We start from the raw sequence: 71,149 nt of genomic DNA on the forward strand, positions 1-71,149 counted from the left end.
AGGTGTCTAGGCAAAACACACTGTGGGAACTTGGGGGAAAACAATGAATGAGTGTTGCCACCATCTTGGAAACCGTCCTGCAGAGGACCATGGGACTGAGCCTCCAAGGGCATGTGTGTGCTGACCCTGGAGAGTGGGTGCCCTCGAGACCGCTCTGTAGTGTGGAAGAGCTGGAGGAGCTTTCCGACTTGGACTGGGAGCTTCTGGGGAAGACCTCTGTGCTCTGAAGCTGTGCTTCTCAGACAGCCTGGGCAAAGGGCCAGTTTTATGGTGTTGTTCTTTTTTAAATTCCAATTTGTCCTAGACCAATAATATTATAAAACATAATATAAAGAAATGATCAGAAAAATAAAACAAGACATATGAAGTACAAGTCCTAATATTTTATTGTTGGAGTCAACAGATATAAAATTGCTGTCCTGTTGGGCAGTCTAAAGCTTGCACTTGGCCTCCCTACCAACCCTGTCCCAGGCTGGTCATAAGCGGCTGTGGACGGGCCTCATGGGTATGGATCACTCCTTGAGTGTCACTGCCCTAGAGTGGAGTTTTCAAGCTGCAGGTCATGACCCGTTGGTTGGGGTGGAAATTAATTCAGTAGGTTGGGACCAGTGTTCTAAAAACAGAACAGAATGGAACCAGAACAGAATGGAGAATAGAGGCTTTGCCTGCGTGCAGTGGGGGAAGCATGGTTCCGGGAACATTTATCCTGGGTGCACACACACATACGTGTGCTGGTCCTGGGTTGGGAGGTGGCACGTGTGACCGTGGGCTGTGGCCGGAGCCTGTTTCCCCACAGTGCTGAATGGACAGAATCTGCTCTCTGATGCTACTACTGACACGGGACCTCCTTGTTTCCTCCCTCCGGACTCGGTTTATCTCCTCCCTGCCCATCTCTGAGTGTCTCCTGTTTCTAGGCAGTGATACTGCTCCAGAGACATTGGCCCTTCTATGTGCCTCTTCCTTTTTTCCTGGAGTGTCTTCCTCCCCGTCTTACCTTCCCCAGATGTTCCCTTCCTCCTAGGCCCCAGTAATCAGTCTCTAAATGCTGCGCTGGGCCTGGGGGCAGCCCCCAGACACAGACTGGTGGAGCTCTGCCCTCAGGAAGGGAGAGCTGCACTGGGGGTTGGGGGTTAGAATGCATGATATCAAGAAATACAGGATAGGAGCAGACCTGGGGTCAGCCTCGGACAGCTTGGCTTTGGCTGGGCCGGGGGAGGACCTCGTTTCCCTCCGTGACCCACGATGGGGGAACTACATGACCCCACCAGAGACCCTGCTTAGCTGTCGCGGTCGCCTCCTTTTGGGGGCTCTGTGGATAGGCTTTTCCCACTCTAGGGATGTGCCGTAATTTAGTCAACCAATTCTCTGTCAATGAACCCCTGGGTTGTTTCCACTTCTTTTAGACTTAGAAACAGTGCTGGGAGGAGCCTCTTCATACTTCTCTTTCACCACATCCGAGCTGCTGGTTCCCAGAGGCCCCTCACTCCACCTCCCATGTTTCGTGTCTTTATCCACACATGGTCCACATTCCTATTGCTTCTCAGCCCCTGGCTGGCTGGGTCCCATGTCATGGGGCTAAACATGAGCCAGAGGTTTGGAAAATGTGATCTCCTTCCTCCTTGGGCCACACACCCATCCTTCTCACAATGACTCTTGGTTTCTGTAACCAGGCTTCCCAAATACCCAGCTGCGTCATAAGGACCCTTCGACTTGCAAGTAACAGAGCACTCAACTCGAGACAGTTTAGACAATACAGGATGTTTTTATTTCATAAGAAAAATAAATTCCCAAGGGAGGGTGGATCCCGGGCAGTTAGCACCCAGATTCTTTCTTTCTCCTTTGCCCTTCACCGATGTTGGCTTGCTTCCCTCATGATTGCAAGATGGCTGTTGAAGTTCCACACATCACATCTAGACATGATATGTCTGGAGGTTGAAGAGAAACTATCTCTTCCTATAGGTCTACTTTTTTATTTTTTAAGATTATTTTATTTATTTGAGAGAGAGAGAGGGGATGAGCACAGGGAGGAACAGAGGGAGAGGGAGAAGCAGATTCCCCGGAGGCTCAATCCCAGGACCCCGAGATCATGACCTGAGCTGAAGGCAGACAGCTTAATGAACTGAGCCACGTAGGTGCCCCTGCAGGTCTGCTTTTAAGATCAAAAAACTTGGGGTGCCTGGGTGGCTCAATGGGTTGAAGCCTTTGCCTTCAGCTCGGGTCATGATCCCAGTGTCCTGGGATCGAGCCCCTCATCGGGCTCTCTGCTTATGGGGAGCCTGCTTCCCTCTCTCTCTCTCTCTCTGCCTGCCTCTCTGCCTACTTGTGATCTCTATCTGTCAAATAAAAAAAAAAAAAAAAAAAAAAAAAAAAAGATCAAAAAACTTTTCCCTGAAGTGACCTTAGCAAACTTACCCTCACCTCTCATAGGCCAAGGTTTAGAGCATTTGCTGATTCCTTTGTTAACTCTTGGTGGGAGAATGGGGCTTGGCTTGGGGGGCCAGGCACGGGACTGTGTGAAGGGGTGGGTTGGGTTTGGAGCAAAGGAGCCTGGGGAAAGAAGTTGAGAGGACGACCCACAGCATCCATCATGAGAGTGAGTAGAGAAATTTCCTCTGCAGGGAGGACTCCATTTCTGTGTTTCACAACCAGCTGGGCTTGTGGCTCCTGTCAAGGAGACTAGACTCAATTCTGATTCAATTAGAAAACATTTGTTGAGGCAATGAGATACAGTGAGATACAGTTTCACCCTTACTGGAATCTGTTGTAATGCAGGAGAGGAGAAAGGAGGGCCTAACCCTCCTGAGAAAAGACGGCTGAATCTGAGGAAGCTGGAGACAGGAAGTACTCTAGCCCACCTCTCTGAGAGACGGAATGAAGGAGGAGGCTCTCTTCCCGCTGGACTGGATGCAGGAGACTGACGGAGATGCCCTTGAACTGGGCTTCCCAGATCCTGGGGTCAACTCTGTTTCAGGAATGGAGAGGCCAAGGTGCAGGAGGTCCAGAGACAAGAAGGACACTTATATGGGGCCAAGGTCCTCTTTCTCCTGGCCTTCAGGTGGGTCTTGTCCTTGCCTTTGTGTCAGAGAGGGACAGGAAGGAAAGGGGGTGCTGTGAGTCAGGAGCCTACCTGGAGAAAAGGCAAAACACAGGAAGTGACTCAAGGTCTCTAGGGCAGGCAGATGGCCTGCGGTGCCCCAGGACAAACCCTGGGGGAGTTGCCTGAGGGCGAGGGTCCCCTCCCCAGAGGCTGCCGGTGCACACCGTCCTGGCTATTTCTGCCAACCGTGTTTCCCACAAACCCTTCCCTTTCTCACCACAGCAGGCCGCCTGCCCACTCACCCACAGACCCAGCGGCCAGCTGTCGCAATTCCTGGCCCTGGTCCACCCACTACATCCGGGAGGGCTCCTCACCTCTGACCCCAGAAGGTAGGTCAGGCTCTTTCCCTGCCTCTCTCCTGTTCATCGCCCTCTGCCCTCATCCGCATAGGGGCGAGATGCCAGAGCCACTGGACAGTGAGTTCTGAGCAAAGCAGCGGCTTCTGCGCGTGCATGTAAAACAGGGTGGTACTTGGTTGGGGTCAAGGATGTGGCCTCAGGTCAAGTGAGGGGTGCAAACATAGAGGAACACATGCCTTGTGAGCCTCTGGGCCCTCTGCTGTGTGCAAGGTGGAAGGGCCTTCGTCCCACTCACTGGAGTTCAGGCTTGATGTTAGAGTCCCAGCTGGTAATAAAATGATATTTTCCTCCCTTTACTACTGTTCCTAGATGTTAAACTTCCTTAAGGACCTATGAAGGGGGAGTGGCTGGGCATGATTAAAGCATGCTATTTTAAATTTTATTTTACAAATGTAAGTTATCACATATGTAGGTTTAACAACTAGTTTTTTCGCTTATCATCTTAGACATCTTTCCGTAATAGTATATATAGAAAGGTTCCTTCTTTTTTTTTTTTAAGTACAAAAATATGGGGCATGAACTCAAGACCCTGAGATCAAGAGTCACATGCTCCACCAGCTGAGCCAGCCAGGCATCACTGAAAGATTTCTTATTCTTAAAAAAAAATAATAATAATTATATATATTTTCTCTCTATATATATATAGAGAGAGAGATATACATATAAATCTATATATAGAGAGAGATAGATATATAGATATGTGTGTGTGTATATGTGTGTGTGTATAGTTTACTTATTTATTTGAGAGAGAAAAAGCCAGAGACAGAGCAAGAGCAGAGGGGGAGAGGGGAGGGAGAAGGAGTGGAGAAGGAGTGGGAGGAGAAGCAGGCTTCCAGCCAAGCAGAGAGCCCAGTGTGGGACTTGATTCCAGGACCCTGAGATCATGACCTGAGCTGAAGGCAGACACTTAACCAACTGAGCCACCCAGGAGCCCCAGTATATATGTTTTTTAAATATTTTATTTATCTATTTGAGCGAAAGAGAGCATTAGCAGGGGGAGGGGCAGGGAGAATAGGCAGAGGGAGAAGCAGGCTCCCTACTGATCAGGGCACCCGGTGTGGGGCTCCATCCCAGGACCCTGGGATCAAGACCTGAGCTGAAGGTAGATGCTTAACTGAATGAACTGCCCAGGGGCCCCTTCCTTATTCTTTTAGCTGCATAGTATTTCCCTCCATGGTCGTACTATAATTTATTTAACCAAAGCCCCCTGTAAATGTTTCCCTCAACTTAAAAAAAAAATTATAAACAGTGCTGCAATGAACAGCTTTGTCCATTTACCTTTGGGCTCTTGCATAAATAAATACTTTTGCAGGATAAAATCCTGGAAGTTAAACTGCCAGCTCAAAGAGTATGAACATTTAAAATTGAATAGATTTGCCTAATTGCTCTCCAGAAAGTACTAATTTCCCTTCCATTTGCACTGTATGAGACAGCCTCTGTAACCATAACTTTCACAACACTGTGTTAAGAATCTTCTTAACACTGCCAATCTGATAAGTAAAAAATTATTATCTTGCTTTCATTTGCACTAGAAATTGTGAGATGGAATGTTTTATATATTTTTATTAGCCAGTTGCGTTTTTTTGTGTGTGAATGGCCCGTTTATGTTCTTTGTCCATATTTCCCACTGGATTTTTTTTCCTTATTGTTTTGTAAAATACGTCTTTTTTTTTTTTTTCCAGAATTAGGGAATTGAGCATTTTGTCACATATCTTGCAAGACTTGTTCTCTTAGTTTGTCCTTTGATTTCATTTATTAAGTTTTTCCTTTTAAAACTTTTTTCTTTTCTTTCTGTGTAGATACATCTGTTAATCTTCTCTGTTATGACTTCTGTTCCATGATTGTTCCATGATTAGAAAAGCCTTTGCCACCCTAGGGTCATAAAAACATTTACATGTATTTTCTTCTGGCACTTTAATGGTTTTGTTTTTCAAATGTTTTTTTCTTTAAATCTTTGATCTAGTTGCAATTTATTTCGGTGTTAGGAGTGAGGTAGGGAATACAGACATATTTATTTTTGTCCTGAATGTGTGGCTAGTGTCTCAATTTATTGAATTGAATTCTCATGTTTATTTGGGTCAATTTCACATTTCTGCATTCTTTACTACTGATCTGTCTGTCCCAGTCCCCTACTAATTTAATTATTGTAGCAGTATAATATATTTTTTAAAAAGATCTACTTGTTTATTTTAGAGACAGGGAAAGAGCATGGGGAAAGGGTAGAGGGAAAGGGAGAGAGAAACTCAAGCAGACTCTGCACTGAATGTGGAGCCCAATGTGGGGCTCCATCCCATGACCCTGAGATCACAACCTGAGCCAAAAACCAAGAGTCAGACACTCAACCAGCTCTGCCACCCAGACGCCCCTGTAGCTGTATAATATTTTTAGAAGTGTTTTATAGGGCTACTGCATCCTTGTTATTTTAGTTTTTCCCCCTCCAGGAAATTTCTGGATATTCTTACACATTTATTTTTCCAGATGACTTTCTAACCAATTTGTCAAGTTATCTCAAAAAAAAAAAAAATTCCACTGAATGTATAGATTTCCTATGGCGACACTGATGTGCTTACAATAGAATTAACTTTTTATCCAAAAGCAGGGTCTCTCTTTCTCCATTTGTTCAAGTCTATGTTTATTTGGATTTTATAGCTCTTTCCATGGACACCTGGACAGTTTTTTTCTATGTTTCATGTTATGATTTTGTTGCCTTCATGGACAGGACCTTATTTCTTATGTTCAGGAGATTTTACTTATTTTTTATTTTTATTTTAATTACTTTATTTATTTATTTTTTAAGTTTTAATTTTATCCCAGTTGGTTAACATGCAGTGTTACATTCTTTCCTGATACAATATAGTGATTCAACTCTTCCATACATCAGCCAGTGCTCATCACCTGTTACCCCCGTTCCTCCCCCATTTCCCCTCTGCTAACCATCAGTATGTTCTCTATAGTTAAGAATCTGTTTCTTGGTTTGGCGCTCTTTCTCTTTTCCCCTTTGCTCGTCTGTTTTGTTGTATTACACACACGAGTGAAATCGTATGGTATTTGTCTTTTTCTGACTTATTTCACTTAGCTCTAATATGCTCTGGCTCCATCTGTGTTGTTGCAAATGGCAAGACCTTATTCTATTTTTTATGGCTGAGTAATATTTCATTGTATACACACACCACATCTTTTTATCTGTTCATCAGTCAGTGGACCCTTGGGCTGCTTCCCCATCTTGGCTATTGTAAATATTGCTGCAATTAACATAGGGGTGCATGTATCCCTTTGAATTAGTGTTTTTGTACTCTTTGGGTAAATACCCAGTAGTGCAACTTCTGGGTCATAGGGTAGCTCTATTTTTAACTTTTTGAGGAACCCCCATACTCTTGTCCAGAGTGGCTGCACCAGTTTGCATTCCCACCAAAACTGCATGAGAGTTCCCCTTTCTCCGCATCCTTACCAACATCTGTTGTTTCTTATAGATCTTGTTTTTAAGCTACTCACCTTGCTAAATTTTCTGATTATTACTAAAAATTCTTTAGCTGATTATCTTAGAGTATCCATGTATAGAATATTATCCAATGATAATATTCATGCTTTCTCCTTATATTTATATCTGTTATTTTAATCTTTTATCTAATTGCATTGTCAAGTAATTCCAGAACAATGTCAAATATTAGTGATGATAGTTTATGGTGACACCTGACCTCTGTCTATAATATGAAACTGCTCCTAGAGTCTCTCCTTTCAACATGTTGGAGAAAAATCGATCTCTCTATTTTACATATTAAGATAGTGGATTATGGGGGTGCCTGGGTGGCTCAGTCATTAAGCATCTGCCTTTGGCTCAGGTCATGATCCCAGAGTTCTGGGATCTCTGCATTGGGCTCTCTGCTCAGCCGGAAACCTGCTTCTCCCTCTCCCACTACCCCTGCTTGTATTCCCTATCTCGCTGTGCCTCTCTCTGTCAAATAATAAATTTAAAAGATCTTAAAAAAAAAAAAAAAAGAGGGGCACCTGGGTGGCTCAGTGGGTTAAAGCCTCTGCCTTTAGCTCAGGTCATGATCTCAGGGTCCTGGGATTGAGCCCCATATCAGGCTCTCTGCTCGGCGGGGAGCCTGCTTATCTCTCTCTCTTTCTCTCTCTGCCTGCCTCTCTGTCTACTTGTGATCTCTGTCTGTCAAATAAAGAAATAAAATTTTTACTAAAAAAAAAAAGATAGTGGATTATGTTGAGTTTCCCAGTACTTGGTCATCTTGCTTTTCTAGAAGGAACTGCTCTTAGCCTTAAGGTATTCTGCTTTTATTGACACAATTTTTTCCTTTTTTTCCTCTAAGTTTTATTTATTTAAGTAATCTCCACACCCAGTGTGGGGCTTGAACTCACAACCCCAAGATCAAGAGTTGCACACCCTTCCAACTGAGCCAGCCAGGCACCCAATACAATTTTAATCCAGACGCCCTTCCTTAGCTCAGAACGTCCTCCTTTGGAGATCATTCCTCTTGTGGAAGTAGAGGCACAAAAACAGGGTGAACTTGAGATGAGAGTGTGGCCACAGAGTAGAGCTGAAGCTCAGGGTGTGGGCGCTCAGCCTCCTATCACCAAGGGAATGGGGGTCTACAAGAAGCATTCCAAACTCCAGACTGAGAGAGGAAACAGAGCTGAGCGGGGGGTGAGGAGGGTCAGGGAAGGGTGGGAGGCTAGCGAGGACTAAGGAGCAGGGGGCAGGGGGCTTTGGAAGAACATCAGATACCTTTCTGCTTATTCCCAAAGATTTCTTGCCCTGTCACCCTCAGGGCTATCTCAAGCCCCAGTCTTTTGGGGGGAGACATGGTTCTGAATGCGGGGCTTCTCTCGGGTTCATGGAATCAATATGGGTATGTGTGAGCATTCCCATTCTAGTTGAGGTGAGGCAGGCTAGATAAGTCCTCTGAAGCTGTTAGGAGATCAAGGAAGAGGTCCAGCCTGGTTTGGCCGCTTCTCCACATTTGGACTTGACTTCAGCGGCTTCGAGCAATAATTGCTTATTCCCTCCACCCATCTCCTTCAGAGTCCCAACAACTGTTCTTTTGTCCCAAACATATGACCTTGTTCCACCCTCCCTCTATTTCTTGAGGCAGTTGTGGGGTCATGGCTATGACCCTTCATCAGGATCTTGGCCGACTACATCCTCACCCTCGGGGGAACATTGCTGTGCCCAGGATAGGGGCCAAGTAGAGAGAGAAGGGGACTTTCCAGGGTGGGCTATAACAGGTACAGGGCACGAAGGTGGCTGAGGGCACCTGTGTAGATGATGGGCTGAAGCCAGGGACCCAGAAAGAGACAGGAGGGCCCTTCAGATATCTTCTCTGAGCTGACTTCCCTCTTCCAGCTATAACAGTCAGTTCTAGGGGCACAAAAAGAACAAGTCCTTGATCCAGAATGCCTGCATCCTCCAGACCCACAAACTTCCCCTGACCCTTCACTAACCCAGTCATTTACGGGGAAAGGAAGCTGTGCTTATATTACCTTGGTGGGTATAGACACATCCCCACTCTTTTCTCATGAGAGAAGATCAAGAGAATACAGATAGGTGTGTGGGGTAAACTGAGTTTCAGGCAAAGTGAGAAAGAGCATGGCCAGCCATTGATAGGGGACAAGCGAGAGTGAAGGGTGGGCACCCCGCCCAGAGGCAGGGGTTTGAATGCAATGCCCTCTGGAGGTTGATGATAACCCTGAGGAGTAAAGGGTGCTGCCTTTGGTGAATCCCACCACAGGCAACCAGGGCTAACTCCATTTCTCTGCTGTCAGAGGTTGGTCAGTAGGAGAGGACGCCTACCATCAGATTGGAACTCAGGATAGAAATCCAGCTTCTGGCAAGATGGTGGGAGGAAGTCAGATCCTAGCCTTGGGGGAGTCAGGACCGCTGTGGGCACTTGAGTCAGGGGCTTGGACAGAAAGAGGTGAGATGGGCCCTGGAGTTTGGACGTAGGCTTCTGGAACAAGGGAGAGTGCAGGCAGAATGAGGAATGTTTGGGGTGTTCAAGTTGGCCACCACCAGCCACAATACAAAAGGGCTTTTCTTAGAATCATCTTGCAAAATCATGATAGATTCTTGACCGTTGTGGCTTCCTGTGGAAAAGTAGGTACCACTGGAAGGTCCCGGTAAGTGCCCTGGCATGAGTTTTACTCATTTCCAGTCTTCTCGATTTCTGCGTGCCATGCCCAGGCCCTGGGGTGGGGTGGGGGGTGGGGAGCTGGAGTAAACCCTTCCACAGGCTACCTTTTGGAATAACAATGCAATTTCCTCAGAAAAGCCTTCTTGGAGGGGCAGACACCACCTGGTGTTGGTGGCTTGGAGAGACCAGAAGAAGTTGTTGGCAACTCAATTATCATTTCCTTTCCCTGGGTCTGCGCTTTCCTCTGCCCAGCTGGGGACTGGACGCCAGGAAACTAGAATGCGGGCCAGTCAGTGAGAGGCATGTGGACGAGATCTGGCAGGTGGAAGAGAGGCATAAATCACAGCGTTGTTCTTCTGGCGGCGGTGGGCAGGTGCGGGGGCTTGGGCCGACAGATTTTGGAACACCCTTCAGGCATTGTCTCCACTTTCGGTGTTGGAAGTTCAGGTGTCCTGTGGTTTTTCAGCAACCTCCTGATGTCCTAAAAGCTAGCAATGAAGTTGGTAGCCAGCACTTCCACAGCTTTGTAAACAGTTTCACTGGACTAAGTCTCTTTCTGCTTGAAATAGAGTGGTTTCTGTGTTTTCTAGCTGACTGATACAGTGATCTTGCTGACCATAACAATTTATAACCTGCTTATTTTCCCCTAATAATAGATTCTGAAGATAAGTCTGTCTACAGGTCAGTCAATAGTTTAAAAATATTTTTTTAAAGAAAATCTGGGTTTCCATGGGTGCACGCTAGGTCATCATACAGGTATGTCATAATTTATTTAACCAGCTGTCTGTTGTTCAATATTTAGTTTGTTTCCTGTTTTTTACTTTTGTAAATCCTCACTGTCAAGTACATCCTTGGCTATAAATCTTTGTACACAGCCAAGAGTATTTACTTAGAAGTAAATATTCTTGAAGCGCAATTTTTAGTTAAAGGGCATTAACTTTTTGGAAGCTTTTATGCATCTTTTCAGATAAGCATCCGTGTTTTATTCCCTTGGCCTTCAAGCAATAATTGCTTATTCCCTCCACCCATCTTCTTCAGGGTCCCAATGACTGTTCTTTTGTCCCAAACATATGACCTTGTTCCACCCTCCCTCTATTTCTTGAGGCAGTTGTGGGGTCATGGCTACCTCACTCTGCTGGTTCTCCCTCCACTTCTCTAGCTGTGCCTTCTGTCTCCTTGGTTGGTTCTTTCTTACCTCTCTGACTTCTAACCAGCAACAGCCCCCAGACTCAATCCTCATTTGTCTTCTTTTTTTAATCTGTGCTCATTCTTTTGGTAAATACTATTTGTATGCTTAACTCCTTCATTTACACTTTAGGCCCAAGCCTTCCCTGCACTCCAGATTTGTGGAGTCAGATTGCCTGCTCATCCCTTCCATCTGGGTGTCCAGTGGGAATAACATCCACCTGCTTTCCCCACAGTCTGCCCCATTCCGGTCAGGACAAATCCTTCTTCTAAGTTCTCCAGACCAAAGAACCTGGTAGTCACCCTTGACATCTCTCTTCCTCTTGAAACTTTGTGCAGTCCTTGAGAAATCCTAAGAGCTCTAACTTCACAATATATCCATAATCCCATCCCTCCTCACCAGCTCCACCTTCACCACACACTCCAAGCCGCCATCTTGTCTCAGCTGGGTCATTGCCTCCCAACCAGTCTCTTGCTCTCCAACCAACTTAGTCTATTCTTAACACCAGCCACAGCAATCCTGTTAAAAGATAAACCTGTTCAAAACCCTTTGGTGGGCCCCTTCTCCCTCAGTAAAAGCCAATATCCTTATAGTGGCTGGTAAAACCTTAACCGACCCCTGCCATTGCCTCTCTGATCTCCTCTTCTCCTCCTTCCAGAAGAGGAATCTGCTGCCTACTGAATCTGGCCCCTTGAGACTTCTGGTTGTTTCTCAAACATTCTAGTCAAATACCCATCTTGAGCCATCGTTCCCCCTACCCCCTGTGCCTGGAATACCTTCCCCAGATGTCCACATGGCAAGCTCCTTCACCCCCTCAGGTCTTTTTTCTTTTTTAAAGATTTTATTTATTTATTTGACAGAGAGCACAAGTAGGCAGAGAGGCAGACAAAGGGAGAGAGAAAGGAGCAAGTAAGCTCCCCGTGGAGCAGAGAGCCCGATGTGGGGCTTGATGCCAGGACCCTGGGATCATGACCTGAGCTGAAGGCAGAGGCTTTAACCCACTGAGCCACCCAGGTGCCCCCACCCCCTAAGACCCTCAGGTCTTAGGTCAAATCCTCAGTGAAGGCTTCTCTGACCCCTCCCTGCCCCGCCCCCTTGTAAAATGATGGTGCCTCCCATTTCCACTTTACTTTTCTCCACGGCTCCCATCACTATCTATCAAATATATAAAAAGATAAAACTCATTTATTTTGTTTATTATCTCCTCCTATTAAAATTCTCCACCTCTTTGAGGGTGGGAAATTTTGTCTGTGCGGCTCACTGTTGTAACCTCTAAGGTAGTACTGAAAACAATAGGCACTGGAAATATTTTTTGGATGAATAAATACATTTGGTATTTTTCTTTTGTTTTTCTTTTTGCTAAAGTTTACACAGTAAGGGGAAGAGTGAAGCTTGAATCTAGGACTCTGATTCACAATATTTTTTGCATTAAACCAAATGTATACAAAAACCTAATTAAGGGTGTGGGACTTACCCGCAAAGCCCGAAGGCTAGAAAGAGCTAGGGAGCTCTCAGTGTCTTTCTGTTGCTTCAATTCCCTCCGTGATGTTTTGGCCAAGTAATCATTTAACCTCCGCTGGAAAATCTCCAGGGCTGGGGGGCCTTAGTGCTTCCAGAGTATGGTTTTCAGACACCCATACCATGTATCATGCTGGGAAGCTGGGTGGCAGACAGTGCTAGGTGCCCACCAAACACCTATCCTCCCACCCTCCTTATATAATTCCGGTTCTCTTCAGGGCAGCCTTGTGTCCAGCAAAAGCTAGACTCTCCAGCCTTCTTCACCACTAGGGTAGGCCTGTGGCATGGTTATGGTGAATGAGATGTAGGTGGAGATTAGGTGGCTTTCCTGACTAAAAGGGAGGGAGTATTTAGCAATTTGCTACTCTTCCCTTTTCTTTTCCTGCCTGGGATGTGGATGTGATGCCTGGAGGTCCAGCAGCCATCCTGTGAGCATGAGGGAAAAAAAGCCAGACGCTCAAACTATGGGAAGGCAAGGGAGACTGGGTTATGGAGGGCAGCATGGACATATAACATCAGTGTTGGCTGCTGTTGCTGCTGTGCTTCTCAGTGTGAGAAGAAAATAAACCCTCCTTGGTTAACCTTGTGAAGTCAGGTTTCTGATATTTGCAGCCTAATGCAATCCTAACCACTAGAGTGACCCGAGTGTTCTGCAAACAGGTAGTCTCTGGGTGGTAGTAAATGAGTAAACAGGTAGGCTCCTGAAGGCAGCCCCTAAGGAGCAGCCATCCCTAACCATAAGAGTTAAGATGATGGGAGACTTCCCACAGGGCACTCTGCTCTAAGGCTTTACCTGGATCCATTCACTTAGTCCTCAGAGTCAGTTGGGAGCGAAGTATCACTACTACCACCTGCATTGCACAGATGGCCAGCTTAGACACAGACAAGTTCACTAGCCCCTCCCAGGTCATGTACCTGGCCAGGGACAGTGTGGAAATATCACCCCAGGCAGCTGGGGTACAGGATGTGGGGCTGAGGCCCTCTACCCTGTTGTGTGAGAGTTCTGTATCAAAGTGCCTCTTATGGGCAAAACTGCCATTAGAGAAGTTTGAAAGGAAGAAAAAGAAACAAGAATATTGAAGATGACAAGATTTTCCCACACTACCTTTTCCAGATCAGTCTTGGAATGGGTGCTATTCTCATACTCGCCCCCTTGGACTCTGGTCTTTTCCTCTCCTCCTCACCCTCCTGAAAACCTTCTGCTTGTCCCCAGAGAACCCAAGCTTCTTTTAATGGAATTGTATTACAGTCCAGGACCCACTTGTCTGGGCCAGGCATCACGTGGGTGAGGCAGGGGTGATGGAGACAGATGGCAACCAGAGGAAGATTCGATTACCTGCTTCTTCCCAAAGCTGATCCGCCCTGTAACCATGTTATGGCCCATTATTGATAGCCTTCCTCTTGGCTGCTGCTTGAAATTTGGTTTTCTGGGACTTGTTATATCCGCTGAAGTTCAGAGACGGATGAGCTGACGGCCCAGCTCCGAAGTCTAGGGAGGAGAGGGGAGGGAGTCAGGGGGAGATGAGACCTGTGAGCACAGGTTGGGGAGCCGGAGGTCAGCCGGGGCCAATTAAGCACAGGGCAAGGGTGTCTGGTGACACAAGGGAGGAAGATGGGGTCAGAAGATGAGGTGTAGGGGCCTCAAATGCCAGGCTGGGAGGGCTGGTTTACCTGTGGTTCGTCATAGGGAGCTATGGTAGGCTCTTGAGCAAGGGAAGTGACAGGTGAATATGGTTTTGGAGAGGAGGGGGAAGAATTAGGTGAGATTGGGATGGTTGGGGCCCTTTGTCTGTCCCTCTGAGGAGGGCAGGGGATGAAACCAGGGGCCTGGACTCACTGGGTTCGGACAGAGGCCAAAGGGAAACAGGCAGATGCGACTGACACTGTGCCAGCCCCACATCTGTGTTAAATCTCCCTCAGTCCTTGAAGCAGGCCTATAAGGCATCTGGAGAGTCAGTGTGGAAGTAGCAGCCCTGTGAGGAGGAGCCATTGCCGGCTCACACACAGGAGCAGAGGTCCAACCCAGCCTAACTCAGGCCAATGTCATGTTCTCTCTGCTCAACCACACTCCCTCCCAGGGCTCGAGAGTCAGGGGCAAGAAACACCCGTTCTTTCCCACTCCTGCTGCCCCTCCGCGCTTCTCTCACGGTGGCACCATGCAGTTAGCCACTGCTTACTGAGCACCCCGTGTTACACACATCCTCTCTAATCCTGGTCAAGTTTGATGATCCTCATTTGACAAGTGGGGAAGTAGAACTTACCATTTGACAAGTGGGGAAGTAGAGCTTACAGAGGTCAATGGCCTGCAGGGACCGCACAGCGGGTGGCGGTGAGCTGATCGGAGTATCAACAGGAGCCTGCCTTCTTTCCTTCACCACACTGCGCCTGGTTCCCAGACTCTGGCTTCTGTATTCCCGGACTCTACTTGCTCTAATCCTGGGATTAGTGAGGAGTGGGAATTGGCAGAACAGCTCAGAACAAGACATTCAGCACTGGAAACTTTCTCTGAGGATCCCCAGGCCGGCTTCCTCCCCACCTTGTCTCCCTTTCCACCCCCAGACTCCAGTTCTGCAGGCCTGAGGCCCCGGGGGTGGGGGGGTGGGTGGGGGGCTGGGTGGTGGTGGCTGGGGAAGAGGGACTGTGGGCAGGGCTGGGGAGGGTCTGGGACCTGTGGTAAAACCCGGGCTTCCCATCCCGGTTTTACCAAGGATGGATGTGGTGAGTTGGGGGAGTGATGGGGGCCCTGATAAGTGGGGAACATGTCCCTGCAGGAAGCCAAGAGTCTCGGAGGAGGACCAAAAATAACTGGGCCTCAGCCCAGCCCTAATCCCTCTGCACACACTCCCTTCCCTAAGGACTTTTCCTCAGAAAAATCTGTTTAATTGTCCCAGCTCAGAGACAATGAATGGAGGATTTGGGGTAGGGTGAGAATGGGTGATGGAGGAGGCCCACAGGCCTTGCCCTAGGAAAAGATGAATAAGAGGAAAACCAGTTTTTGACATGCCCTCTCCTCCAGGAAGAAGACAGGAACGCAGGCTATCTGATTACAGGACTGGCATAGCCCGGAGCGGCCATATGATCAAAAGACTTTGGCTGACTGTCTTGTCTAGTTTATTTTATTGCTTGCATGTTCTCAGAATAGGAGACCCCAAAGACCGAAAGTGCATGTGTCCAGCCCAGGAAATCTTGTATGGGTGAGCCTAATTATTGTGGTGGGATAGTGACGGTGGTGGTCACGGTGGGGGAGGCCGTGGTGGGTGTGATGACGGTGGCAGTGTGGTGGTGACGGGGGTGGTCATGGTCATGGATGCCCTGAAATCATGATGGGGTGGGGGGAGGTGGGCTGAGGGGTGGGCTTATTAACCTGGCACACTGGGCCCACCCCAGGCCTGTCTCTCTCTAGCAGGCATGTGGCAAGTCAAGCTTCTCTGTGTCTCACTTTCCTCATCTGGAAAATGGGAATAATGAGAACTATTGGTGGAGTTCAGGGCTTGCCCCCCCTTCTCCGGGGATTCTTTGGTGTCCATCCGCCCTGGCTCTTTCCTTTCTGCCCACAGATTTCCTCCACTAGTTCCCACTGGCTCCTCCCTTAATCACCATCACAGTTCTTCCTTCAGAGTGACACACATTCTAAAAAAGAAGTTTATACACACTGCCTCTGCTTCCTGGCCTCCCACTCGCTCCCTAACCCCTTCCCAGTAGCCTCTGGGTTCCCGACACTCTGCGAAAACTGCTCTCACAGTCAGCAGAGCCTCCCCCACATCTCAGCCTCAATCTTACAGGGAAAATGAGCCCTATAACCCCCAGGCTTCAAGAGAGCCTCCTGCCAGGGCCTTCAGGACCCACAGGGTATACCTCCCCACCTCCTGGAATTCATTCTGCCTCCCTCTGCCCTACATGCTGGGCTGGCAGATGCCCCTCTCTGTACACTCCCTGGGCTCAGTTAGCCCCCCTTGTTCCAAGTCCAGTCGAGCACAAGCAGCTCCCAAGTCCATTTCTCTGGTGTCTCAGGTCATCCAGCTAGAATCCCACCTCTGGCCACGGACGGGCCTTTTCTAATGGGATCTTGAGCTTGTTAGAGGAAGGCCATTCAGTGCTGAACTCATTCTGCTCTTACCACTCTATCTGCTCTCTCCCCAGTCTATCAACCCAGATCAAGCTTTTGACTCTTTATCCCTTTGTATAAATTTACACCCATTCACCAGTCCAGCCGTCTCCCTCATTGTGGCTCTTTAAACTTGAACACTGAACCTCATTTTATTTCCAAAACCTGACACCAGCTCATCATTTAACTTTGTTCTTGATTAACCTTCTTTGGTCTTAAAGCCAATCAACTGTATAAATATTGGATTTTTTTTTTAATTCAGAAAAATAAACTCTGTTATGATAGTCCATAACATGTTAGTCTGTTTGAAGAAGCTGTTGGTTTAAACCAAAACAAACACCTTCTTAACACTGTTGCAATGTCGTAGAAACACATCATTGTGACTGCTTTCAGAAATAGCAGACCAGGTACTACAGATTCACCTTCCTGCTGAGGGTGACTAGAAATGCTGTATATTAAAAAACAAAATGAGGCCCTATAGCTCAGGGGTTAGAGCACTGGTCTTGTAAAAAACAAAATGAAAACAAAACAACAACAAACTGAAGATTCCGAGGCTGATAATATAAATAAGGTAGTGGGGAATTGTTGGGCTAAGATTTGGAGGGGACTGAGGTAGAAAGAATGATCGGGACTCTTAAGGGTGTCCCAGGGAAAGAGATAAGGCTTATCAAGAAGAGTATTTGCTGAACTCTCTTGCTTTGGGCTGGGACCCCAAAGGACTGCACTTGAGGACTTAGGATGAAGTAGACAGGTTCTCCCAGGGGCTGAAGCTCTGCTTTGACTCATCTCAGTTCCTGAAATTGGATTAAGGTGATCCAGTGTTGCCAGTGCCTTCAGGCTACTGTAAATCCTCTCCGGAAGAAGATACCATCCTGGTGTTAGATCATTTCTACAAATGATTTTGTACCTACAGTGTCCAGGGTATACTGGTTAAACAAAACAAAACAAAAAACCCCATAAAAACAGAACTAAAATAGAAAAATCAGATATATAATGAGACAGGACATATGAGCAAGTATATTAAAAAAGTATATAGCCTCCTCTCTAGATGTTGAAGTTATGCATGCAGATTTAAATTTATTTAAAAATACAGTACTTAGCATGACTAAGGAAATAAAAGACAGGATTCAGAATTTTGGCTGAGAATTGAAACTGTTTTTTTCTAAATGGAAACTTTAGATTGAAAATTCAAACACCTGACACTGAGAATTCCAAAAATAGGTTTAGCAGCATGTTAGACAAAACTGAATGAAGAATTAGTTAATTAGAAGCTTGATGAGAAAAGAAAATATCCAGAATGAACCACAGAAAGGTAAAAGGATGGAAAATATAGAGGACAGTCTAAAAGACCACAGGAAATAGAAAGTTTAAAGGAATAGAGCAGAAGCAATATACAAGGGGATGGTGGGTGAGATCTTTCAAAAAACTGATGAAAGACATCAATCCATATATTCAATAAGCCCTAGGCTCCTCCCTTAATTATCTAAATCAGAATAAGTCAAAAGAAATCTACACCTATTAGAGTAAGACTAAAAAGCACATGTTTTCTATTAGAGCAGAAATAAAAGCTGAAAATTCAAGATAAGGAGAAGAACTTGAAAACAGACAAAAACACAGATTAGCTTCAAGGGGGCAATAATTAGATATAGTGTCAATTTCTCAGTGGAAACAAGGGAAGCCAGAAGACAATAGAATTCTTCAGAGGGCTGAAAGAAAACAACAGCCAACTTATTATTCAACACCCCTCTGGATTATTCAAGAGGGAAAATGAAATATATACATTTTTAGACTAATAAAAACTGAGGGAATTAATCACCAGCAGACCCACATTAATAGGATATTTTTGAAGCAGAAGGAAATAATCCCAAATGAAAAGTTAGAGAGACAGAAAGGAATGGAGACCATTGAAAATGGTAAACATGTGGATACATGTAAAATAATATTGGCTGTGTAGAAAAATAATAATATAATAGTGCTTAAGGGGAGTTAAGGTCCTAAGGTCCTTCCCTATATTTTGGGGGAAAAGAGTAAAAAAATCATTTAATATTAGGATTTGTTAAGAAGGCATGCTGTACTCTTTGAGTAACTTCTAAAAAGTGTAAAAGGGTGAATAACTTCTAAATTAATAGAGGAGGATAGCTGAATAAAATAATTCTAGCAGGAGGCAAAGAAAGGAGAGAAGAAGCAATATAGATTAGGTAGGACATATAGAAAGCACTTAGTAAGGTGGCAGATTTAAGCCCAAATATAAAAATTATATTATTATATGTCAAATGACTAAAATTTCCCATTTAAAATGCAAAATTTTTCAGATTTTCAGACTTATTTTGGATAAGACCCAAAATTCAACTATACACTGTTTATGTAGCTGTAACTAAACTATAGAAAGAATGGTAAAGGATGAGAAAAGGTATAACATATAAGACTAACAAAACAAAACTTTATTAGAGCCATATTAAATAATAGGTTTGAAAGCATTACTAGATATAAAGAGAGATACTTCACAATGATACAATTCACTAGGAAGATACAATTTTATATTTGCATGCACCTAATAACTTGGCATCAAAACATACAAAGAAAAAATTGACAGAACCATATTATTGTACTCCAGATTCCTTCTCTGCCTTCCTGGGGTCACAGAAGCTGGGTATTTCAGCTGTTAGGGCCTGCTCTCGGAAATATCTGGTTCACTTGTGGAATTGTTTGTGGATATGGAGCCATCTTGGCTAAATTACTTGTCTTATATGCAAAGAATGTGTGTGGCAGATACTATCAGAGCTTTGCCTCATCTTCCAGGTACTCATTGTTTTTGTTTTTCCACATAGCTACCTGGTAGCTTCCAACTGTAACCAGCAGAAACTTTTATTTTTTTATTTTTATTTTATTTTAAATTTATTTATTTATTTGTCAGAGAGAGAGGTAGAGGGAGAAAGAGCATGAACAGGGGAAGCAGAAGGCAGAAGGAGGAGCAGGTTCTTCACTGAGCAAGGAGACTGATGTGGGACTCCATCCCAGGACCCGAGCCAAAGGCAGACGATCAACTGACTGAGCCACCCAGGCATCCTGCACCTGAAACTTTTATACCCGAGCCTGCGCCTGCATGTAGGACTTTCCAAAAGGTCAGAGGCAAGTGCTCCCGGGAGCAACCCTCAAACAATGGCTGGTGTGAGCCAGATGAGAAATAGCTCCTACTCCTTTGCTCTTCAAGGAAACTCAGAGATGTGCATTTTTCCAATGTCTTCCCAGAGACCTCCAGCAAGATTGACCTTCGATTGCCCACAGGGATAACTGACTTGATATAATTCCCCCCATCTTTTTTTTTTCTATCTTCACTTTCCTGCTTGAATTCCCTACTTCTCTCCTGTTATTTCTTAAGATCACCTTCCAAATGAAGTATATCCAAATAGTTTTCTTAGGGTCTACTTCTAGGGAAACTCACACTGAAATAATATTCCTTGTTTTAATAAAAACATTATCAACCCCTGCAATGTTGCTTGGCTCTAAGGTGGTCTCCATTCCTTCATCCCGTCTTCTTGACCTGTCCTTATCCATGACATCATGTGTATCTTTCACTTGGACTGTTGTGACAGTGGTTTTCTGCCACCATATTTTCCCTCCCATTGCTTCTCCACAGGCAGCCTCAGTAACCTTCCTGTTAGGCACAGAGCTCATCTTTGCATACTTTCTACTCCAGTATCTTCAGTGGCTTTCCATTGCCAACAACAGAAAATTCCAGTACTCAGCTTGGCATGGGAAGTCCACTGTGATCTAGCTCCAGTTCACTTTTCCGGTCACTCCCCATTCTCCTCTGCTTTCTTTCCAAAGCCTGTGCTCATTTCTCAGCCACCTTCACTTGTGGGCAATAGTCCTCATGCTCTACCATTGCCTATTATGTGAGTCACAAGTCCATGAGCCATCCTTCAAGGCTCAGTTCAAATGACAGCACTGTGAAGCCTTCCTGATGTCTCACATTAGTCTTTGCGATTTTCCCATAGTGCCTCAAACTTGGTGACTGCTGGTGGATTTTAAGAACAGACGATATGAAATCCTCAAGAACAAAATTCCTAGGTCCTCCTCATTGGGTTACCTGTAAGACAAATGTGTTGTGTAATTTGGGGTCAGTCCCTTACCCTGTTTGGCTCATAGTTACTACAACTGCACAGTAAGTACTTCCATCTAGAATCTGTGTTTCTCCAAGGAAGAATGGGGTCCAATTCTTTATTTTATTTCCAATAGAGTGAACAAACAGAGTTATATGAGTTTCAGGTGTACAATGTAGTGATTCAACACTTCTGTACAACACACGGTGCTCATCAAAAGTGCTCTCCTTCATCCCCATTATCTATTTCCCCCACCCCACCTCCCCTTTGGTAACCATCAGTTTGTTCTCTATAGTTAAGAGTCTGTTTCTTGGCTTATCTCTCTCTCTCTCTCTCTTTTCTTTGCTCACTTGTTTTGTTCCTTAAATTCCACAGATGAGTGCGATTGTATGGTATTTGTCTTTTCCCGACTGACTTATTTCTTTTGGTATTACATTTGCTAGCTCCACCCATGTCATGGCAGATGGCAAAAGTTCATTTAGGTCACATTTAGGTCTTTTTTATGGCTGAATAGTATTTCATCATCTCTCTCTCTCTCATGTGTTCTTTTTATATATGTATCTTTTTTTCTTGTATGAGATTTATTTTTCTTATTTAAATTCAATTAATTAACATATAATGTATTATTTGCTTCAGGGGTACAGGTCTGTGATTCATCAGTCTTATATGATACCAGAGCTCATTACAACACATACCCTCCCCAATGTCCATCACCCATTCACCCTATCCTCCCACCCCTCCCCCCTTCCCTCCAGCAACCCTGAGTTTGTTTCCTATGATTAAGAGTCTCTCAGTTTGTCTCCCTCTCTGGTTTTGTCTTGTTTTATTTATTTATTTATTTAGGTCTCTTCCCCTATAATCCTCTGTTTTGTTTCTTATTTATTTATTTATTTATTTATTTGACAGACAGAGGTCACAAGTAGGCAGAGAGGCAGGCAGAGAGAGAAGGGGGGAAGCAGGCTCCCCACTGAGCAGAGAGCCCGATGCGGGACTCGATCCCAGGACCCTGAGATCGTGACCTGAGCCGAAGGCAGCGACTTAACCCACTGAGCCACCCAGGCGCCCCGCCTCTGTTTTGTTTCTTAAATTCCACATATCAGTGAGATGATATGATAATTGTCTTTCTCTGATTGACTTATTTCGCTTAGCATAATACCCTCCATTCACGTTGTTGCAAATGGCAAATTTTGGTTTTTTATGGCTGCATAGTATTCATATATATATATATATATATATATATATATATATATATATTTATATATAATATCTTCTTTATCCAGTCATCTGTTGATGGACATTTGGGCTCTTTCCAAAGTTTGGCTATTGTGAACACTGCTGCTATAAACATTGGGGTGTGGGTGCCCCTTCAGATCACTACATTTATATTTTTGGGGTAAATACCCAGTAGTGCAATTGCTGGGTCATAGGGTAGCTCTATTTTCAACTTTTTTGAGGAACCTCCATACTGTTTTCCAGAGTGGCTGCACCAGTTTGCATTCCCACCAACAGTGTAAGTGGGTTCCCCTTTCTCTGCATCCTCACCAACACCTGTTGTTTCCTGACTTGTTAATTTTAACCATTCTGACTGGTGTGAGGTGGTATCTCACTGTGGTTTTGATTTGTATTTCCCTGATGCCAAGTGATGTGGAGCACTTTTTCATGTGTCTCTTGGCCATCTGGATGTCTTCTTTGCAAAAATGTCTGTTCATGTTCTCTGCTCATTTCTTGATTAGATTATTTGTTCTTTGGGTGTTGAGTTTGATAAGTTCTTTATAGATTTTGGATACTAGCCCTTTATCTGACATGTCATTTGCAAATATCTTCTCCCATTCTGTTGGTTGTCTTTTGGTTTTATCCTCAGTTTCCTTTGCTGTGCAAAAGCTTTTGATCTTGATGAAGTCCCAGTAGCTCATTTTGCCTTTGTTTCCCTTGCCTTTGGAGTATCTAGGAAGAATTTGCTGTGGCTGAGGTTGAAGAGGTTGCTGCCTGTGTTCTCCAGGATTTTGATGGGTTCCTGTCTCACATTGAGGTCTTTCATCCATTTTGAGCCTATTTTTGTGTTTGGTATAAGGAAGTGGTCCAATTTCATTCTTCTGCATGTGGATGTCCAATTTTTCAAACATCATTTGTTGAAGAAACTGTCTCTTTTCCATTGGACATTCTTTCCTGCTTTGTTGAATATTAGTTGACCATGGAGTTGAGGGTCCATTTCTGGGTTCTCTATTTTGTTCCATTGATCTATGTGTCTGTTTTTGTGCTAGTACCATACAGTCTTGATGATTACAACTTTGTAATAGAATTTGAAGGCTCGAATTGTGATGCCACCAGCTTTGATTTTCTCTTTCAACATCCTCTGGCTATTCAGGGTCTTTTCTGGTTCCATACAAATTTTGGGATTATTTGTTCCAGTTCTGTGAAAAAAGTTGATGGTATTTTGATAGCGATTGCACTGAATGTATAGATTGCTCTAGGTAGCATAGACATTTTCACAATATTTGGTTTTCCAACCCATGAGCATGGAACATTTTTCCATTTCTTTGTATCTTCCTCAATTTATTTCATGAGTATTCTATATTTTCTGAGTACAGGTCCTTTACCTCTTTGGTTAGGTTTATTCCTAGTTATCTTATGGTTTGGGGTGCAATTATAAATGGGATAGACTCCTTAATTTCTCTTTCTTCTGTCTTGCTCTTGGTGTATAGAACTGCAACTGATTTCTGTGCATTTGTTTTTATATCCTGCCACTTTGCTGAATTCCTGTATGAGTTCTAACAATATTGGGTGGAGTTTTTTGGGTTTTCCACATAGAGTGTCATGTCATCTGCAAAGAGTGAGAGTTCAAGTTCTTCTTTACCAGTTCGGGTGCCTTTTGTTTCTTTCTGTTCTCTGATTGCTGAGGCTAGGACTTTTAGTACTATGTTGAACAGCAGTGGTAATAGTGGTCAGCCCTACCATGTTCCTGACCTTAGGGGATAAGTTCTCAGTTTTTCCCCATTGAGAATGATATTCATTGTGGGTTTTTCATAGATGCCTTTATGATATTGAAGTATGTCCCTCCATCCCTACACTGTGGAGAGTTTTAATCAGGAAAGGATACTATACTTTGTCAGTGTTTTTTCTGCATCTCTTGAGAGGACCATATGGTTCTTGTTGTTTCTTTTATTTATGTATCACATTGATTGATTCGCGGATGTTGAACCAACCTTGCAGTTCAGGAATAAATTCCACTTGTCATGGTGAATAATCCTTTTAATGTACTGTTGGATCCTATTGGCTAGTATTTTGGTGAGAATTTTCACATCCATGTTCCTCAGTGATATTGGTTTGTAATTCTTTGTGGTGAGGTTTTTGTCTGGTTTTGGGATCAAGGTAATTCTGGCCTTATAAAAAGAGTTTGGAAGTTTTCCTTCCATTTTGATTATTTTGAAACAGCTTCAGAAGAATAGGTATTAATCCTTCTTTAAATGTTTGGTAGAGTTCCTCTGGGAAGCCAGCTGGCCCTGGGCTCTTGTTTCTTCAGAGATTTTTGATTACTGCTTCAATTTCCTTGTTGGTTATGGGTTTGTTTGGGTTTTCTATTGCTTCCTGTTTCAGTTTTGGTAGTTTATACATCTCTTGGAATGCATCCATTCCTTCCAGATTGCCTAATTTGTCGGCATACAGTTGCTCATAATTCATTCTTATAATTGCTTGTATTTTTTCAGTGTTGGTTGTGATCTCCCCTTTTTCATTCTTGATTTTTGAGTCCTCTTGATTTGAGTCCTTTCTCTTTTCTTTTTGAGAAGTCTGGCCAGGGGTTTATCAATCTTATTAATTATTTCAAAGAACCAGCTCCTAGTTTCATTGATATGTTCTACTGTTCCTTTGGTTTCTATTTCATTGATTTCTGATCTCTTCTCCTGTTGGGTTTAGGCTTTATCTGCTGTTCTTTCTCCAACACCTTTAGGTATAGGGCTAGGTTGTGTATTTGAGACCATTCTTCTTTCTTGAGAAAGGTTTATAGTGCTATATACTTCTCTTTTAGGACTGTCTTTGCTGCATCCCAAAGATTTTGAAGAGTTGTGTTTTCATTTTCATTTGTTTCCATGAATTTTTAAAATTCTTCTTTAATTTTCTGGTTGACCCATTCATTCTTCAATAGGGCACTTTTAGCTCCATGTATTTGAGTTCTTTCCAGTTTTCCTCTTGTGACTGAGTTCCAGTTTCAAAGCATTGTGGTCTGAAAATATGCAGGGAATGATCCCAATCTTCTGGTTCCTGTAGAGACCTGATTTGTGACCCAGGATGTGATCTGTTCTGGAGAATGGTCCATGTGCCCTCGAGAAGAATATGTATTCTCTTGCTTTGGGATGCAATGTTCTGAATATATCCGTGAAGTCCATCTGGTCTAGTGTGTCATTCAAAGCCCTTATTTCCTTATTGGTCTTCTGCTTAGATGATCTGCCCATTGCAGTGCAGAGGGTGTTTAAGTTCCCCACTATTATTGTAGCATTATTGAAGTGTTTCTTTGATTTTGTTATTAATTGGCTTATATAATTGGCTGCTCCTACATTAGGGGCATAAACGTTAGTGATTGTTAGATCTTCTTGTTGTATAGACCCTGTAATTATGATACAGTGTCCTTCCTCATCTCTTATTACAGTCTTTCATTTAAAATCTAATTTGTCTGACATAGGATTGACACCCCAGCTTTCTTTTGATGTTCATTAACATGATAAATGGTTTTCTATCCCCTCACTTTACATCTGGAGGTGTCTTTGGGTCTAAAATGAGCCTGTTGCAGACAGCATATTGATGGTTATTGCTTTTTTATCCAATCTGATACCCTGTGTCTTTTGAGTGGGACATTTAGCCCATTTACATTCATATCTCACGCATTCTTTATCCATTCATCTATCAATGGACAGAGGAGTGTAATTCTTCATTGTGTAAACTGCCTTGTGCATTTTGGGATATTTAGCATCCCTGGCCCATGGCATCCACTGCCAGACCACCTTTCATCATTGTTACAATAAAAAAGACTAACACGTTTTCAAATGCTCTAGGAGTATCTTCACTAGACTGGGTGGTGCCTCAGGATCTGCCAGTTTGGATATTCTTAGAATCCTCTGGTTGGTCTGTAGGGACCACTAGTGGCCCTACAGCTTTCTGTACCATCCAGAGGCCTGAACGGTAGGTGATGGGGAAAAAGCTGGAACCAAACCATCACCTGGTATCTGAGGACAGAACTAGTGTTCAGTGTCCCAGTCTTCAAAGGGGCACAAACTCCCAGCTGGTTCTGGCTGACTTCCCAACCTGTGGAGTTTCAGTCTGCCCTGATGGAGAGGAGACCAGAGAGTAGGTGATGTTCCTGGTGAGGAAAGGGCCACCCACATCCATGAGTAGGGACCAGCTGGGGCCAGCAGAGCAAGGGCTAAGACTTGGAGAGCACCATGAGTGATCAGAGGAGTTGCAAGAGCAAGCTGAAAAGTCAGTTTTCTTATGCAGGCTGTCTCAGGAGGCTGGTGAGGTGGATGGGGGACTGCTGTGACTCGGAGAGCAGGACAGGGCTCAAGACTGATCATCAGGCTTGTGGGCAGTGGTTATGGGCAATAGGATGGCTGTGACCTCCAGCACTGTTGCTGGAGGAGGTTGCAAACACACCTGGTTGTCCAGTCTTGCCAGTGGCGGAGGGAGGGGGCCAAGAAAGATTGCTGTGTTCAGGAGAGATGAGCACTGATGAGGGATGACACAACTGAAGAGCAGCCATTCCTCAGAGTTGTTTGTGGCTGGGGCTCTGGGGCAACCAGAATGTTGCCCAATGTTGAAAGCTCAGGGTGAGTTTTTGGGAGGTTCTGGGAATTGCTCCACTCACTAATTCACCGAGTCATCCATCCCACAAGCATCTCCGGGGCTGGAATGAGACCACCCGGATCTTGTACATGTCCTGGGACCATAGTTCCCCTGGTGTGAGTTGCCAGAGCCTTGGTGACTAGCAAAGGAGGAACGTGGCAGGAGAAGAATTTGTTAATATTTATTTAGCGCAGTCCAGGAGATGCTGCTCTGAGTTGAGACGACTGGCCTCAAGCAGGTGAGGGGCAGGAAGGAGGAGGGCAGGTGAGGATAATGCTGGATAGAGTACCCTCCCACCCCTGAGCTCATGCCCGCGACCACCCTGCACATTAGAGGCTCCGCTTTCCCCTGTTTTGCAGATGAGCAGAGGCTCATCCTTGCCTTCAAAAGGGCATTTCTCCACATTCTTCCAGCTTGAGCTGCCCTGAGACTCTCCACTGGCCCTTGCTGTGATGTCTGCGATCTTGGGATCTCAGGTGGCGGCTGCCAGAGCGGGAGGCCAGCAGCTTCTGGGCCCCGTCTGCTCCTTCTGGCAGCAACACCTGGCCTCAGCAGGAAACCATACATGGTTTTGCCACAAGCCTGGTTATACAGCTGACCTCCTGGAATCTGCTTGCTCTCAGGCAAACCAATAAAACCTAATCTTTGAACTTTCCACACCAAGGACCGAGGTTTGGTAACTCCACTGTGCACCTAAGCATGCTAGCTAACATACTTTAACATGAGTTCATGTCAGGTGTCTGGCACTGGTCTCAGCAATTTGGCTAGGTTAACGCATTGGCTCCTCACACCAGTCTGGGAGGTAGGTACCATTGTTAGCTTCATTTTACAGATGAGGAGGCAGACTTATGCCTGTAGTCGCACGGCTGATAAAGGGCAAATCAGAGTTCAAATCTGGGCATGCTGGCTCCGAGGTTCCAGAAGTGTGGTCAGGGGCTGGCTGAAGTGGACTGCTCCCTCTGAGTTAAGGATACCTGGATTTGGGTCCCCAAAGCCTGCCGTGGAATTTCAGCAAATTAGCTATGTGCCCTGAAACACATCCCTTACTCTCCTGAATATCCGTTTTCCTCCTGGTTGAATGGAAGGATTGACATGCATGATCCCAACTTGGTTCCAGCTCTGACATTTCAAGAGGCTTCATCAGGCTAAAATAAGCAGCAAGAGGCACGTTGCGGTTGCGAAAGGGAGCCTGGGACGTGCGTGCGCGGAAGCTGGGAGGCTCTCCCTGGTGAGGAAGCATAGAGGGCTAATTGCGAGCACATGAGCTCAGCTGGGGGCCACTTTCTCCCCTCTGTGTCCACAGCTGGCTGTGAGTCACTGACGGGTCACTGGCCACAGCAGGGCTGCTGGAGACAGGGCAGGCCCAGAGCACGGACAGAACATAAGTCCAACCTGGTCCCAGCCTCAGGGGCCCCAGGGCGCGTTCTTCCCAGTCCCTGTCTAGATGCTACCACAGTCTGGCTAGAAAATGCTCCATCTCTGTCTCCCTGAGCAGAACACCACTTTCTATCTCAGCTCTGTCAGCCCTGGCCCCTGTGTTGCTCACCATCCTTCTCTGAGCCAGGGGTGGGATAGAGGCAGGTAACACTACAATTCCTCCGCGGCAAGGTCACAGAGCAGCTGCTGGGGAAGAGCGGTGAGGGAGGGGAGGGATCATGAGCATGCTCTGGACCTACATCTCAGGCTTCCGAACATGCTGTGGGGAGCTCAGACCCAGGGCACCAGCCCCGCCCACCCCACCCTTTGCAGGCCAGAGGTGACACCAGGTGCCAAGTTCTTCCTTCTCAATCCCATCCCCAGCCCCGAGGAGGAAGCTGCCACAGGAGCATTGACCTCAGGACAGATTGATGCCAAGGGGTCATCCCCAGGGAAAGTAGCTCAAAGGGGGTGATCTTTTTGGGAAGAGTGCGAGGCGAATCAGGATGGAGCTGCTCCCAAGACACCTCCGTCCTCACCCTGCTGTAAATGTTATCCAGCACGACACGTTCGGCGTTGCTGGATGGATTAGGAGTGTGCTTTTCTGTAAGTGTGTGTGTGGCAGGCGTCTCGGGGTCCATGGCTCTTTGTCCTCCTGGGGTCTGACTCCGATGCAATTCTGAGACACAGGTCAGCTGTCAGCAACCTCCTACTCATGTATGAATACTCGGTAGTAATCATCCTCATTCATTCATTCATTCATTCATTCACATAACAGCTCCACATAAGTGCTCTTCCTGGTTCTACTTAAACTCATCCAGAGAAACTCACCGTCTTCTGAGGCAGCCTGGTCCACACTGTGACCATCTGACTTCTAAAATCTTACTATTGATGATCTGAAATATGACTCCCTAGGCTGACCTTCTGCTGGTGCTGTTGCTCCTGCTCCCTCTGGCCCTGGAGAACTTACATACGGCAGCCCTCGGACCATTCAAGGCACCTCTTTCCTCCCTCTTTGGATGTTTATGGAGCTCCTACAATGGGCCAGATACAAGGAAAACAATAGTGAGCAATAGTACATAGGGCCCTTAACCTCACGCTGCTTACAGTTTCTTAGGGAGACAGCACAAAGAGAACACTCACATAGGTAAAGCTACTTCTGGTAAGTGCTACCCCAAGACCAGGGCTGGGTGGCAGACAGAGCATATAACCGTGGGACATAATTGCCAGAGAGGTCAGAAAAGGCTTCTCTGAGGAAGTAGAGCTGTAGCTTAAATAGGCACAAGAAAGTTGCCAGTAGGCAAAGGTTATGGCTAGAGCAGGGACCTCCCAGATGTCAGAGTCTTTTGTTTTGGGGGCTAAACATCCTTGTGGTAGTTCCTCCTACGATGGAGTTTCTAGATCCCTCCCCACCCTGTCACTCTGTCAGCGTCCCCTTCAGTGGGAGATCTCCAGGTCTGGACCCATGGCTCCTGAACAGTCTGGCCAGCTCGGAGCCTGGGGGCTGCCCCCTCTCTTCTAGCTGGCTGCTCTCCTTCCATTAGCACAGCTCAGATCTGCATATTCATTGCTCCCTAAGGGACAAGTCCCCTTCCAGGAATGATCCCCCAAATCGATCTTACTTGTGGGCCCCCCCAGCCTGTGTCTGAGCTGTTTGACATCTGACCTTGTGTTGGAGACCTTGTGTTGGGGTACAAACTCTCATCTCTGACGTGGCCTGTTTGTTCCAGTCCAGCAGGGTCTGTTCTGAGTCTAGATTCTGCTGCTGGCTGTGGTGTGCAGGGATGTATTCCCCATGAATGTGACCGGCAGGGAGTTTGAATGTCCTGTCAGCCCATCCTGGACAAGGTACTGGCAGGTGAGATCTCAGAGTGTATGGGGGAGGGGGTGACAGGGAAGGCAAGGGGCTTGAGAGCTTGGGAAGGGAGGGTTTGGAGCATCATTCACCCTGGCTCCAGAAAGAGGTGCTTAGGGCCTGAGGCCTACACTAGGATGGAGCCACACTGTCCTGTGATCTCTGACCCCCTGTCCTGTGCCTTTCCGCAGCCCTCGTCAATACAGCCCAAGGAGTGGGCGAGCTGCATGTGCGCACGCGTGTGGCATGTCCATATCCGTCTGGGTCTGTGGGTGTGGAGTGTATGAACATGTGTGCCTTGTCCAACCAGGCCTTGCTGTTGGCTCGCAGCCATCTTTTGCCATTACTAATTGTGTCCCTTGGGAGACACAGCCCCTTGGGGGGTAGCCAGGTCATCACAGGCCAGGTCCCACCAGGCCTGCCTTGTCTAATAGCCCTACCAGGTAGTCCCGTTTACCCTCCTGCCCTTGTCTACCTACAGGTTCCTCACTCACCACCCTAGACCCTCAGGGAGCTGACCCGGCAAGTGGGCAAGACCCCCCCCCACACACCATCCAGTCCTTTACTCCTGTCCACAGGTCACCCTGCCCCTGGTGCTAGCCCCCCTGGCCCCTCTCCTCACTTCCTCCTCTTTTCAGACTCAACTGAGACATGGTCTCCTTTAGGAAGCCCTCCCCGATCCACCCCTGTGTTCTCACAGACTAGAGGCCCTGACAGGGCAGGGCCCCTGTGGTATTTATTATGGTGTCAGAGGCTAAAACTCAATATATCCTATTAGACAAATGAAACAGTAACTTCTCTGGGCTTCATATTTCTTATCTGTAAAATGAAAATAATACTGTTTGGACACACAGGGTTCTGAAGCAGGCGGTGGGAAATGGCGCACATGATTATCCTACTGACGGGCCGGACACACAGCAGAGGCCCCAAAAGAGGCCCCTCACTTCCCTGCCCTTCAATGTTTGTGGATTCCTGTTCTTTTCTATTTAAAAATATTGTACATTTTTGTATTTCTTTTCATTCTGAAGCCTGACTGGCTTCTCAGAGTTCAAGTCGCCCTTCAAATGTCACCTCCCCCTGAAGATGGTCTTAGACGACGCCATCTGAAACTGCCCCAGCCACCCCAACACTCTCCCCTCCTGTAGTCTTACCACAACCTGAACTTTTGTTTTTTCTTTCTTTTAAGATTTTATTTATTTATTTAACACACAGAGAGAGCACAAGATGGGGAGTAGCAGGCAGAAGAGGGAGAAATAGGCTCCCCACAGAGCAGGGGGAGCCCAATGTGGGACTCGATCCCAGGACCCTGGAATCATGACCTGAGCCAAAGGCAGTCGCTTAATCAACTGAGCCACTTAGGTGCCCTGAACATTCATCTTTTCTGATTTGTTGCTCAGCGGTCATTGCTCCCTAGAATGTGAGTACCATGAGGGCAGAGACTGGCTGATTTTTCCGCTCCTGAAACCCCAGTGCCCGGAGCTGTGCCTGGGGCAGAACAGAGATCCAGGAGTTTCCAAGGCCAAGGCAGTGAAGTCTCCAGGGGACAAATGCCAGTGTGTGGGTGTTTGGGATAGAGGATGGTAAGGTTCCCTAAATTGGGAAAATTGGTCTCTCTGGGGCTGGGCAGGTGTGCCTGGGGGTGTCAGTGAGGGGACTGCACTCCTTTGCCTGGTGACCCTGGGTGGCTGGGCTGAACACAAGCCTTTCTCAGCACTGCTGAGCACGGTCTATCTGTTGGCGAAGAGGGGCTGGGTACTTTGGCAGTTCTTCCATTCTGGAGGGACCCGCCCTGCTGCCCTGTGTTGGGACCCCAGGCCCAGTCCTGCTTCTTTTTGGCGCCATCTTTCTTCCCTCTATGGCACCCACTCCCCTCCTCATCTGACCTTCCTCTTTTTTTTTTTTTTTCTTTTTAAAGATTTTATTTATTTTTTTGACAGACAAAGATCACAAGTAGGCAGAGAGGCAGGCAGAGAGAGAGGAGAAAGCAGGCTCCCCGATGAGAAGAGAGCCTGATGTGGGGCTCAATTCCAGGACCCTGAGATCATGACCCGAGCCAAAGGCAGAGGCTTTAACCCACTGAGCCACCCAGGCGCCCCTGGCCCTCCTCTTACCAGTGCCTGATAGGCCCTCTCCCACCTGCCTTCCCCATTGGCACCAAATTCTCGCACCCGCAGCCTCAGTGGTGCTGGGGGGTTCCCTGGGTCTCCTGCAGTGGGGTACAAAATCCCAGTTGGGTTTTCTGGTGCCCAGCCCCCTACAGCTCAGCCACTTCGGGGCCCTTACCAGGCCCCCAACCCCGGCCATTCTCCTCGTCCTAGAGATAGTGAGAGGGATTCCAGAAAATAGCTGCAGAAGCTCCTGCCGTAGTGCTGCCCATCCTACTGGGGAAGGGCCCTCTCTGTCTCCACTCATCCTGTCCTCCCTCCAGCTGAGGGGCCCAGCACCAGAGAAGCCCCATGACTTCTGGCTGGGGTGTGACAGGGGTGGGTAAGGAGGGTGGTGAGCATTTGATAGTTCCTGCTTTGGACCCAGGCTCCTGCCCAGCCTCACCGGACTTACCCAGTGTTGAGAGAATGCCCCCTATCTGTTAGAGCTCCTTGCCCTGTTACCCCGGGGCCCTTGCTCCCTATACCCGGAAGGCCCACAGTCACTGCTTCATGCTCAGAGCCCAGTTCAAGAGCTCTCAGCCATGGGAGGACCCCAGAGTGCTTGCAAGGGAAGGATTTCAGGGTTCAGAGGTTTATGAGGTATGCTCTCTGGAGTGCTCTGGAGCTGATCTGTGTGTGTGTGTGTGTGAGATGGACTGGGGTTCTGGGCCCCCACTCCTATTTTGACCACAGAACCCCAAACATTTTCTGTGTTACTAGTGGAGATGCCACTTAAGTTACTATTTAAACAGAATGATCCATTACTTAGGGTGGAAAAAGAAAGGTTTAAAAACCAGGGAAACTGGACTAAAGTCCTTTTACATATGGGGAAACTGAGGCCCAGAGGAGCGTAGGGCTTCTCAAGGTCACAGTGGGATCAGTGGCAGTGCTGGTACCATACAAGGCCATCTGGCTCATAGGCTGACGTTCTTGCCAAGACCAGGCTGAAATATCCCTCTCAGGAGGTGGTAGTTGGGGATGGGGTGCCAGGAAGGCCCATCCAGAGAAGTGGGTTACGGTCACAACCTCCCCACTCCACGGGCCCCCTATGAAGGGCCTGCAAGAAGAGTTGCATTGGAAAAGTGGCTCAACTCTTTCTTCTTCTTTTTTTTTTTTTTTTTAATTTTATTTATTTATTTGACAGAGAGATAGGGAAAGAGCCCAAGTGCTAGAATGGCAGGCAGAGGGAGAGGGAGAAGCAGGCTCTCCGCCAAGCAGGGAGCCCAATATTGGGCTTAATCTTAGGATCCTGGAATCATGACTCAAGCCAAAGGCAGGTGCTTAACCAACTGAGCTGCCCAGGCACCCCTGGAAAGGTGGTTTGATTCTTAACTGGAGGCTTGAGGGCTTGAAGTGGGAAGGGGCAGGATGAGGAAGTGTGGAGAGGGAGCAAGGGACAGGGATTCATCCTTTGGGTCACTCGCACCCACTTCCCCACTCAAAGCACCAAAGGCCCTCCTGCCAGGTTGAGACTGCTTCTACATTCTCCCATGGTCACTCTGACAGGTGTCCATAAGAGGAGGAAGCCTGCTCAGTGGTCCTCCCCCACCCCACAGCCCATGACCCACTGGAAGCAGCCTCTGTTTCCAAATACCTGAGTTCCAAGCAGAGGGAGCTTGTGCCAGGCATGGACTGGGCTGGGTAGCTTTCAGGTGATGACTTCTGGGGTGGGAAAGCTGTGAAGAAGAGAATGGGGATTTCAGTCTCAGGGGTCCTGTGGATACCCCCCTACTGACAACAGCAGAAAGGGCACAGTAGGGGGCCCTGTGGCACTCACTGTGTCTCCCCTCAGGGTCCAGATGGGCACCTGGGAAAATGTTGTTGGATGAATGAGTGCGTCCATCTCCCCCCCCAACCCCCAAAGTCACCAGCTCCTCCCTCACTCCACACCTCTGTCCTTTAGAAACTACAAGGACTGAGTTATTCTTAGTAGGTTTCATTCATCAAAGCGTGACCAACGGTGTCCTGGGAGGAATGCCTGGGTGTTGCCAGAGCCAGAGGGCTGGAGTGGGGTGCAAAGGCCCCATCTCAGAAGAGAACCCAATGCCTTCAAGGAGCTCCAGGCTGAGGGGGAGACACAGCCTTGCTCTCAGGGAGCCCCAGTTTGAGGGGAGACACAGCCCTGCCCTCAGGGAGTCCTAGTCTGAGGGGGGAAACCGCCCTGCCCTAGGGGAGCTTCCTGTGATGGAGGGTGCTACCTCCACAACCCAGTTCCCTAGCCCTCAGTAAGATCCTAGACTAAAGGGAGAGATCTAATATCCTGCCCTCAAGGAAACTTTAGTTTCATGGCAGAAAAGCAGTTGTCATCCCTGCTGAGGAAGGCACACCCAAGGCGCAGATTGAAACTGAAGATGAAAAAAAAATGGGGTACAAGAGGGTTTTCCAGAGGCATGTGCAGCTCCCCAACCACCGCATGTGGGAAGTCTAAAGAAGGGCTCCCAGGGTCACTCACCTGGGCAGGCTTACCAAGAAACGTGCAGACTTCCAGGGGGTGGCATTAGTGCAGACAAAAATCCTGGCTCCTGAGGAAAGGTTAAAGGCAAGGCCAAGTGGACTGGTCTCAATCAGGGGTCTCAAACCCAAATGCCTTTGGGGACTAGTCTAACCACACTGACCTTTGACACTGGGGAGGGCAATCAGACAGCTCACACTGTCAGCTCTCATATTCAATAAAAACAAACAAACAAAAAAACCCCAAAAAACACATACTCATTGCCGGCCAAACAAAACCTCACTAAAGATTAAACCTGGCCCAAGGCCACGCGTCTGCAACCCCCTGGACATCAGGAAAGAATTCCTGATAGAGGAAAGGGACCCTGGTTTGGATAAAGAAGCTGACAGCCAAGTTGCTCCTCCTGCTGTGGGGCCACAGGGCCTGGCTTCTGGGTCTCTGGGCCTCTCCCACCCTTCCTGGGAGGCAAGACTTTTTAGCCCCTCCTCACTAGCTCCCTTCTGACCCACAGGCCACAGCTGGTGGGCCTTCCGGCCTCCCAGGGGGGTTCCAGGTCTGCGATGGGGGTATCACCTTTCCTGGTGGGAGGGTAATTTCCCTGTCAGAGGAAGAAGCCTGTGGGGTGGGTCGTAAGCCCTGAAATAAGCCGAGCTGGGAGTTCTGGCTGGGTGGCCTTCCCAGAGACAGCCTTCAATTTTCTGTGCCTCAAGTCCAAAATGGGGATACTCTTGCCATGGTGCCCTTAACTGGGCAGTTACTTTCCACGGACCTCAGTGTCCTTGTCAACGAAACGGGTCCTACCTCCTCCCCACTCTTACAGACAGACAACTCAGGGCTATTGGCTCACGGGAGGGAGGCTCGGATCTCCCAAGTCCTGCTCCTTCCCTCTCTCCATCACAGGTGGGGTCTCAGGGCTCTCTTCTGGGGCAGTTTAGGAAGGCGACAGGAGGCGTCGGCGGTCAAAGCCAACGCGCGCGCTCCTGAGGACTGGGGACTGGGGACGGGTTCTGGGACCGGGGAGGGGCGGCCTAATTAGGATGCGTTGGCCCAGCGCAGCAGAGCGCCGCGGAGAAGAGCGGCGGTGGGTAATTAGAGCGCATTAGCCGTGCCCCTGCAATCCTGTAATTTCTCCGCGCGCTCCGGGTGCGTGGTAGGAGGTGAAGCGATGCGAGCTCGGCTCTGAGTCAGACTCTCCGAAGCCTGGGTGGGGACGCAGGGGGCGGCAGAGGCCGTGGAGAAAAGACTTCTGCCGCGGGAGGCGCCATCGCCTTCCCCTGGCGCGGAGTCACCTGTCCCGGGGCTGCTTGCCAGGCGCCCCACTTCCGCGGGGACGGGAGGGCGTGGCCAGGGGGAGGCGTGACCTGCACCTCCCCTGGCTTCCAGGGGGCGCTCTTGGGTCCCGCGGATCTTCCCGGGGCATTGAGTGGTGTCCCTGCATGTGGCCCGCTCCCCGCGCGCAGGTGGACTGAAAGAGATGAAGATGCAAAGCGCGAGGCAGAGACTCCCCAAATTCCGTCAGAGTAGGGCAATAGATCTAGGAGGGCGAAAGAAAAAAAAAAAAAAGGAGACAGAAAGACGGCAGAAGGGAATGGAGACGCATGTTTTACCTGAGCCCTGAAATCAATTCTTGGGGGGCGGGGAGGAGCCAGTGGGGGGCGGAGGCTGGGAGGGGAGTTTATTTATTAGCCAGATTAGCCAGTATTAATGGGGAGCAGTGGTGGCCGGCGGCGGCAGGGACATAGCTGGCATAGCTGGCATAGCGGCGGGGCCTCCCGCGGCGCGGGGCTCTGCCGGCTTCAAAGGGGCTTAAAGAGGCCGGTGGTGGCACTGCCACGGCCCCGCGGGGGAGGGCGTGGGCGCAGGCGGTGGGGGAGAAGGCGGCCATTGTGCACCAAGGGATTAGGGATCTGGCCTGGAAGGAATTTTAAACTGCTGCGAGCCAGCGCCCCAGGACTCCCCTCCCGCTCCACCACCACTCTCCTGAGCTGGAGCACGCTGTAATGTTTACCTGCATTTTGGTGTCTGGGGGTCCTTCCCCTTCCTTCTTCCCTTAGATTGGATGCATCTAGAGTTGTCAGCTTTGACAAGTAAAAATACAGGATGTCCGGTTAAATTTGAATTCCAAATAAGCAATGGATACTTTTTTTAGTATAAGTACGCCCCATATGTTGTATGGGCTATACTTACACTAAAACATCATTCATCGTTTATCTGAAATTCAAATTTAACTGGACATCTTGTAATTTTTTCTAGCAGTACTGAAGTCACTGAATGTCTAATCCATGTCTGCAACAGATTGAGGGCTCCAGAAGGATTCTATGTGGCCGCGTGTCTCTACCCTCAGACGAAGTTTCTTGAAGCCCCGTACTCTTTCTCCCTTCAGAATGGAGCTTTGATGATAGAACACGTCTCCATCGGAGTGGGATCTTCCCGAGGACGAGCCGAATTTCAGACTGGAGCTAGTAGGTCAATGTCTGAGTCCCCTTCATCGCAGCACCACGGGGCTTACCCTCAGGCAAGGCCTGTGTGCTTTGGTGGGGGGCGTGTCTGTCTCCTCCCTCAGGCAGGTGGATGGCCTCCCCCCATTAGTATAGTTCCCTGCCCACAGGGGGCGCTAAGGGCCCGGAGCACTGACCTACAGATGGATGGGTCCTGGTTTTTGTCGCTCAGGGCAGGTAGGTTCTCTCGGGTGGATGCACCTGGGGATTTGGGGGGTGGAGCCCCCAATCCTGTGTAGCTTCTGACTTGGTCCTTCCTCTGGCAGTCGAGGCAAAAGGCATGCGGGGGCCAGAGGCTGTGGCCAGCATTGTGGGAGAAGCTCTAAGTCTGGTTATGCAGTTTATGCCGGGAAGGGCCAGTGTGGCTCTCAGTACAGAAGCCCCCTCCCCTCCCCCGGCGCCCCCGCCCCGGCCCGCCCCCCCCCCCCCCCCCCCCCCCCCCCCCCCCCCCCCCCCCCCCCCCCCCCCCCCGCCCCATAACCATGGCAGCCAAGCCCCCATCCTCCATTAGCCTCACTAAAGCCAACTGCCCAGCCTTTGCCTGTTCCATTCTCCCTGTCCAAAGCACCTGCTCTTCCGGTCCTCAAGGACATGTGATGTCTCACCCCTTCTGGATGCCCTGGTCTTCAGCAGACTGGGTACCACCAGGTATACTGTTTATGCCCCAGTGTTGGCGGCAGGGGTCTTATGGTGAAAAGAGCCCTCCACCTATTCCCTCCTTCCTCACTAGCCTAGGGCCACAGGGGCCAAAGAGTGGCCAAGGGCAAGGGTGGGAAACTCGGAAAGGTTGGGGAGTGTTTGTGGGAGGAGAGTAAAGAAGCCTCTGCCACCATCTCCTCCCTGTCCATCCCCGGTAGCCCCTTCCCAAATCCCTTCATCCCCTGGAGCCTCTCAACTCTTTTCCCTTAAAGCTGAAGGAAGCTGGGGAGAAGTCCTTTCCCACGGTCCCAGCCTCAACAACCCCCCACCCCCTGCTCCTTTGGCCACAACCACCTCAGCCTCTGCAGAGTGCTGGCCTGGCCCACCCCGTCCCTGCAGGGCCCCCTCCTTGTGCTGGGGCGCCCGCTTCCGTGAGTGGCATCATCACCCCATTCCTCAGTCTGCCCAGTCATCAGGTCGGCAATTAGCTACTTCCTCTCAGCAGCATGAGGCCACCGAACGTCACAGCCCCTCCCCCGGCCAGCGGCAGGCGGGAGTGCTGGGGGTGCCCCCCACACTTTGTAGTATGTGCCAAGTCCTGGCATGACCCCCCCGCCCCTGCTCCAAACCACTGAGTGCTGAGGTAATGAGCCTCCCATGTAGGGAGCCGGGTGCTCCCTGTATTCCTGGGGGCGGGAGAAGCTGCAGGGCTGCCTCCTCCTCCGTGTCACCCCATCCCATTGGATGAGGACACTCCCGCTGCCTGGGTGGGGCCAGCTCAAGGGCTCCCATGGCCAGAGCAGGCGGGGCCTCACACTCAGGTGTCTCTGTCCCCAGATGTAGGCTGCTTTTACCAGGCTCTTACCTGGGGGCCAGGAGTCTGGAAACGGAGGATCGTGGCAGTTCTGTGGTAAGGGGAGAGAAGCGGGGAGTCACGCCACAGACACCCAAACATGAACACCCGCAGGGGCTGACACATCTGTGCCTAGGCACAGTCATAGATACAACCTGTGCAATGCACATCCCACCGCAGCTCTGCCCTCTGCCTTCTTGTGTCTCCAACGGGCAGCCCCGCTGGAGCTACACCTTCGAGCCCAGACAGCCCCACCCTCCAGACGTGCACACAGACCCGCCAGCATTCTCAGAGATGCAGTAAACTCACGGCCACGCCAAACCCAAAACCAGGACACTGCAGAGAAGTCCAGGAGGGTGGGAGGAGAAGGATAGACCACCCCCTAATTTGTCCGGCCACCCCACGGGCCAGGGGGTCTTCCTGGGGAAGAATGGGAACAAGATCACACTTGGAGGGGGTGTGCGTGGTGGGCAGGTGGGCTGCTGTGAGAGCAGCTGTGGTCTGAGCGAGGAGGAGCCGGTAGGCTGTGGATTTCCAGGGAGAATAAAAAAATGCCGACAGACGTAAACACGTGTGTAATTTTAGACAGGCTGTTTAACTCCTTAGGACCCCCGCAATAACATCTGTAAAATGGGGATGAGGAGAACCCCATTTAAACTTGGTTGGGAGGGTTAAATGAGATCGGTGGCTCCGAGCGGGCCCTAAGTTAACAAGACTATGGAGGAGACTCTGCCAATGTCCTGTCTGTGCTTGGGGGTTTTGCCTAAAAGAACTGTCCTAGGAAATTAACAGCCCTCATTCTGGGCCTTAACCTGAACATGCACTTGCCTCTTTCTCTCTCCCCCTTAGTCTGGGCATGGTGGCTGACTGGGTGCTAGTGGGGCCTGGGGCGGGGTCTTGGAGGGGCTGGCTACCTGCCCCACCCCTACCTGCCTGGCAGGGCGGGAGGTGAGGACTGGCTTCCAGCCCAGAGAGGGTATGAGTCAGTCAGAGCCTCCCAATCCAAGAAGATGCTGAGCAGGGGATGGGAGCTTGGGTGGAGGGGCTTTCTAGGAACATTACTGGAAAAGGACCTGGGAATAGGCGTTGCCACCCAGAACCGCTTCCTCAGCCTACCAGCCCTGGCCCAGCTAAGCAAATAGCCTCGTCCTTGCTTCGCCCAGCTCACCCTCGGGAGTTGTGAGGCAAGGCCCCACTTGCCCACCCCCGATAGCCCCAAGTACGTCCTCGGCCACAGCAAGGAGCTGGGCCGCTGGGTGCCATGCTGCCTTACCACCCTCTTCAGCAGGGCCAGCAGGGTCCCTAAAGCCCTGCGCATAGGGGCACTCAGGCATACCTGCTCACGTCCACGTGCCCACAGCCACGGAAGCTCAGACAGGGACACCAATGTGGACATGCCCTGGCAAGCACGTGCACACACACACTGTGCTCCCTCTTGCTGTATACACCCATACAAACACTCATGTACACTCACATACAAACGTGCTGAGTCATAATCACTTGTTGGGAGAATGTGTCCCTCCGGAGAAAGGTTGAAGTCCTAACCCCCAGTATCTGGGAACTTGACCTTCATTGGAAAAAGAGTCTGGGTAGATGTATTAAGGTTGAGATGATATCTCAGGGAATTAGGGGAGAACCCCAAATCCAGTGACTACTGTTCTCTTAGGGAGAGAGAAAATTGGAGACACAGAGACATGGAGACATACAGGGAAGAAGGTCAGAGACAGAGGAGGCAGAAATGGTAGAGAGGCAGCTCAAAGCCAGAGAACCCTAAGGACTGCCCGCCACCACCAGAAGCCAGTGGAGAGACATGCAAGACCCTCCCTCGGAGCGTCCAGAATAAAGAAAGCCTGCCAACGCCTGGGTTTCAGACTCTGGCCTCCTCAACTATGAGAGATTAAATTCCTGTTGTTTTAAGCCACCAAGTCTGCCACAGTTTGTTATGGAAGCCCTAGGAAATGAATATAATCACACTCACACACACGCACATGCACACACAATCACACACATGACTGGCTCTGGGTTAGGTGATGAGGTTGGTGGAGTTCCTTTTGGGTATGCCTCTGTGTCTGTCCTCCTTCCCCTGTGAGTGGCCAGTGGACCCAGAACAGCTCATGGTCTAAGATAGGAGCTCAGTAAGTTTTTACTTTTAAATTTTTAAACATTGAAGTACAGTTGAGTGACAATGTCGTATTTGTGTGTCCCGCATAGTGACTCAACGTGCCAGTACTCCCCAAGATAAGATGATATGTAAAATGGTAGTCACCCTTTGTCACCATATGACTTTACTGCAATATCATTGACTACTGGCTATATTCGCTCTGCTGTACTTTTCATCCTCGTGACTTATTTAGTTTATAACTGGAAGTTTGTACCTCTTAATCCCTTTCACCTTTTCCACCCATCCTCCTCCCCATTTGGTCTCTGTATTTATGCATCCGTTTTGGTTTGTTTGCTCCTTTGTTTTGTTTTTTTTTAGATTCCACATATAAGTGAAATCATATGGTATTTGTCTTTCTCTGCCTGACTTAGTTCACTTAGCAGAATACCCTCTGCGTCTATCTGGGAAACTCAGAGTAACATTTAATCTCTCCGGGCCTCCCTGGAGTTCTTAATGACGCATCCATCCCCAAATCGTGCTCTCCAGAATGGGTCACCATGTTTATGCCACCAAAAGACATGTCTTATGGCTGCCGTAATCATATTACATCAGAAGTGGAGGGGTGCCTGGATGGCTCAGTTGGTTAAGTGTCAGACTCTTGATTTTGGCTCAGGTCGTGATCTCAGTATTGTGAGATCGAGCCCTGCATCAGATTCCATGCTCAGCTCAGAGTCGGCTGAAGGTTCTCTCCCTGTCCCTCTGCCCAACCACCCCTGTTTGTGCACATGGATATGCTCTCTCTCTCTCTTTTTCTCTCTCTACAACCCAAAACAACCCAAAAGTCCATTAAAAGAACAGAAAAATGAGCTGTGAGGGACTCGATGGAAGGCTACTTGGCCATGAAAAAGGAAGAAAAAACCCTGCAGTAACACTCACAGGAATGTGCATAGCCCTCAGTTCTGAACAGACTGGGTCAGACACAGGGGGCATGCCCTTGGAGTCCATTTGTATGGGGTTCAAGGAGAGGCAAAGCCAATCTGTGGGCAAGGGATCGACTGGTTGGGGCTTGAGGAAGCCTCCTGGGGGGTGCTGGAAATATGGCGTGCTTGATATGGGCCAGGTCTACACAGGCATGTACATATGCACAAATTCACTAAGCTTGATATGGGCCGGGTCTACACAGGCATGTACATATGCATAGATTCGCCAAGCTCTACCCTTAAGATTTGTGTGATTTGTTGCACAAATCTTACACCTTGATAAAAAGTAAATTTGAAAAACTGGTTTCCAGGCAGTCCATGACCAGAAGCCAGCCATAGGAGAGAGTCTTCTAGGGTGGATGCCTTGTCCCATGGTGCACCTGTGTCCTCAGGCCTGGGGCCACTTGTGTGGCTGACTTTCCAGATATTTGTTGATTATAAATGCCAAGCCTGGGGCTGCCAGGGGAGACTGTGGAGGCGTGTCAGGGCAGCCAGACCTTCCAGAGATGACCGTCTTCAGGTGGGAATAGTGCGTGTCCGGGATGCTAATGTAATCCCCCATTAAAGACCAAAGGCGATGATTTTTTTCCATCAAAAGCCCCCACTACAGAGGAATAATGACCTTTTATTCAGCTTCTGCTACCTGCCAGGCAAGCACCGAGCACCTCTGAGGGATGTGGCAGACTTGCCCCTTCATGGACAAGAAAACTTGGGCTCTGAAATGTCAAGGTGAATGCCCAAGGTCACACAGGAAGCCCAGCAGAGGGGATTTTCCCTGACTGTTTCATCACACTGGGTCTCCCCCAGGGCAGGACTGTGTCTCCCCCTCCGTGTGGACAGTGGGGGATAGGGCTCAGACTTCAACGCAGGAAGGGCTTATCTTGAACCCTATTTTCACAGCAGCTTTGCATCCTGACTCTCGAGCCCCTTAATCTGGCTTGGGGCTCTGCCTACAGGTGTGCCATCATTTGGGACTATGAATCTGGGGGTGAAGGAGGGAGGTGGGGGACATGTGGATCAGAGGGACCAGTTCCTTTGGCATCCATGCTGGGATCAGTGCTGGAGACTCTTTCTCTTCCCTCCCCTCCCTTCAAGTCAGGACCACCCAGCTGAGCAGGGCGGTAGGTGGGGGGGAGCAGCCCCCAGCCCTTCCCAGGACCAAAGCGCTTCTCACCCTGCCCACGCCTCGCCAGAGGGAGCTGGGTCATATGATGGGGGCGAGGTGGCAGGTGTAATAGGAGCTGACATCTTCCTCCTGCCCTGTGACTATATTAAGCTCTGTGCCCCATCTCCCCTTCCCCCACCCTCAGGACTTTCCCTCCTCCCACAAGGGATCTTGCTCTTCGAACTAAGGAGTCATTCCTCCTCTTCCCCATCCTGGGAAAGGGACAGGAGCCTAATGAGGTCAGAGCCAGCGGGCGGGGGAGTGGAGGCAGTAAATTTAGGTCTTGGGTGCTGATGAGTTGCAGAGGGAGGCCGCCTGCTCCTGAGGCCTTAGCACACCCCTCATGCTCAGTTGTCCCCACGCGGCTGCCCACGCGCCACCCGGGGCTCACGAGGGCACTCACAGAACAGGCTCACCTGTTCCCCTCACCCGTGGCTAAAACAGAGTGATCCTTGGGGCTGCAGGGGGGTGGGGGTGGGGAGCGTAGTCTGGGGGGGGTGGGGCATTTGCCCTCCTTGCCTAGATCTAAGGGCTTGGTGTCTGTCCCCCCCCCCCGCCCCCACCCCTCCACAGTGGGACTCACCGCCCCTGGGATGAGGGCCCAGAAGTCCCCGGAAGCCCTGCCTTCTCCCCAGGGTGAGACCAGGAGTCAGGACAGAGATTATTAATAAACTTGCTCCTGACTGGAAAGGCCTGGGCAGAAACCCCAACCTCAAGCCAATCAGAGCAGAGCTTTCCAGGAATGTTACCCCAAAGCGAGCCTTCCTCTGATTCCAAGATTATTTCCCACCCCTGACTTCATCCGCCTGGTGTGTGGGGCTCCCGCCAGGTTCCACTGGCTCTGCCCCCACCGGCCCGCTGTCACTTGGCAGCTGACATCTGCCTTGGCCGCTGCCCAGCAAAGGTCACGGCGTGTCCGTGGTGGGGCTGGGATTAGGACTGCTTCCCCTGTCACCTAGTTCTGCGACTCCCTGCTCCCCCAAACGGAGGAGGGCTGAGCCTACTGTGTTGGGAGTGCAGAATGGCCTCCGGGCCACCCACCCATGGCATCTGGACGCTGGCCTGGTGCCCTGCTCTGAAGGCAGCAAGCCCAGGCCAGCTTCCTGGCCTTGTGACCTTGGGCGAGCAGAATGGGACTTGTCCATGGCTCATTGTCATCTTTTATAAAATGAGGCTAAAAATGCCTCCCCAAAGGCAGCTGTGAGGATTAGGAATGTGTGATGTCCGGTGTGCCCTGGAAAGGGCTGTCCTGGAGGGTAGAGGAAAGGTATCTATGTCCTCGCCTCTATCACTCACTCCACCCCCAACTTCCTCATCGCCGGCCCCTCCACCATCACCCCGCCACCGCCTGCCCCCAACTTCTGCTCAGCTCCACCACACTGTTGTCGGGACTTCTACCACCACATTAGCGCTGTTCGGTCATTCTGAGGACACTTATTCAACCCTACCATGTTCCAGGTCATGGAAGTGGCCTTTGGAAAGGAGTCCTGCCCAGGGTCTGGCACCCTGGGAATGGTCCGTATCTCTCCCGTCTTTTAGGCCCTGATACACAACTCACCACTTCCAGAAGCCCTTCCTCCAGCTACCCTGCCCCATTCCGATTCCTTCTGCACCTGAGGGCTCAGCTTCGCCTGCCCCCTCGCTGGGTGCTGTGTGTGTGTACATGCGTGTGTGCACACTCACACCTATACGGTTTACACTGGTCTGTAACATCAGCCTCCATCCAGACATCCTGTGTTTAGCATGGTGGCTGTGGATCCCAGACCTGGCTCTGGCTCTGGCATTTTCTCGCTGTTACCTTGGACAACTTGCTTCTCCTCTTTGTGTCTCAGTCTTGGGGACTGTAAATTGGGTGCATAATCGAGTTACTAATCGGCTCAGAGAGTTGTGTGTGTCGCCGGGGATATTGTATCTCTAGCACTTCTAGCACTAGGACTAGCAGAAGCAGGCCCACAGCAAGTGCCCAAGGAGCATGGAGGGTTATTATTATTTTTATTATTAGTGCTAGTCTTACTGACTCTCTGTGTGAGACTCGGGGCTTTGCACTGTGCCCGAGGGTACAGTTAATGGACACACTCCGGTGTTCCAATATAAGCATCTTAGGAGGAAAGAAGGGTTGAACCCTTTGGAGAACCGCGTGGACTTCTGCCCATTCTCAGAAGGTGCCTGGACTCTCAGGGTGAAGGCTGGGCAGTGGGCTGGGAAGGAGCATGCAGGCCTTTTGGAAGCAGGCAGCACTGAGTTTGAATCCTGACTTTTCACCACCTGGGCAGCTTGTGGGTGGGTCCGCACTTCAGCACCCCAAGCCTCCGTCTTTTCACCTGTAAAGTGACTCACTGTGTGGGGCTGCTGCAAGGCTCTCATTTCCGTTTATCTTGAACACAGATACCACAGGTAGCCATGGGTGGGACCTGGGGCTGGTGTTCCCTTTGGGCCTCAACCTTCCCGTGTGGACAATGGATTGCCCCAGCCAGCCCAGCCTGCTTCCCAGAGTAGGTGGAGAAGGTGGTGAGTGATAGGACGTGCTCCCCCCAGGGAAAATTCAAGGGAGAGCATGAACAATGATTGCCTCGAGCAAGGCTCGTCTCCACCGGACTTGAGAAAGTGCCTTGAGGTCTGAGCTAGGGTCCTGGAGCAGGGCAGGGGCCAAAGGGTAGAAGGGCCGAGGGGCCCCAAAGTGCAGGCACAGGGCGGCCATCTGGGTCCAGACTCCCACTGGTACCAGCATATGGTCCCGGGAGACAGGTAGGGCGGCTGGGATAAGGCAGGAGGGGGTGGCCTCGGAGGCCTACAGGTTTGCCAGGGGTCCCCAGCACATGGACACCCAGACAGCTGCAGCCACCCGAAGACTGCCTCCGCCCTCCTCCTCCGGTGGCGCCCTGGCCGTGAACCTTCAGGGAATAAACAGGGGCAGCAGCCAGCCGACTGGTGTGTACTCCTGGTCCCCGCAATGTAAACTCCGGGGATGTGTTTATGTTGTCTGGGTCTGTCCCCAACCCCTGCCCAGCTCTGAGGGGTCACGCCATGCCAAATGTCACATGTGCAGGGTAGCTGGATTCTTCCCCGTGGTGGTGGTGGTGGGGCAGGAAAGGCAGGGGGGCCATGGTGGGGGACAAGGACCAAAGACAGCTGGAAGTGGGGGGCCAGAGAGAGAGTTGCAAAGGGGAAAGGGAAAGCAAGTGCCACCCCGAATGCTCAGACTGTGCCCTGTTCCTGGAACTGCAGTTCAGGGCCTTAGCCTATCCCTGGGCTCGCCAGGGGCCTGTGGCCTTCTAGGGCCAGCCTTGGCCTCAGACTCTGGGGTCATGGAGCCTAGATCTCTGCCCAACCCACAGCTGGCCTGAGAACTGGCCCACTGGGTCTTTCTTTGGTTTACCTTTCCACTACCCTCAGCCAGGCGCCGGGCCAAACCTCTTGTGCATGTTACCTCGTTCAAGCCCCCCACCCGCCCAGGCCGGGAGTTTCTGCTTTCCTTAGGACCCTGTGGAAGGTCAGTGGGGTAAGGGGGTGGGGCCTGGAAGTCCCCAGGCTGGAGCTAGAACCTGGATCTGTGACCAGAGCATCTCTGCTCTTAGGAGGCAAGTCAAGCAGTCTATTGCCCTTGAGGGCCAAGTGACCCCAGAGTCACCATGAGAACCCAGGGCTCTTAAGTCCTGGGTCAGCTTTCTTCCCTCTGTACTGGAAGCAAAGTGGTGAGTAGAACCAGCCCTGCCCTCCAGGAGCCCCCAGTCTGAGGACAGAACATAGCTCTGCTGTCAGGGAGCCCCCGTTGGAAGGGGAGCCCCAGACTGCAGGAAATGGCAAACTGGGCCCCCCACTGGAGAGGCAGAGGGCTTCCCACTGCTGGTGCCGGTACGAGAAGGCTTCTTCAAGGAGGGGGCTGGCAGCCCCTAGAGGAAGGAGTTGGGCAAGTAGCGGGCAGCTTTGGGTGGCCCCCCCTGGAGGCCAGAGCCGTGTTCCCACACTGCCCTGATTAGGAAACAAGGCTCTTCTTGGACGGAGCCAGTCTGGCTCTGCCTGGTCTGCCTGGGAGGGGCCAGAGGAGCACAGCCCTGTGACAAGTATTCATCTGGGACGTATGCACATCTCCGGAATGACACCCCGGGAAGGCTATTTTCATCTGGGAAGTTGCCTGCTCCTCTGTCCACCCCAAAATAACCCGGCTCCCGAAGGAATCCGCCAGGTGAACGGAGCCCCCCACCCAGCCCCAGCACCCTCACTATGGCCAGCCTTTTCCCGCAGATGGGCCTCCCCTCTCAGACATGCTTTCTCAGGCATGGGCTGTGTCTCCCTCCTTAGACTAGGGTCCTCCTCAGGGCGAAGGCGCTGTCTCTCATCTTAGGAGCTCCTGGAGTACAAATGTGGTATTTCTGCATGCAGACAGGGAGCTCCTCAGGACATTTGGGTCCTGGAGCCGGTGCCCCTGCAGGATTTAGGGGGGTGGTGGGTTCCAGGTGGACCTTTTGTTCTTATGGGCTCCTTTAGGGAGGATGCTCTTGTGGTAGAGAAACCTGAGCTCCCTCCCCCTGTGGTCGCAAGTGCATCTGGCTGGTAGGCTCAGGAAGGGCCTAGGCTGTGCCGTGCCATGCCCTGCCGCTGGCCACATGGCCCCTGGCAAGAGCCTTCATATGTCCCACACCAGCCAGCCACCTGCTGCTTCCTACCTCCCAAAATAGGAAAGTGTTGGCCTTCTCCCGTTACTGCCTGCACACCCCACTGCCCTTGTCCTTGGGATGGGGCTCTCATGCCTTCCTGCCCTGCTCCTCACGGGAGGATGGTGAGGAGGGGTCAATCCCCAGCCCTGACTGTCTTTGGAGCTGGATAATGAGACATGCCCGGAGTCGGGTTGCTCTGTTCCCCAGGCTGAATACCAAATGAGGAGGGCGCCCGCTAACCAGGATTGCTTGTGAGGAACCAGCGTCCCCAGGTCCTGCGAAGATGGGCCCTGCTACCCACCAGCCTTCTTTCTTCCCCAGCTTCCAACACTGGCATGGAGTACGGGGTGGGGAGGTGGCTGTTGACCTAGGTGATACCATTAATGGCTGCTTATTGAAGGCTGAGATAACCGAGGCTCAGGTGTTGAGAAGACACTCCTTCCACACACAGCCTTCTCTCCATTCATTTTACAAACAACCATTTTTAAAGTTGTTGTTGTTGTTTTAACATTTATTTATTTATTTTAGAGGGCAGGAAAGGCAGAGGGCAAGGGAGAGGGAGACTCCCAAGCAGACTGCCTACTGAGTGCGAGCCCAACATGGGGCTTGATCCCACGACCCTGAGATCATGACCTGAACTGAAACCGAGAGTCAGATGTTTAACCAACTGAGCCACCCAGGCACCCCAAAAACAACCATTTTTAAATGTGCACTTACTATGTCCAAGGCATGGAGCTAGGCATTTGCCATTAGCTACTATGTTTCATCCTCTCAACACCCTACTGAGAGGGTATGTAGTTGTACCATTTAACTGAGGGAATAAGGCCCAGAGAAGTTAAGTGACTTGCCTAAGGTCACACAGCAAGGAAGTGATAGAGTTGGTTTTCAAACTCATATGAATACATTTGGTGTTTCTTTCCTTTTTTTTTTTTTTTTTTTTTTTTACATTTTATTATGAAAAACTAAACATTCAGACATCTAGAATAAAACAACAAACTCGCAAATTTCCATTACAAAGATAGAACAATGAACATTTTGCCAGATTTGCTTCCTTTTTTGTGCTTAAGCATTTCAAAGTAAATTCTGGACATTATGGCATATCACTCCTCATCACTTCAGATCTCATCTCTGGAAAAAGAAACCCACTTTTCCGTATAAAGCAACAGCCATTCCCAAACGGAACAAAACAAACAATTCTCTGCTGTCATCTAACACAGGGATTACGTTCGACTACCCCAGACTGAATGTGGTCTTCCCTGGATTCTTCTGGATTCTTCTTACTGCCTCACCACACTGCTGCTGAGGAGTGAATGGACAGGGTTTGGGACAGGTCTTCGTTAGCCTTTGTCCCCAGTTTCCCTTGAGGAGAAAATCCTTTCCTTCTCTTTTACCCCTGGAGGGGACAGGCTGCTAGACAGGAGAGTACCAGTGACCTGTGGTGAATGGTGAAGCTGCAGGGGAGGCCCAGTTGAGACACTTGTTGCTTGAGGTGGGGACCATGGTGTGAAGTGGGTGGCCATCCCAAGGGCCCGAGTAGAGCCATGTCCTGATGGTAGGGGACCTCAGCAGGGGAATGTATGTCCTGGCGCTCTGCCAGAGTGTGGGCTGTCCCCACCCAGTAGGGCCTTGGACCTGGGAGCCCCTCCCCTATAGTCTCTCCTGTCCACCCTGGGCCCACAGACCAAACAGCCCACTGGTCTGCTTCAGCCAAAACAGGAGCTAGAGGAAGGTCAGCTTATCAGGCCTCTCCTACTCCCTCATCCCATGGGCCTGCCTTTTACCATAATCAGTGTCTGGGGTGAGAGAAGGGGTTGATGGGACAAGGTGAGGTCACTCTTAGGGTCCACTCCTACCTGGAGAGGAATGCTTTTTAGCAGGATTCTAGGATAGCCTGGGGAAGGAGCTTGCCGGCCAGTGGCCAGTTAGGATAGGGGTCTCTGTTTTCTTCCAGCTCTGTATCTGTCCTATCCTTGATCCTTGGGCTAGGTGGAAAGGACCTTGACAGAAGACAGGAGATGGCGACCTCTTTGTCTTTGCTCTCTGACTGGGGATTGAGGTGTTCAATGCCAAGTCAGACCAGCCCTGAAGGGTCAGTGGCTGGGTTTCCTTTTCGGACTGGGGACTGTCAGAGGGCAGGGGCTCTGTTTTCCCCACTGGAGCAAGCTATCCCAGAAGAGACAGTTTCAGGACGGCTGGGTGGTTCAGTGGGTTGGGGCTCTGCCTTCAGCTGGGGTCATGATTTCAGGGTCCTAGGATGGAGCCCCACATCGGGCTCTCTCCTCAGTGGGGAGCCTGCTTCCTCCACTCTTTCTGCCTGCCTCTCTGCCTACCTGTGGTCTCTCTCTCTGTCAAATAAATAAACAAAATCTTAAAAAAACAAAAACAAAAACCAGAAGAGACAGTTTCATCTTCCATCAGGTTGGAAGCTCCCTAGGGCACCTGGGCGGCTCAGTCAGTTAAGTGTCTGACTCTTCTTTTTTTTTTTTTTAATTTTATTTATTTATTTGACAGAGAGAGACACAGTGAGAGAGGGAACACAAGCAGGGGAAGTGGGAGAGGGAGAAGCAGGCCTCATGTTGAGCAGGGAGCCTGACGCGGGGCTCTATCCACCCACCCTGGGATCATGACCTGAGCCAAAGGCAGATGCTTAACAACTGAGACACCCAAGTGGCCAAGCATCTGACCCTTGATTTCAGCTCAGGTCTTGATCTCAGGGTCATGAGCTCAAGCTCTGCATTGGGCTCCAGCCTACTTAAAAAGAAAAAAAAAAAAAAAAAAAAAAAGGGAGCTCCCTGAGGCAGGGTTTTGTCTCTCCTCAGACTGGGGCTCCCTGAGGGTAGGGTTGTGTCTCCCCACAGAATGGGAGTCCCTGAGGGCATGGCTGTGTCTCCCCTCTTAGACTGGGGCTCCCTGAGCCTGGGTCAACTTGAACTTCCCTCACCATTGCTACCTTTATGTGCACCCAGCTGCCCACACATGCTAAGTGTGAGTGCTGTGAGAATGGAATCCCTGTGAGGACCCCAGATCCTCCTCACTCAGGAGCCCAGTGCTGGGCTGAGAATAGAAATGGGTTGGTTTCACTTTGCTAGAGAAGAGCAGAAGTGGGAAAACCTGGTTGGAGCTTCTGCCTGGCTGGTTATGGAATGACTGCCTGGTGTGGAGGCGGGGGATGGAAGCGAGGGCTTCCTCCAGGGCTTCTCCTTCCTTCTCTAGAACACCCCATGTATCCCTCTTGTGAGACATGCCCAGACTGTGATGGGCTTCAAGGTGAGGGACGTGGGGGCTCAGGAGCAGAGGTGGATCCCAAAGGCCCCTCTGTGAGCTCTTGAAGCTCCTTCCCTTGCTTCCCCAACCCCAGCCAGGACTGTGCTGTGCAGAAGCAGGACGAGAGATGGCTCAGCCTTGAGTAGGGCTGAGGGGAATGGGGAGGGCGAGCTCCAGGAAAACAAGGACCAAGGCTGCCAGATAAGTGAGGATGGGATGGGGTGGGCGGGATGAAGGAGGGGCCTTCAGGGATCCTCTTAGGGCCAAAACTCTGAGGCCTTCAACCTGATCCCAGGGATTGGTCTCATCAGAATCTCCTGTGTCGAGGCTACCCGACTGGGGAGACCACTCCTATTTTCTCACCTAGACCTCTGTGTGCACCCACCCCAACATCAGCACCCACAGCCCCCAGGCTTGTCTCCCAGACACTGCAGAAAGGTCCTTTTGGTCTCTGCCAAAGCACCTGCCGCTGGGCTTTGCATATGGCTGGCACTTAAGCCCGCTGACTCTGTGCTGAACCCTCTGAGGTCCTGAGCCAAGTACTCAAGAGAAGGGACCCTTTACCAGCACTTTCTTCCTCAGGATGGCCCCACCCTGCCCTGTATCTCTGTCCATCATGTTCAGTTCCCTTGGGTGGTTACTCTTCCCTTGGGTGCAGAAATACAGCAGGACAGGCTGATGCTTAGACCCCTGCATCCTTGGGGCTGAGAGAGAAAGGCTACCACAGTATGAAGGGGGAGACACAGCCCTGCCCTCAGGGAACCCTGTCTGAGGGGAGAAATAGCACTTCCCAGAAAGTCCCAGCCTGAGGAGGAGACACAGCCCTTGCATTAGGGAGCTCACAGCCATTAAGGGGAAATTTATCCTTCCAGCTCCTGTTCACTATCAAAATAACACTGAGAGTTTGGAGAGTTAATGGCCAAGGGCTCCCACATTGACTTTTCTCAAGTTCCTGAAATATTTCTGCCTCAGCCAGGGACCAGGTGAGTTGAACTAACTCCCTGCTCAGACCCTGCAGGCTTATTTTTCACCATGAGGACCTAAGAACAGGAATGCCTGGGCCCTCTTTAGCTCTTGATGACTTTTTCTGGAAGAGTTGAGCTCCATGCCTGGCCCACACAAGTGCTTGTCATTGGCAGCCATTTGACTTAGTCTTTTCCCATCACTTGCCTCAAGTGAACCTCATGCAGCCCCATGCCATAATGCATCCCAATTTTCCCAGCTGAGGAAACTGAGGCTCTGAAGCTTCAGAGGGTGCCTGGAGCCCCAGACCTAGGAAGTGACAGAGGCCCAGTTCTGCTTAGCTTCAAATTGTCTGCTCTATTCAGGACCCAAGCTTGGGTGAGCATTGCTCTTCTGTTCATGTGGAGACAGAGCTCCATCCAGTCCCCCAAACTTTAGTTTATATAGTCCCACTGGGGAGCGTGAGGATTGGCTGTGAGGTTTCTGGAGGTGTGCCTCTTGGGGCATTTGGGAAAATAACCTGTGGATACTTGGGGAGACATTAGAGAGGGCTATGGGGCATTGCAGGGGAGGGAGGAGGGGGAACTTTACCAGCCATCAGTGAGTGGGTAGATGATGAAGGAAATGATCTCAGCAAAGAGCAACAGGTTCTGTGACTTAGCAGGTTCTGCAAACACAGAGAGGCTCTGCAAACCCAGCAGGTTCTGTAAATGCTGACAGGCTCTGCATCACTGACAAGCTCTATGTGTTGACAGACCTCACAATGACAACGGGTGTAAGGGACATGACAGAGGGGAAAACCTTGTGGCCCAGAGATACTAAAGGAAGTTTTTACTTACCTTAGAAGTGAAGGCAGGTGCTTGGTTTCCAACAGTGGCTCTGCCTTTATGAAGAAGTGATAGGGAAACTGAGTCCTTCTGCCCTACTTGCACAACCCTCTTTAGTGCTTCTGCCCCTTAACAGTAACAGAGCCTACTCCTTAGTAGGCTCCAGGGCAGGAGGACGGTGACGGGGGGAGTCCTGGGGAACGCCATAGGGAGCGGGTATGTGGGGCAGGGAGGGTCCCCAAATGGAGGCCTGGGCAGTTGGAGTCTGAGGTAGCCATGGAGCAGTCTGGAAGCTCCACCGGCCCTGGCCTATGGCCCCCTGAGCTCCAGAATGCCTCAGTCCCTCATCCTCCGCCGTGGAAGCAGGGGAGGGAGTGGTCAGAGCAGCAAACTTTTCCGAATGGAAAATGATGAAATCGTCTTGGAAAGCTGACTTTCCCATGCTCTGGTGGGTACAGCTGACAAGGGGAAACCTGAGCCCTGTGGGTAGGCAGGGGGTCCAGTGGCAGGGGCTTGGAGGCGCCTCTCCATGGCAGAGGCCCAGGAAGCCACTCCAGAGTCATTGAGGGCCCGTTGCTCATGGGCTGCCCTCACTGGGGTGGGGGAGTGGGCGGCTGAGTTACCACTGTAGCCCATGGCCCCCTCGGATCTACACCCAACCTAGCAACTAGAGTGGTGCTGTGACAACACAGTCAATTCCTGTCTCTCCTCAGCTCAAGGCTCTCGTCTCGTGTCAAGTCAAGGCCAAAGTCCTTATTATGACCTGTGTGACCCCATGTGATGCCACCCTGCTACCACTCTGTCCCTCACTCACTCTGCTTCCTTATGTGCTGGGCACACTTCTGCCTCAGGCCCTTTACACTGCCTCCTCCCTCTGCCTGGATGCTTTCCCCCCAGGATACCCACATGGCTTACCCTCTCACTTCCTTGACATCTTCAAATATCACTTCTACAGGAGGCTTTTCCTGACTATCCTATTTAGAACTACAGCCTATCCTCCCCACTCCAGCCCTGGCACCCCACCCCCCCTTCTATATTATCATGCTTTATTTTTCTCCAATAATGTCCAAATTATTTCTTCTAATGTATTTTTACTGGGTTAAAAAGACCCTCCCAATTATGATATATCCATGTCCAAACCCCTGGTACCTGCATATATGACCGTAGTAGGTTGAATGTGTCCCTCTTCCAAAATTAAGTCCACCCAGAACTTCAAAGTGTGACCTTATTTGGAAATAGGGTCTTTGCTGAGGTGTTTAAAGCTCTGGAGATGAGATCATCCTGGATTTAGGGCAAACCCTAAATCTAACACCTAGTGTGCTTATAAGAAGCAGAGACACAGATGTGGTGTACGCACGCGCGCGTGCGCACACACACACACAGGCCTATTACTCAGCCATCAAAAAGGATGAAATCTTACCATTTACAATGACATGAATGGAACTGGAGGGTATACATGGAATTGGGGAAACAAAACAGAGGATCATGGGGAAGAAGAGAAAAAGAACTAAGACGAAATCAGAGAGGGAGGCAAACCATAAGAGACTCGTACCTAGAGGGAACAAACTGAGGGTTGCTGGAGGGGAGAAGATGGGGGGATGGGGTAGCTGGGGAATGGGCATTAAGGAGGGCACGTGATGGAATGAGCACTGGGTGTTATACGCAGCAGATGAATCACCAAACTCTACCTCTGCAACTAGTGATACGCTTTATGTTAACTAACTGAATCTAAATAAAATAAGTTTAAAAAATAAAAGGAAGCAGAGTTGCAGATCGACACGTGAAGGCACGGGGAGAAAGCCACGTGAAGATGGAGCCGACAAGAGGAGGGATGCGGCTGCAAGCCAAGGAACTCCAAGAATTGCCAGAAGCCAACGGAAACTGGAAGAAGCATGATTCACCCCTCCGGGAGCCTTTAGAAGGAGCCGAGCCCTGCCAACACCTTGATTGCAGACATTTAGCCTCCGAAGCTGGAGGGGATACATTTCTGTTGTCCTAAGCCACCAAGTTTGTGGTGACTTGTTATGGCAGCCCCGGGAAATGAGAGCAATGCTCTGACATTTACTCATTTATTTGTTTATCATCTATAAACACACTCCCCCTCCTCAAATCTGAACTCCAAGAAGACAGGGGTTTTTGTTTATTTTGCTCACGGACGTATCCCCGGCAACCAGCGCGGAGCCTGGCACATAGCAGGTGCTCAGTAAATATTTGTCAAATGGCCGAGTAAATAAGTTCGTTGAGAGCAAGGAGTGCAGGAGTGGGAGGAGTGGCCTTCAGGGGATCGACCGGGCTGCCCAGTGCCTGGACCCATCGAGTCCAGCTCACGGTGGCAGACACCCAGCCCTTGCACAAAGGGCTACCTGGAAGAAGAAGAGAAGGAGACCTGGAGTCCCCTGGGATGAGCCTCCCCTGACAGGTGGCCTCACTTCTGCTCACAGAATGATGAGCAGAGCCTGCCCTGTTCAGCCAGCCTGGGCCGGGTCCCAGCTGGAACTTCTGCAGGATGGGCTCTGCAAGGGGTCGGTGCTCACTCCTCCAGGCCAACTTTGGATGCCTCAACAGTTGGCACAGAGAGGACCCCAAGCCCTCCCCATATCCCCCTGCCGCCCCAACCCTAGCCCTTTCTGCTGTAAGCCAGACCTCCAGGGCCACTGTGAGCAGAGAACTGGGAAAGAACTGGAGGCTGATGGGAGAGAGGCCCAGGGGCAGGGGTGCGGCCTCACCCATCACTAAGTCCTCAAGTCTCCATCAGGACCGGGCCTCTGTCCCTGACTCTCCTCATGCAGTGAAGCCAGCCCCTCTCTTGTGGATTAAGGACAGCCAGAAATTCTTTGCCACTCTCTCCCATCAAGAGGTAGAGTCTACTTTCTGTCCCCTTGAATTTGGCTTGGCCTTGTGACTTGCTTCATTGGGAACAATGACACTGTGCCAGTTTCAGGCTTAGCCCTTAAAGAGCCTGGCAGCTCCCCCACCCCCACCCTCCCCTCCCCCACTCTAGGCTCCGCCATGCGGGAGGGAAGTCCAGGCAATTCTGCGGGAGGAGAATGGAGGCCCAGCTGGCCGGGGGTGAGGCCACTTGGCCCTCCAGCTGAATGCTGGTGGCTGAACCCCAGCTGAGACTTCCAGAACAGTCAGGATGACCCCCAGTATTATGAGAAATTCACAAACCACTGTTGCTTCAGGCCACTATGTTTGGGAATGGTTCCTTTGCAGCCATAAAACTCTTAGAGCGCTGTATCTCAGAGGCCCTTCTGATTCCAACATGGAAGCATTTTTTAGAACTTAGCTTGAAGCCGGTTCCCTAGTGAGTGTGGAAAAACTCACGTCTCAGACTTTGTAGACACAAGCTGGAAGGACTTCACTGATTCGAGAGTTGTGAACGTCCAGGGAGACCACGCTCAGCCTCTTCTCAGCTTCCCTCCCTATCACCTGCCATCAGAGAACTCCCTTCACACTCACCGACCTCTGCTCAGCTTCAGCTCCACCCCAGCCCCTATAGCTGGGGAGAGAGGCCCCCAAAATGTCTAGAATGACGGGCAGTCCCAACCCCCGGCCCGTGTGCCCTTTGCCAAGGTTAGCTGGCTAGAGAAGTCACTGGTAAAATGTCCTGTTCCAGCTGTTGCCCAGAGACAGCAGGGGACCCCAGTGATACTGAGGGCAGCCGAGCCCAGCCAGGAGGAGCACAATGGGAGCTGGGCATGCTGTGTCCTGCTCCAGAATGGCCCATGCTCTGCCTGACAGCTGGGGACAAAGACCCTAGGAGTCTTGGTTACTAGAGAAGATAGTGCTGACTTGACCCCCATCACAGAAGACAGTAGCTGTCTCTGAGCCTGCTGGTTCTGTGTCCAGTGGTCTGGGTTGTTTGAAGGGAGGGGGATGCCGGGCAGTGAGGGCCTCAGTTGGACCCCTTGCTGTTCTAATGAACTGTCCTGGGAGGTGCACAGTGGGAGAGGGCACCCCACTTCTGATCCATATCCTCGGGGCCATGGGGGTGTTTGACAAGTGTGATGGACAAAACCCCAGAGGTCCCTTCAGACCCGCAGGATCTCAGATGCAGGCTTTCCCAAGAAATGCAGGGCCTGACCTGTCTCCTGAGTTCTGGTGGTCGTGCAGGCCCATGTAGGCTGCCTGAGGTACCCTTCGGCCCCTGGAGACGAAGTCCTTGTGGTCCCTTCTGGGCGGGGGCGGGGGGAGTTCTAGGCCTCCGGATACTGCTGAGAATATCAGGAAACAGCTCCTGCCTCCTGGGTTATCCAGCATCCCTTCCCCCTCCCGGGAACCCAACCAGGGTGCTCATGTGCTCTGCCCCAGCCCTCTCAACCCTCTCAGTGGCCCCAGCCTGCCTCAAGGCCCAAATCCCCAAACCCCAGCTCAGTGGGGGGACTTTCCATGTGCCCTTGAGAGAAGTCACTGCCCCCGCTCCCAAGACGGGTCTGGCTCTGCCATCTGTGCCATCCTAGGATTCTCTGCAGAGGTGGTGCTCATGGGTATCTCCCTCCCTTCTTCCTTCCTTCTCCCCCTCCTTCATCTCCTGCCCTCCAGCCTCCCTTCTCCACTCTCCTTATATAAGCTAACGAACCTCTCCAAGCCTTAGTAGTCCTTATCCGTCAAATGGGAATCGTAATACCCACGGTGGAAGTTAGCCATGAGGGACGACACAGGGCAGAAGAAGAGGGAATGGAAGCCAGCAGCCGGGGGACCCTGAGAGAGGCCTGGATCCGCTCCGGCCTCATTTCTGCAAGTGGTAGGCTACCTGTGTGCCCCTGAGGAGCCGGCGGGCCTGATTTCTGCACATGTAGTTTTCTGAGAGGTATGTGTCAGGCCTTGAGAGACTGGTCGTGGCTGCACACAGCATGCAGGTGGAGCCAATGACCATGGGTAAACACCCTTTCTCCGCAGCCCCGTGAACACGATGGTCCTCCTTTCTGAGGTGGACAATAGTTACCTTGTGTGAGTGAGAAGGAAATGCGGGTACTTGTGATTGCTGATTTGGGCTGGGCCCCAAATGGGCTTAGAGAGGGCCAAGCCACAGGGGGTCCTGGGCAGCCAGTGCCAATGTCTGGGGCTGGTGCGTGGGCAGAAAGGCCCTGGGGTGCAGGGTAGGGGGAGAGGCCCAGGGAAAGAGCTGAGATGCAGAGCAGAGAGAGAAAGAGCTGAGATGTCAACCAGGTTCTTGAGAAATGAAGTGACTGGCTGGGCAGGAAATGAGTGCGTGCCAAGAGGCCGGGTGGGGCTCAAAGCTGCCAGGTGCTCTGCGGAGGGCTCCAGGGGCTGTTCCAGGCAGAATGGGCTCTGCCTCCTTCTGTACCTAACACCCCCCCAGCCCCCCAACCCCCTTCTACCCCCCCACCCCGGCGAGGGAAGCCCTGACAGAGGGAAGTCAGGCCAGTCCTTGAGCTGGACAAAGCAGAGCGGAGCCCTCCAACCCTGCTGTGTACTTACTGCAGACCCCTTCCTGGATGGACCTCCAAGGCTGGACGGAAAGATCTTTTACGCCCTGAAAAGCTCTGTTGGAAGCTGCGATGCCACCGATGGACCAAAGAAGGGAACAAGGTGAAGAGGGTATTGGACATTTGGATCCAAGTTCCTCTGAGCCGGCTGCCTCCTCCAGCCTCGGCCGTGGCAGTTCTGTGCAGGCTCCGTGTGTTCCATACGGGTGCGGTCCGGTGGCGCCCTGCCTTGGCCCAGAACCTCCGAGACTTCTCTGAGGTCCTGCACTTGTGGACCGCAGCCTGTGGATGCTGGAGAGTCTCTGAGATCCTCCCATGGGCAAACCTCAAGAAGGAAGGACAGAAGCCAGCAGATATGTCCTCCCTTGGCCCTCCTGGGCAGACGGTTTTGAGTCGCATTTCATGAGGCTCTTATGTAGATCCTTGTGGGATCACCAATCACCCACAGGGGTGGTGAATGCATGAGAACATCCTGGGATTCACCAATTCCCTTCCCTGTCCCACTCTACCCTGCCCTCATCTCTTACTCCTGCTCCCTGGGGTCACCTCCCATATCAACTGTCTGCACCCCAAAGCCCACTCCAACTCCACTTCTAGGGGCAACAATGCTAGCACAGAGGCATCCTATCTGAAAGAGTCTAATTTTGGGGGGCTGGGGTGGGCAGCCAGTGGGAACACGGCCCATGGAAAGAGGCCACCTTTAGCAGTCCTCGAGTTTAGTATTTTATTTTCAAGTTTACTATTTTATTTTTTTATTATTTTTTTTTTTTAAGATTTTATTTATTTGACAGAGAGAGATCACAAGTAGGCAGAGAGGCAGGCAGAGAGAGAGAGAGAGGAGGAAGCAGGCTCCCTGCTGAGCAGAGAGCCCGATGCGGGACTCGATCCCAGGACCCTGAGATCATGACCTGAGCCGAAGGCAGAGGCTTAACCCACTGAGCCACCCAGGCGCCCCTACTATTTTATTTTTTAAAAAATTTTATTTATTTACTTGACAGACAGAGATCACAAGTAGGCAGAGAGGCAGGCAGAGACAGAGAAAGAGGAGGAAGCAGGCTCCCCGCCGAGCAGAGAGCCCGATGCAGGCCTTGATCCCAGGATCCTGAGATCATGACCTGAGCCGAAGGCAGAGGCTTTAAGCCACTGAGCCACCCAGGTGCCCCAAGTTTACTATTTTAAAGAATAGCTCCAGGCTGCCTCCCTCCCTGCACAGGAGCCTGTAGCAACGTTGACCTGGTGTTTGCCTCGCTGCCCCATAGACTCGCCAGGCACGAGCATTTCCCCAGGTCCTGACAGACTGTGGGAGAATTTCATGGCCGGTGCTTCCAATAATTAAGTGTATGTTGCACAGTAGCAGGTGCAAACATATTGTCTCTCCAGTGGGCCCTGTTTGGGAAATTTGTTGGTGGTGAGTTGGCCTGGCTTGGCCTCTGATTCATAATTCCCTGGGGGGGGAAGGGCTGGACTCCTCCATCCAGTTCCTCTCACATACAGCAGGGCCTTCAGTCAGCAGCGACTCCCGACTGTTCTGCTCAGGACACATGCAGGTACAAAGAGCCTGTGAAGACCCTGCCCAAGGATGCCCCTCCAGATGGGGCTCTGAGACCTCCCTGCTTCTCCCTTCTGATCCTCTGGGACAGCCGGGCTGGTGTCGTGGGAATTGTGCGGGGCTGACCTGCAGTTAGGACCCGGGGACACAGGAGTGGTGGATGGGAAGCTGGATTGACCTGGGGCCTTGACCTTGACCATACTCCAGGGAGAGACCATAACTCCTTCTGACCCTGGGGGTTTGAGGAAGCCCTGGTTTCCTCCCTGCTATAGACTCTGGCCCGCACTGAGTCATCAGAACTCCCTCCTCTCCAGAGGCCTTCATCCCCCGTGTGTCTAGCTTCTGTCTGGGGCACGAGGGGAAGTTTCGCCTTCGGCCTCGTAATCGCCACCCCGACTTCCTCTTACTCTTCTATTGAACTTGCTCTAAGTGCTCCCCAAACCCCGTACCCTCCAACCTGCTGCACTTCTTAAGGTGTGGTGAGTGAATGGGAACATAGGAAAGAGGAGGGGTAGTGAGGAGCCCCTGCCTGAGAGCAGACATGTGCGCAGGGGGCTGATCTGGGCTAAAACCTCCTGTAGAACCTGATTCCCGGGGGCGGGGGGTGAGGGGAGGACCTTGGAGTTGAGTGGGCTGAACCCTGTCTGTAGCTATGAGGCTGGAAGGACCTGGATCTGTCTCCCCGTGCCCTCCCGAGTCCCAGGTGTGCTCCTGGAGATAACAGAGAGGAGTCTGGACCGAGCTGATGGCTGATCCCCAGGGTTTGAAGATGGTGTCCTTGGAGACCCCAGGTTTTCCTTTTCTTAAGCTAAGGAAAGTGTGGGGTCTGGGCCCAGAGTGGGTAGGATGCCGATCTGAATCTAGTCTTACCACTCATTGACTGTGTGGCCTCTCAGCCTGTTTCCTCAGCTGTGGAATGTGACCCCCGAGCCAGGGTGGTGTGAAGAGTAACCAAGGTGATGAGCATAAAAGGCCTTCATGCAGGTCACACCTTCTGGCCCTGGGCGGGTTTCCCAGCCCCCTCTGCTGGCTGTGCGCCAAGGGACCAGTGTCTGTTTTGGGGTATGCTGTTTCCTGGATACAGATGGGCTGTAACCTGACTTGTCCCCTCCCACTCAGGTCCCATCCACCCTCAGTCTGGCAACCAGGTGTCTGTTGCCTTAGAGAGGTGTATGGGCAGAGAGAGTTGGGGCTGCCGCTGGTCTCCTTTAAGGGGGCCGACAGGAATGAGGCCAGAAGAGGGCTCACTCGGGGAGATGTCAGGGTGGGCACTCAGACCTCCATTGGGACAGGCCCGGGGCTGCTCGGGGAAGGCCTCTTGCTCCCCTTGGTTTCTGTCATTACCTGTCACAGCCCTGGCCCTCAGGAAAACATCTGTATGTCACCGCTGGAGGCAAATGATGGTTCGGCCGCATCATGGCCGTGGAGTGGTCTCCCCGAGTTTGGCCTCAATTTGTCTTCTTCCATCCGTCTGCTAATGAAAAGAATCTTTTGAGTGCTTCCTTTTCTGAGGAGGGCGGGGAAGCTCAGTTGTGCATCCTTTGGGACCTGGCACCTGTTTGAATTTGAGCTGTTTCAGAGTCAGGTTTGTCCTTTCTACTTGCCAGGCCAAAGCCTCTGGCTGTCCAGCAGCTCTAAGACAGCGGGACGGGTTGAATTTGACTGCCCCATCCCTCGCCCCAGCCATCTCTCCTGCACTGTCCATCCTCTCTCCATCCCAGGGGTTCACAGGCACGGTGCCTCCTCCCTCCGCCAGTGTCCACGATGCCTGGGACCTTATCACCGCCCCCACCCCCAGTCTCAGTCTAGCCTCTGCTGCCCCCAATCCCTCCCTGAGGGGACAGCAGGGCCAGGGACCAAGGAGTGGGGAATGAGTGACAGATGTTATTTTCCTAAATACCCAGGACAAAATCTCCCATCCTACATGTTTTTCTCAAACTTGCCACACCCCTATTAAGAGGTGGAGTCCAGTCCCCCGGCTTTGAACCTGGCTCAGGTGCGACTTGCTTGTACCCAATAGAAGAGACATGGTATGACTGTCAGGGCCAGGCTAGAAAAGACAACAAGATTCTGCCTCCTGGAATACTCCTGCTGGAGCCCAGAGGCTTCCATGCTGTGGGGAAGCCCAAATGAGTTCACGTAGAGACAAAGAAGACACAGGATGGGGCCTGAGACAGACAGGCCTGCTGAGCCTTGCCCCAGCCCCTGAGCCGCTCGCCCAGGAGACACTGTGAAAGGGTTTGCTTGAGACGCTCCATTTTGGGTGGTCTGTTCCATAGCAGTAGGTAATCAGAGGGGGTGAGGGAAATTTCATTTGGGGTGAGGGTGGTGGGAAGATGCTGGCCTGGAGTGCCAGCCTCTCTGCCGCTTCCTGGCCCTGGTGTGACTCCTACCCTCTGGACCTCGGTTCCTCCACGCGGCAGTGTGGGGCTCAGACCAGCGGTGCCTCAAGGCACAGTTCCGCACGCTGCCCTACAGTAAAGTCTGGGTGATATGCTTCTCACTGCCCCCCACATCCTCCATGTAAAACATTGCTCCTGCTAAAGGCTCCATGCCCCAGAACCTCCCTGCTTCCTCTCTAGGGAGGCGTCCTGCACATAGGCAGCCCCCCTACCCCACCGCTGCTCCTCAGCCCCTCCTGGTGCCTGGGTCTCCTCTCATAGTTCCAGGGTTCTGGCTTTTTTCTCTGTATAGGTGTGAGATCATGAATCTCCAGGGCTGTCCCTCTCTGCAGTGTTGTCCCCACCGCTTTAGACCCAGTGTCAAGTGCACGGTTGATCATCCTCCTGTCCCTTCTGGTAAAACTAGTTACATGAAGGAATAAATACATGATATCGACTAGCACCCCGATTGTCATTACTGAGCACTTACTACATAGCAGGCCCTGTGCCGACCTCTTTGCAAGCTCATTGAATCTTCACCATCCGGCAAGGTGGGTTGCATTTTCAACCCCACTAACAGTTCAGGAACTCGAAGCGCAGGAAGGTTAAGTAACTCACTCAAAATCACACAGCTCCTAATGTAAGTGGCAGAGCCAAGATGAGAGCCAAAGGGGTGAGCTCTTAGCTGCCCCATTGTGGTGCATTTTATCATCCCCATTTTGTAGATGAGGAAACTGAGGTGTGACAGCCCGAAGCAAGCTGCATAGTCACACAGTGCTAAGGGGTGGAGACGAGATTTCCATTTGGCTCTGTCTGCAAAGGGCTGTGCCCCTGACCTCTGGGCTCCCTTGTCCCATAGCAGGGACCATCATTCCTCAAGATATCCATGTGAGTATGATTGGCTCCTGCTGAGAGAGTGGGCAGGGACATTAAGACAGGGTCAAGGCCTGGAGAGGGGCTGTCATCCCCTTCGATTTGATGGTGACAGGGCCATCGGGGCCCTGGGGGTCCTGGACATGAGTAGCCCTTGCGTTCAGCCCTGGGGAAGGTTTCCTTCTGCAGGGAGGACCATGAGCCCGCCAGATACCAGATGTGACCTTGCGTTCAGCCTCCCCACCCTCTCGTACTTTCCCTCCAGCCAGATGTCAAATCTCTTATCTCACTGGGTGTGCATCTCCTCCGGGCTGTGTGAGGACACTCTGGCCCAAGAGGGGTCAGTGACTCAACTGGGGGCTCTGGGGAGGCCCCTCCGTGGTAGGGAAACTGCCTGGGGCCGCGTTTCACTTCCCATTTTGCCAACTTGTCACGGCACTCCTTGGCATCGCATGCTTCGTGGCGCTCAAGACTGGGGGTGCTTTCCAGGACATGGCACTCTGAGCGCTCGGAGAGACGTCTTTGGGGCCAGAGCCCTGCCCACAGCCGTGGGGGAGTCGCCGCTGTGGTCAGCAAGCTTCCTCAGAACCAGCTCCCGATGTTGAAACTCAGGCTGGGGCAGAGCTGCTTGCGTGCTGCTGACGCTCCCCGGCTGGGCGGCAGGAGGGGCTCAGGGCCCCAAAGCGACTGAGATGGATCTGTTAGGGAAGCAGCAGCCTGGGGGAGAGTGGGGTAGGGTGGGGCAATCAGAGTGGGCCCCAGGCTAGCTGTGATGGTGGGCTCCTGTTTCTCCTCCGTCAAAGAAACAAAATCTTTGTCCTTCTGTCTATTTAGGCAGAATTGGAATCTGGGAAGGGAGTTACTGGACCGGGAGACAGGTGAGGGTGTTCAGAATAGCACTGAAGTTGGAAACTGCCCATCGCCCGGGAGCTGCGGGACGGACAGAGGGACGGTGTCCATGTGGTTGCTCGTGGAATATTACATAACAGTTAAAATATGTTGTGCCCTGCTCCAACATGCCATGGTGTGCACGAATCCTGGCACTGTGAAATCGAAATGAAAATGTCTCTCGAGAGATCCCGTCTTGTGTGATACTCTTTATAAAGTTAAAAACCATCACAATTTTTAAAAACATGCTTTATGGAATCCATATGACTGCAATTCCACTCAATAAAACATTAAGCAAGGGAATGATGGATAGGGATTCAGATGACAGCAACCACAGGTGGAGGGATGGGGGCATGGGGGGGCCGTGGTGTGATGTGGCTATTGTCAAGAACTAGCTATTGTTTGCGGTGGTGGGTTTAGGGATTATTTGAAACCAACCAACTAACCAACATCAATCCAAGTGGGCTGTGCAGAGATCACTGGGAAGCATTATGGACCACGGAGGTCACAAGCCTGAGGTCTGAACAGAAGAACAAAACAAAGCAAAACCCAAACAGAAGAACAAAACAAAGCCTTCGTGTCCCCCCAAAAGAAGGCGGCGTTAGGATATGCTGGGGTTGTGAAGAGCAGGAGCTAGTCAGTCTAGGGACACATGGGTCCCACCTCTGGGAAAGGGCCCTGTATTAGTTTTCCAGTGCTGTACAACAAATTACCTCAAACTTCACCGAACACCACACCCATTTTTTATCTCTCATTTTTTGTAGGTCAGTAGTCGGGGCCCAGCATAACTAGATAATCTGCTCCAGGTCTCACCAGGCCGAAATCAAGGTGTTGGTTGGGGCTATGATCTCATCTGGGGCCCTCCTTTGCCAAGTTCCTGGTAGTTGTGGGATTGAAGGCCTCAGCTCGGATGTCACTGTTGTTCCCTGCTATGGGACTGTCTTTACAGGCAGTCTGCTTCAAGGTCAACAGAAGAGCACTTCTGTTGCTTTGAACCTCTTCGACATCTTCCGTCTAGACTCTAGATTCCCTAGATGCTTGTTTCAAAGCCACACCTGATCAGGTCAGGTCCACCCAAGAAAATCTCCTGGACGATTAACTCAAAGTCAAGTGACTGGGGACTTTTTTTTTTTTAATATTTTATTTATTTATTTGACAGAGAGAGACACAGTGAGAGAGGGAACACAAGCAGGGGGAGTGGGAGAAGGAGAAGCAATCTTCCCGCTGAGCAGGGAACCTGATGCGGGACTTGATCCCAGGACCCTGGCATCATGACCTGAGCCGAAGGCAGAGGCTTAACCGACTGAACCACCCAGGTGCCCTGTGACTGGGGACCTTAAAGACATTGGCAAACTCCCTTCCTCTCTGCCATAGAATGTGACCAGATCTTGCCCATACTTATAGGGGGTATATGTCTGGGAGTGGGAATCTTAAGGACCATCTTAGAATAATGCTTACCACAGTTCCTTTCCAAGCCTTGTTTTTTCTCCTTCACAAAGTATGGAGTATAACCTCTACCCTGGAGGAACTGTGGGAATGTTAAATGAGAGGACGCGTGCAGAGATATGTAGTTAGGGTCTGGACTTGCCGGGGGGCCTCTGGGAGCTCACTGAACACGGTGGTGTGCAACACAGACATGCTCCTTGCCCTCGTGGGGCTGACTGTCTAATGCAGAGGCAAGTAAGAGCCCATAGTGTGAGAGGCAGGACCTGGATGATGAAAACCACAAAATGCTATTGCAAGAAATCAATGAAGACCCACGTAAATGGAAAGATACTATACCCGACTCAACAGAGTCAAGATACCCTTTTTCCCAAAGTGAATTATAGATTTGACACAATGCCAATCAAAATCCCAGTGGGATTTTGGTGGTGGGGGGGAGATATTAACGAGTAGATTCTAAAATTGTACGAAAGGGCAAAGTATGAGAATAGTTAAATCAATTTTGAAAAAAGAAAAAGAAGAAAGCGGAAGGAATCTACTCAATTTTGAGTCCATATAAAATGACAGTAATCAAGACAGTGTTGTATTGGCAAAGAGATGGACACATAGATCAATGAAACAGAATGGAATGTGCAGAAATTGATCCACATGAATCCGATCAATGTGTGCAAAGGTCCAAAGACATGGTGGTGGTGAAAGGTTAGTCTTTCCTACAAATGGTGTTGGAACAATTGGTCCCCCATAAGCAAAAAAACCCAAACCTTGACCTAATTACAAACATCAATTCAAAATGCATCATATCTAAATGTAAAGCAGGAAACTGTAAAACCTTTTGAGGGATGACATATGTGAAAATCTCCTGGGGTGAGGTGAGGGACCTTTTAAATGATACCAAAAGCATGAGCCATGAAAGAGAAAATTACTAAATTGGACTGTATGAAAATGAAAACCTTTTGTTCCGCCAAAGACACTGTCCAGGGAATGAAGAGACAAGCTACAGACAGGCAGGGCGGGGGTGTAGGTGGGGGGATTTGGGATCTCTAAACCACATGTCTGACAAAGGACTTCTCCTTAAAATATACAAAGAACTGGGCGCCTGGGTGGCTCAGTGGATTAAGCCTCTGCCTTCGGCTCAGGTCATGATCCCAGGGTCCTGGGATCGAGCCCCACATCAGGCTCTCTGCTCAACAGGGAGCCTGCTTCCTTTCCTCTCTCTCTGCCTGCCTCTCTGCCTACTTGTGATCTCTCTCTGTCAAATAAATAAATAAAAATCTTTAAAATATATATATAAAGAACTCTCAAAATTCAACAGCAAGAAAACCAGTTACCCAATTTAAAAGAAAAAATGGGCCAAGGATTTGCAAGGCACCTCATCAAAGAGGGTGTAAGGATGACAAATGAACAGGTGAGAAGATACACAGCATCACCAGCTATGACGGAAATGCAGACGGAAACCTCAACAAGATACTACCGCACGTCCCTCAGAATAACTATAATAAAAAATATTGACAGCTGAGGAACAGGGTCTCTCATATGCGGCTGGCGGGAACGTAAAGCGGCACAGGTGCTTAGAAAAATGGTTTGTTTCACGTCAAGTGACACATCCACTAACCACAGGACCCAGCAACCCTATTCCTGCATAGACGTCTCCTCCAGAGAAAGGAAGTGTTCTTCACGTGCAACCCTGTCCAGGGATGTTCACAGCAGCTTTCTCTGTAATAGCCCAAGGCTGGAAACAGTCCAGATGTACCCCCCGCCCCAACCTCCGTGGGTGAGTGGTTTCATTAAGTGCGAAAGGGCCAGACATCGAAATACTTAACTACTCAATGTTGAAAGGAACAGCATTGATACAGGCAAGAACTTGGAAGGATCTCAGACATTTACACCAAATGAGAGAAGCCAGTCAAAGGTTATATATGGAACGACTCCATTCATTTGACAGTCTTGAAAAGACAAAATTACAGTGATGGAAAACAGATTAGTGGTTGCCGGGGTTATGGGTGTGGTGAGGGTGTAACTATAAGGGAATAGCACGAGGGATTTGGGGAGATGAGGAAACGTTCTATGGCCTGATTGTGGTAGTGATTACATGAGTCTACACTTCATGATATTTCATGGAGCTGTACGCTAGGAGGAAAAGAAAAATCTCACTGCCTGCTAGTTAAGAAACAACCTAAGAGTGTGGACAAAGGCTGTTAAGAGAGAAATGCTTGGCTCTTGGGCAACAGACTCATATTTCAGAAGGATGTACAAAGTGTGAACTTGGCACAGTGCATAGATCTTAATAAATGCTCAACACATAAACAACAGCAATAAAGAGAGAGATTAATTATGAACTCAGTGAGTCGAGGAAGTGATGTCGCCAAGAAACCAAACACTAGATTCTTCTGGGAAGTGGATTCCTAAAGTGGATTCCAGAAGATGCCCCAAAGTCAGACCTTCCCAGACACAGGTGGGAGGTGGGAATGCCCCCCATGGCACCCCTAGAGATAACTGTCAGCCTGCAGGGCTGGGAGGGTTGACTCCCACCTGGCTCCATGGACAGACCTTGCTCAGGGCCGCCCAGAAGGGCTGCGTCTTCTTGGATGAGGCAGGAAGCAGCTGGCTCTGAATGGAGATCCAGCTCCCTCTAGCTCACCTCCCAGGTGGCCCTCAGCCATGACCTACTTTTCCTACCTGTCCGTGCAGGTGAACTCCCCTGCCCATTGCTATATTTATTGCAGAGGGATTCCCAGCTATTTTTGCCATCCTGGCTTGTGGGAGAGTTGGACTGTGGGGCTGGGCTTCCTACCCTTGCGGAGACCCTAATGGACATGCTCTTTCCTCCTTTCCCAGTGACAACCCTTTTGCCTTCCCACGGCCACCCCTGCCCCAAGTGTCTGTCCTGCTGCAAGAGCTCTGCATAGCCTCCAGGATAAACTTCAAACTCTTGAACTGGACATTCGAAGCTTTCTCTACCTGGAACCCAGTTTCCTTTTGGCCTCGTGTCTCCCCGCACCTCATGGCTCGCCCACTCGAAGAGCCAGCCAATCCGGGGCCTTTGCCAGATGCTGACAAGGCCTCTCAATTTCCTGCCTGTGCACCTGTTGCTGGGAGTGTCCCTTTCCTCCCATCTCCATGGGGCCCCCCTGCACTAATTGCTGCCTCCTCCATGGAGCCCTCCTCGATTCTCTGGCTGGCAGTGATTGGGAACTTGTCCTGGTACTCTCTGCTCCGCTACTTCAGGGGATATCCACCCATGGATATGTCTCTCTCTTTCTGATTCTTGAGGATGGCCCTTGCCCACCTCTACCCCCCCACAGCACACGTATGTAGGATGGTAAGCATGTAGTTGGCTTTCCTTCATCCTCCAGGCTGCCCGCACCCCCTGTGTCTGGGCCCCATGATGCCAGCTCTCCCCAAGGCAGGGCTGGGGCTCTGCCACCTCCTGACAGCTAGGCTCGGAGCCTCAGTGAATCAGCAAACCATTCCCAGCGCCTGCAATGGGTTCAGCACTTTTCTGAGCACTCTGGGGAGGGTGTGAGGAGGAAGTCTGAGAGGCTGCACCCATCAGAGGGAGCCTGGGCAGGCAGACCTGAAGGTCCAGGGACTACTCCCATGGTGGTGGTAGGCACGCCTGGGCCCCCCAGAGCCACACTCCCCTCACCCCTGTAACCACTGCACCAGCTTTCTCCTCAGCCTCACCCCCTCTGGCCAGCCTTCTTGTCCTCCACACCACACAGTCTAGCCTTGGTCCCTGCCTTCTGCAGCCCCTACTAAGACCACCTGGGCACCAGATCCACGATCTTATCTTCCAGGTCTGCTCAGAGCCTTTGCTCACTGCTCTGCTCCTCCTCCATCTCCTTGAAGGGCTCCCACTTTTGCCAATGCTGGGGAGGTCAGACGTCCTCATGGCGTGACAGGGCCTCCCCTGTCCCTGGACCGCCTAAGGCCTCAACCGTCAACACTGACCTCCAGATACTTCTTTCTACCTCAGGCCTTCTGCCCTGAGCTCCAGATCTCACAGCCCCTCAGACTTAACACAATCAAAACGCAACTCATTCCTCTTTCCTTCCCATTCCTTCTCTGCTCCCCTGCTCCCCGTCCCCCCCCATCCCAATCTGGAGCCTCCTCCCTCTTCCTCCTGACTCTTGGCATTTGAAGCACTGCAGGCCGGGCCCCCTTTTTCTCAAAGACTGCAGCCCTCCTGACCTGGCACCTGGACTCCTGCCTTCCTACTCCCACCAGTCCTCCGCCACCCCACTCCGCAGCCTGCACAAACCTGCCAGACCTTCCTTTAAATGTGCTGCTTGCAGAAGCAAGCCCAGGGGTGTTAGGAAGGAGGACTGGGTGTGTGTAGTGTTGCTGATGGCAGGTGCTGGGGCGTCCTGCTGGCTGCAAGACCTGGGCAGGGGACCTTCCCTCTGGAAGCCTCCACTTCTTCTTCTTGGCTTGGGGCAGCTGTGAAAATCAAAGGCGATGGCCTTTGATTGGTGGGTGGAGAAGCAGGCTGTTCTGCAGGGAAAACTGTGAGGACTCAGGCCGTAGTGTTCTCAGCCACGGCCTCCCCTCTCCAGGCCCTCTGCCCCTACCCTTGCCTCCTTCCCGCAGGGGCATGCCTCTGAGCATCAGAGCCTCTACAGCTTGGGCCCTGCTCTTCTTTCCACAGGAGATGCCTTCCTCCTACATGCCCCTCCTAGCCAATGACCCTTCTGCAAGGTCCACTAGGAATCCCATCTCTTCTGAGCAGCAGGGACCAGAACAACCCGCCCATCAGGAGTCCCAGGGGCCTGGGGCCTGAAGCCCTCTGGTGCTTCTAGCCCAATGCTGTATCAGGGCCCTGGGGGGCAGAGCAGGAAGTGTGTCGGAACACCCCATCAGAGTCTCTCAGAGACCCCAGGCCCCAGGAGAGGGTGTGACCCAGGGACAAGCAACCAGCTTGAGGCACTCGTGTGGGAGGGTGGTTCACACGCGTCTTCCAGAGGATGCTTTCTCCCTGGTGTCACTCTAGGTTGTCATTCTAGAGGGCCAGGTCCCACAGGGAGTACAATCAGACCCCGAAGACCAGCCCCAGCCCCCGCATGGCGCCGCCCCTGACTCTAGGACATCTTCAGGTCAGGCAGGGAATATGGAGGCAGACACAGGTAGGACATGGACATCCTCACAGGGGAATGTGGGAGAAAGAAGTTTCCCAGAAGTCTGGGCTGGGAGTGGCCAGGACTGGGAGGGGAAGAGGCCATAGCTGGATGGCCCTTGTCCCACCGGGTGGCCCAGCAGATCTGGGCATCGCACTGTGCAATCCAGCTGCCACCAACCCCACGTGGCTATTTAGAGAAAAATTAAGTGACATTAAAATTAAGTACCCCAGTTGCATGAGTCATACAGCATGTGCTCGAAGACCACCCAGGATTGGCGGCTACCATGTGGGACAGCACAGATACAGAACATTTCCATGGGCTCAGAGAGTTCTAACTCAAAACTCAGCACTGCTCTGCTACTGCGAAGCCTTGCGGGGGCCGGGGTGGTCACTGGATCTCTCCGTGCCTCAGTTTCCTCTCTAAATGGAGATAATGATAGTCACTGAGAAAGCTAAAGGAATGAAATGCGTGTAAAGTATTTGCAGGAGCACCTGTACATGGGAAGGGCCTGCCAGGCTGCACACAGGTAGAGATAAGCATGGACTACACCACAGCCTTAACCCAAAGATATGTTCCCATGGTTGAAGGGTATGCAAAATTCAAACATAGGGGAAAGCCTCCAGCAACACTGTCTCCCAGCCACCTGCTGGCAGCCTGCGCCAGTCTTGTTTGCTGGGATGGTGTGGGTGCCTCCCTTCCGCAAAACAGGGAAAGGACCTGCTCATAGCCAGTGTGGTGAGAGAGGAGAACCCTGCTCTCTGATCCCAGGCTCAGAGCTCCCTGTCACCTCGCCAGGTGGGGGCCGCGACCCCCATCCCCATCCTTAAACCCACCCCATGCCACCCCGCCTTTGATGATGCATGCCACTGCCTGACCTAGCCCATGCTGTAAGTCCTTCCTTAGGGCTGACCTTGGTCCCAGCAGCTGCAGCGTCCGGGAGAGGCTTCCCCCATGGAGATACCACAGGGGCTGAGGGGTGGGGGTGGCTGGAGGGGGCAGGGGATTTTGTATGATCTATTCCCAGACACCACCCTCCCTTGGGAAGTCAGTTCATCCTGATGTCTAACCCTACTCCCACCTACCCTGGATAAAGGCTGGTCCTTCTTGCTGTCCTTGGGAGACATGGGCTTCCACAGCTACCCTTACCATTCCTGACTTGTCCCTCGGTTACACAAAATGGGCTCACTGCCGGCCCATGCAAGAAGGTACATCTTAACCCTGGCTATCCGTGGAGGCAAGACCTCTGGCAAACCCTATAAGGACTACGCCTCCCATTTACAGATG

At 50.7% G+C, this 71,149-nt stretch overlaps 1 protein-coding gene across 1 annotated transcript; it reads right to left on the reverse strand.

The window, feature by feature from the left end:
• Positions 1 to 18,831: 18,831 nt before the first annotated feature.
• LOC132018635 (putative uncharacterized protein encoded by LINC03040) lies at positions 18,832 to 39,540 on the reverse strand. The gene is given in 8 exon segments (XM_059401555.1): positions 18,832 to 20,501; positions 28,594 to 28,796; positions 33,359 to 33,440; positions 34,217 to 35,394; positions 35,397 to 35,490; positions 35,537 to 35,681; positions 37,242 to 37,367; positions 39,480 to 39,540. Coding segments are annotated over 5 exon segments (576 nt in total). The 3' UTR covers positions 18,832 to 20,501; positions 28,594 to 28,796; positions 33,359 to 33,440; positions 34,217 to 35,244.
• Positions 39,541 to 71,149: the final 31,609 nt, after the last annotated feature.

This window comes from Mustela nigripes, chromosome 5 (genome assembly GCF_022355385.1).
Source record: "Mustela nigripes isolate SB6536 chromosome 5, MUSNIG.SB6536, whole genome shotgun sequence".
NCBI classification, from domain to species: domain Eukaryota; kingdom Metazoa; phylum Chordata; class Mammalia; order Carnivora; family Mustelidae; genus Mustela; species Mustela nigripes.